This window comes from Nicotiana tomentosiformis, chromosome 9, assembly GCF_000390325.3.
Source record: "Nicotiana tomentosiformis chromosome 9, ASM39032v3, whole genome shotgun sequence".
NCBI lineage: Eukaryota > Viridiplantae > Streptophyta > Magnoliopsida > Solanales > Solanaceae > Nicotiana > Nicotiana tomentosiformis.
The window spans coordinates 35,683,094-35,755,182 of NC_090820.1; the positions used below are offsets into that span (position 1 = coordinate 35,683,094).

The 72,089-nt window shown below is 36.4% G+C and overlaps 1 protein-coding gene and 2 long non-coding RNA genes across 3 annotated transcripts; 2 read left to right on the top strand and 1 right to left on the bottom strand.

Annotated features, from left to right (window-relative positions):
* Positions 1-28,114: 28,114 nt before the first annotated feature.
* LOC104103876 (squamosa promoter-binding-like protein 7) lies at positions 28,115-38,767 on the top strand. Its single transcript, XM_009611817.4, has 10 exons — positions 28,115-28,821; positions 29,809-29,984; positions 30,144-30,355; positions 30,452-30,526; positions 30,625-30,732; positions 31,116-31,233; positions 32,513-32,648; positions 35,845-36,004; positions 36,737-37,276; positions 38,051-38,767. Exons 1-10 carry the CDS (start codon positions 28,205-28,207, stop codon positions 38,333-38,335), a joined length of 2,427 nt encoding a protein of 808 aa, XP_009610112.1. The 5' UTR covers positions 28,115-28,204; the 3' UTR covers positions 38,336-38,767.
* An 11,154-nt stretch (positions 38,768-49,921) lies between these two features.
* LOC104103945 (uncharacterized) lies at positions 49,922-51,470 on the bottom strand. The gene is made up of 2 exons (XR_688023.4): positions 51,332-51,470; positions 49,922-50,369 (listed from the first exon to the last, which is right to left on the bottom strand). It is a non-coding gene; the product is annotated as an uncharacterized lncRNA (long non-coding RNA).
* On the top strand, positions 50,305-51,512 carry LOC138899572 (uncharacterized). The gene is made up of 2 exons (XR_011411286.1): positions 50,305-50,378; positions 51,337-51,512. It is a non-coding gene; the product is annotated as an uncharacterized lncRNA (long non-coding RNA).
* Positions 51,513-72,089: the final 20,577 nt, after the last annotated feature.

Here is a 72,089-nt window from a genome sequence, read left to right on the forward strand (position 1 = left end):
AATTTAATTCATTAAATCTATTTGACAGTAAGTACATTGCCAATACAAACTAATTCCAAAACTCAGAGACCATGACTTGAATTTTATATCTAGAAGAGTAAAATAAATGTATTGAATACCGTGACCAAACATACTAGATTTACCAACGGATTCTTTAAAAAGATTGCCAACTTACTAAACTTTTTTGATAAAGTCCTTTGATTAATACATTGACTTGTCGAAACAATTTGATCAATTTATTAAAATTAATTAATATTATCAATCCCAAATTAGATTTACTAATTCATAACAAAATCGAGCTTTATAAACTATATAGACTTAACTAATTGAGAATAACATGTTAACTCTCATTATATCTTGCCTCCAAATTCATGAATTAGTATAAAAGTATTTTTAACATATTAAATATTATATACAAAAAGGAATAACAAACTTTAGCCACTTTTCTGTATCTTACCAAAGAAAAAGAAAAGATAGCAAACAAAATAGTTCTAACAAAAACTTACAAACGAATTAAAGGAAATTTCCAGACTTTAAGAAGACATATAAATCATATTTAAAATATATAGAGGAGATTGAGTGTTACCTTTTGTAATATTTTACAACAAAGAAAATATTTACCATATGCTGATTTGAACCCGCGAACTTAAAACCACGAAGGATACTTCGATTTTCGACTCCGAACCTAATAAGTCCACCAAACAGTTTATCTCAAAGTAATTTTCACTCTAAAAGAACCATGCTAGTTTTTCTTAGTTGCTGAATATTTTCTCTATCTGATTGCCTTTGTTTTAAATCAGATTTTCCTCACCTCTTTCTTTTTTCTCTCAATCTCGTTCTCCTCTCCTGTTCAAAATTTTCTCTCTTTCAAAAAAACTGGACTCCTCCTTTCTATTCAAAGTTTTGTGTCTTCCTTTAAAATATTCCCCCCTCCCCTCTTTTATATGTCCGTTCCCTCCTCTTTGTGTGAAGTGAGGATTTTGAGGTGTCATCGTGTGTATGTGTGTGATATGGGTGTGTGATCATGGGTAATAGAGGGTAGAAGACGTGAGGAGTGGGGGAAAAAATGGGGTGACTGTTTAGGTAGTTAATTAGGATTAGGAGAAATCTTTTACTCTTTTAAGATTTTTTTTTTTTTGTTCTTTTCAAACTGACTTTATATATATATATATATATATATATATATATATATATATATATATATATATATATTTGTGAATTGTTATCTCTTTTTTAAAAAAAATAGAAATAAAACTTATACTCTAAGAATGTGAGTATTTGCTTTGTATATATATCTTTTATTTTTATATTTACTAAGAGTAAGGTAACAATTTTTAAATATTAAGATTAGACCTCAAAAAAATATTTACACTAAAATAGAATAGAATTTGGGTGTGGTTAAAAATTAGTTGTTCACAGCATGCCCCTCTTTGCTTGGAAACATGAAGAGTTTTCATGCAAAGAAAATGAACAAGGTGACTGATTTTTGACCTCACTATTATTTAAAAAGGAAAAGAAGAGAAAAGAAGGGGTTGTGACCGAGCATTGGTTTTAGGCAGCCTACATATCCCAGGTTATAGGGGAATCAGGTCACATGTAGTTCAAGTGAAAGAAGAGTGACAGAGTATGCTCAAAGGGAGAGTCGAGTGAAGTTCCGTCAAGGTTCCGATCCGCGGTTCCTACTATTACATCAAAATAAAAAGAAAATTACAAACTCTTGAAAATCTAAGAGTTACAAAATTCTTATCTAAAAGTCATCTAGAGTCTAGTCTTGATTCTTGAGTTGCTTCTCCCATTGACTTTAGACTGAAACTTGATCCTCTCGATGCAACAGACTATGAAATATTCTCACAGCTTGTTCCTTGATCAGATGATAAGAGGATGGATCTTGAGACTCTATGTCTCCGCATGCATTATGTCAAAGCTTGTTACGGCTGGTATTGAGATCAAACGTTCCACTTTCTCTGGCAAGAGATGTAATCTTATTTTTGCACATCCAATCCGTGCTTTTTAAAAAAACCTACAAGTCATCACAAACAAACAAAACGTACAAAAATTTTCTGCCCCAGTTCGCACTAGAAAATTTTTGTGAGTTATTGAAAATACATAAAACTATCTTTGCTATTGCACAATAAAGGATTGAAAAAGACACTAGTTTCTTCCATTTTTTTTTGAATAATATGGGATGTCTTACCCTATGTTAACATGAAGGAAGGCAACCAGGGGATGTAATAACATGTGTTAACAATAAGATGAAACTCGTGGCACTCTAGGATGCTACTAGGGAATGTCGTACCCTATGTTGGCAATAAAATGAGGCTGGGGGCACTCTGAAATGCTACTAGAGAATGTCATACGCTATGTTGGCAATAAAAATGTAACTAGGGGATGTAGTACCCTGTGTTTGGCAATAAGATGAGGCTCGTGGCTCTCTAAGATGTTACTAGGGAATGTCGTACCCTATGTTGGCACTAAGAAATGCAACTAGGATAAGGCTCGTGGCGCTCTGAGATGCTACTAGGGAATGTCGTACCCTATGTTTGCAACAATAAATGCAACCAGGGGCTGTAGTACCCTGTGTTGACAATAAGATGAGGTTCGAGGCACTCTAGGGTGCTACTATGAAATGCCGTACCCTATGTTTGCAACAAAAAATATAACCAGGGGATGTAGTACCCTGTGTTGGCAATAAGGTGAGGGTCTTGGCACTCTGGGATGCTACTAGGGAATGTCGTACCCTATGTTTGCAACAAGAAATGCAACCAGGGAATGTAGTACCATGTGTTGGCAATAAGGTGAGGCTCTAGGCACTCATAGGACACTGCTAGGGAATGTCGTACCCTATGTAGGCAGAAAAATGAGGCTCGTGGCACTCTGAGATGCTACTAAGGAATGTCGTACCCTATGTTGGCAATAAAATACAACCAGGGGATGTAGTACCCTGTATTGAAGATAGGAAAACTAAAAATAACATGTTTACATGTATATTGGAACAAAAATCAAGGAGTTGAGAACTTCACTTGGTGGTGTTCGTCTTTTCACGAACTGTTTCCTAAAATTGTTCTGTTCCTGTTCGGAACAAAGAAATATTCGTTAGTTTTAAAATGGAGGTCGGTTTGTAGCCTTGATTATTTCGATATCTTGATCTCGGCTCATCTTCTTTAATGATTTCAACTGTAACTGATTATTTCTTGAATACCAACTGTATTTCTGACCCTGGAGAACCCTTGGCTTGTCCAAACTTTGCCATGACAGTTGGTCACGTGGGACTTTACCCTTTTCAACATTATTTTACCTTTGTGGGAATTTCACTTTTGACTTCTTTCAAAGTTTTCCTTTTCAAAGCATCGGCCAACCATGGCTAGTCGGGGAACTTTTGGCTTTTGAAACTTTGCCAATGACTGTTAGTCACGTGTGGCTTAAGTTTTTCAGCTTTATTTTGCCTTTGTTGGCGCTTCAATTTTATTTTCTTCTTCCAAAGTTTTCAATTTCAAAGCATCGGCCAATCATGGCCAGTCGGGGTCGACCTGATGCCCTTACTGAGGCTTGGTACCTTTTGAATATATCAGCTCACTTCAAATGAGAACCTTGTAAATCAGTCTTGCCGTCTTTTCTTTGCCTTATTTTCTAAACAAATTTAGACCGAAAGGGATTCAAATAAAAACAAACAATAGAATAGACAATGAGTTTAAAACAAGAGGTGTCCCTTTCGGGGAACAGAAAGACGGACTTATCTGGGAGTACATGCAAACTTCAATGAACATGACATGCTTTTTGGACTGGATGTCTGATCTATGTAAACTGTCCGACTCTTTGAAACTCATCACAACTTTTGACTCAAAACCGAGAAATCTTGCTCAGGACCGTATTGATGTCATGGATGTGTGGATCCTCTTTTCGATTAACAGCGCTCTTTGCGGGTTTTCACTAGCAGACCTCTCTCATTTCTCTTCTCGCCATCGTCTTATAGTGCTCTTTGAGGGTTTTCACTAACAAGACTCCCTCATTTTATTTTCTCTACTCACTATGGCCCTACAGTGCCCATGAGGGTTTTCACCAATAGGACTCTCTCATTTTATTTCTCTAACTTGGTTGCATATGATCCTAGTAATCGCATCCTCGAACTCTTGAACCTTCTCGCCAATTGATCGGAAGGACTTGAAAGAATTTGGGTGAAACGAATTTTGATTGAATTACAACTTTGGAACCTTTTGGGCGAAATCATCGCCGAACCATTGTAACATCTGCCCCAGTTTTCACTTTTGGGGGAATGTGGATTTTTATTTTGGTGTGACCGAGCCCCAGAGTGAAGCTGTCTACATATCCTTTCGGAATCAGGTCGAACGTAGTTCAATGGACTTGAACTTGTTTTGATTTTTGTTTTGTTTTTTTCTGTTTTGTTTCCTTTTGCTTCTTTTCTTTTTTCTCCTTTTTTTACTTCTTCTTCTTTTTTTTTCTTTTTTTCTTTTTTTTCTTTTTTTTTCCTTTCTCATTACATACATGGTTCCAAAGAGGGTGGCCAAGAAAAAGGTATCTGGCTCAAAGGGTTAGCAAATGGTTAATAGTATTTGGGTAGTGAGAATGAAAGCCTTCGTCATCCCAATCAGAGAGAATTAAAGCTGCATAAAGGGTCATACATAGTATCTTTTGACTGCATCTGTATTGACAGTTGTATCGAGAACATTTCCTTAGATGTCTCCCAAATATAGTACTCCCTTTTGGCAGCACTCTTGTTACAATATATGGACCTTCCAATTCGGGACAAATTTTCCTTAAGCTTCCTCGTGATGCGGAAGAATACGCCTCAGAACGAGTTGCCCTACTTCAAATTGCTTGGGCCTCACTTTTTTGTTGTAGGCACGGGCCATTCTTTGTTGATACAACTGTCTGTGGCAAACTGCAGTCAATTACTTTTCATCAACCAAAATCAATTGCTTCAATCGGGTCTTGACCCAATCTTCATCCTCGAACTCAGTTTCAACAATGATCCGAAGAGAGAAAATTTCAACTTCTAGTGATACCACGACTTCAGTGCCATAAACCAATCAAGTAAGGACGGTTTTCGTTTGGGCTTGGTTTAGGCTTGTTATCCTAATTCTCTGGTTATTTTCTTACAAGCCTTATCTTCAGCACATTCTTCTTCTTGATTCATTATTTCAAGGTCTAACAACGCTTTAGGATCCGGGCATGAAGTCCGCAAGCATGTCATGTTATTAAAATCTGCATTTAACATAACTAGAAAGAAAGTAAGAAAAGTGACAAGAGTTAGAAAAAAGACATTCATGGATGATGAAATATTAATTTCATTTATTAGATTTTTTTTTAAATATAGAAGGGTTTACATCAGAAAGTAAGATAATAGAGTAAAAACATTCGGATTACACCCTGAAATAACCCGAAATACAGAAAAGACAGCAAGACCGACTACCGAGACTCCCGTCCGATAGGGAACTTCTCAAGTTTGGCTACTGCTTTTAGGTTTTTCTTCTGTTATGGCCATGGCTACACTGGCTTTCAGTGACGGATCAAATTTCTCAACTGCCATTTTGAGGTTCCATCGGTCCTCTGTATCATGTCACACTGCTACAGAGTGTTATTCACATCTAGCATCAGCTTGGTGCGAGGGGGACTCGGGATTTGGCCGGCTCGGGACCACTGGTTGCATCATACCTAGACCGTTTTGCTTTTGAAATAAACTTGAATATGATTCACCAATAGGGGTGAACTGATTCCTTATGAGGGGCTCTCTTGGGCGAGGATTGTATTGGGAAACATTTGGTTGGGGATTATATAGATCTTGGTAGGGACGGACATTTCTGGGAGGTGGAGCTCGGTTTTGTGTATAATGTTGTGGCCGTGTGTAAGGTTGCGCATTCATCACCGCATAGAGAGGTAGTGCCACGACATAAGCAGCATCTTGATGGGGATAATAGTGTTGTGTGACCTTAGGAAGCATATATGATTGGTTAAATGACCTGCGGGCCCCCCTCGAGCTCAAAGTTATCATGGCTCCCTCTTCCTTCATGTTTCTGTTCATCAAACCCCCTAACCATTCTGAACAGCCTGTGATGTGGCCTTAAAGTCAACCTGACTTAGTATTCTTCCCATCTTCAAACCATTTCCAACAATTTCCCCAATTTTAATAGCCTCAGTGAACTGCTTTCCCATGCCGGACATCATATTTTGGAAGTAGTCTGACTCTTGGGCCTACAGAAAGACCGTAACCATCTCCCATTCATCCATTGGAGGCTTTTCCCTAGCGGCCTGCTCTCGCCACTTGACAGCATATTAACGAAAACTTTCCGTGGGTTTCCTTTTCAAATTGGACAACGAATTTCTATCAGGAGCAATATCCATATTGTACTGGAACTGGCAGACAAAATAGCTAGGTCAACCCAGACATGCCAATGGGCGATTTCTTGATCCATGTACCGCTCAGAAGCAATTCCTATCAAGCTTTCCCCAAAATAGGCCATGAGCAATTCTTCTTTGCCTCCTGCTCCCCTCAATTGGTTACAATACCTCTTCAGATGGGCCACAAAATCACCATGCCCATCGTACTTATCAAACTTGGGGGTCTTGTAAGGGTGAGTCGCCAGTTTAAACCACAAACCAACCACTTTTGTTTAATTTTATCTTTTATGACAAACAACAAACGTGTTAGAGTTAGACATTTTACATATATTAGCCACACATTGTATGTCATGCACCTAATGTCATTTTTATTTCTAAAATGAGTTTAGAAGGCTTTATGCTTCATCCCGGCTTATTGGTTTATTTTATCTTGACTTTAACACTCTCTTTTTTTATTCTTTTTTTTTTTGTCAATCATTTTCCTCATTTCATTTTTTTTTACTCTTTTGTGGTTTTAAAAGAATTTTGATCAAACCCGTTGGAGGTTGCCTACGTATCATGTTGAACATGAATCAGATCATTACGTAGTTCAGGAATATTGAGAACAAAGTATATAAGCTAGCTCTTCTTTTTTTTTTCTTTGAGAATTTTGGAAAAGAAGACTTCTTAAAGGAGAAAGAAAATATTCTTTTGGATTTTGATTGATTTTTCTTTGAATTTTTGAAAGAAAGACTTCTAAAGAAGGAAATAACATATTTTTGGATTTTGATTTGCAAATTTATTTTTTTCTTTTCGAATGAAATACTTCGGAAAAAAAAAAGAAAATATTTTTGGATTTAATGATTTTTTTTGTTTTGAATTTTCTAAGGAAAGAATTCTAAGAAGGAATTAAGGAAAAAGAAAATATTTTTGGATTTTTTGAAAATTGAGGGCCGGAACCAATGAGGTTTGCCTACGTATCTCACATCCTTTGAGAATCAGATCTGCGTAGTTCGGTCAGAAATGGGAAATATTTCAAAATCTCAGTCTATTTTTCAACATCTTTTGAGTACAATTTTGACACGACTTGATTTTTAAATAGAGGGATCTTTTGAGAACCGGCTAAATTTCACTCTTTTATTTTCTTCCTCCTAGGTTTTCTTAATTTTCTTTCCCTATTTTAGCTGCCAGCCAACATGCAAACCAGATCAAACATATGCGCAAGTAGCCCGTAAGATGTATCAGGATGGTCTTGTAATTTCGGGTACGCTTGTCCTAGACAGACCCAACCCCTGTGTTGAGTCCCAGAGTCAAATGCACGTGATGCAAATAAACGTACCTACTAAGGATCCGGCATGAGGCTATGTTATTCTAGGTTTAAACCCTAAGGAGAGTATTTTAGACCCGGCTTACCCAAGCGGACAGCTCGAGCCGAGGTGGGGGCAACATACTGGGAGAACGAAAGTCTACCCAGCCTAGTTACTGACCCAACCTCGTTCTAATTGGTATGACTTCTAACAGAAAAGTGGGCCACGCGCACGTGTGCACCATAGATTCAGAAGACTCAGAAGGGTGGCGTAAGAAAATAGTTTAATACAATTCAAATAATATCAAAGCGGTAAATAAGCGTCAATTAGTACATAAAGCCCAAAAACACAGTAATAACATCAAATCAATAAAGCCAAGTATAGATCATCTTATAAGCTCGAATTTTGAACCCCGAACCAAAAGTTCTGGGTTTTTCTCCCCAGCAGAGTCGCCAGAGCTGTCACACCTCCTTTTTCCAGGGGGAATGGTGCCAAAGGAGTTTTTTCAATTTAAGTGATATTAATCGAAATGAGATTATTTATTAGATTCAGAGTCGCCACTTGGGATAAAATCTGGTGTCCCAAGTCACCGGTTTATTTTAAATCCCAAATCGAGAAAATTTGACTCTGTTTTACGGTCCGCAAACACAGAAGACCGGGTAAGAAATTCTGTTAACACGAGAGAAGGTGTGAGGCACTCTCGAATTCCGTAGTTTTAGCACGATCGCTTTAATCATACCTGGCTTAATTAAATTGTTTAATTACTCATTTTAGAACCTATGTACATTTACCTTTTTACCGTTGTTAATTGCTTGATTATTCGTAATTATGAAATTATTTTGAAAAAAATCACGCGTACGTGTATTCGTTTTGTTTGGTGTGTCATGAATCATGTCACGCGTACGTGTACACAATTAATAACACTTTATTATTTTTAAGATTGTTTTGTCAAAGTTACGCGAACGCTTATTTTACCTTTAATTTGGGAAATCGTAATTATGTCATGCGAACGTGTACATATTCACGATAATTTATTGGTTAACGTGCGCCTAAAGAATGCTAGCGCATTCAGAGTATTCCATTTATTTTTTTTATATTTTTTATCATTATTTTTTGTTTACTTATTTCTACGAGTCTTAAATTAGTTCTTGACTCATCTCGCTGCCTTACAAATATTTTATTCTTACTATGCTAATTATTTTACTTCTTGCAACAATCATATATACCAAACAAGCTATAATATTTGAACAAACATATATCCCAAACCATTAAGCTGTCATAAAGCAAAAAAAATGATATGAAGCCATCAAACATGATATGAAACCATTCGTTTACCAAAGCACACATCAGTATAAACAGATTCCATATTCACATGTTGATATTGTGGAAAATATAGAACTTTTATCTTACGTTCTAATAAGAAAATAAATATTTATCGGAAAAAAACATAAAAATAATATGTGACTAAAACAAATAGCTTGCACTAAAGAATACAATCAGTTTGTCAAAATCGGATATAAAATTCTTTGACTCAATAATTTAATTCATTAAATCTATTTGACAGTAAATAGATTGCCAATACAAACTAATTCCAAAACTCAGAGACCATGACTTGAATTTTATATCTAGAAGAGTAAAATAAATGTATTGAATACCGTGACCAAACATACTAGATTTACCAACGGATTCTTTAAAAAGATTGTCAACTTAACTTGTTTGATAAAGTCCTTTGATTAATACATTGACTTATCGAAACAATTTGATCAATTTATTAAAATTAATTAATATTATCAATCCAAAATTAGATTTACTAATTCATAACAAAATCGAGCTTTACAAACTATATAGACTTAACTAATTGAGAATAACATGTTAACTCTCATTATATCTTGCCTCCAAATTCATGAATTAGTATAAAAGTATTTTTAACATATTAAATATTATATACAAAAAGGAATAACAAACTTTAGCCACTTTTCTGTATCTTACCAGAGAAAAAGAAAAGATAGCAAACAAAATAGTTCTAACAAAAACTTACAAACGAATTAAAGGAAATTTCCAGACTTTAAGAAGACATATAAATCATGTTTAAAATATATAGAGGAGATTGAGTGTTACCTTTTGTAATATTTTACAACAAAGAAAATATTTACAATATGTTGATTTGAACCCGCGAACTTAAAACCACGAAGGATACTTCGATTTTCGATTCCGAACATAATAAGTCTACCAAATAGTTTATCTCAAAGTAATTTTCACTCTAAAAGAACCATGCTAGTTTTTCTTAGTTGCTGAATATTTTCTCTATCTGATTGCCTTTGTTTTAAATCAGATTTTCCTCACCTTTCTTTCTTTTTTCTCTCAATCTCGTTCTCCTCTCCTGTTTAAAATTTTCTCTCTTTCAAAAAAACTGGACTCCTCCTTTCTATTCAAAGTTTTGTGTCTTCCTTTAAAATATTCCCCCCTCCCCTCTTTTATATGTTCGTTCCCTCCTCTTTGTGTGAAGTGAGAATTTTGAGGTGTCATCGTGTGTATGTGTGTGATATGGGTGTGTGATCATAGGTAATAGAGGGTAGAAGACGTGAGGAGTGGGAAAAAAATGGGGTGACTGTTTAGGTAGTTAATTAGGATTAGGAGAAATCTTTTACTCTTTTAAGATTTTTTTTTTGTTCTTTTCATTACTGACTTATATATATATATATATATATATATATATATATATATATATATATATATATATATTTTGTGAATTGTTTTATCTCTTTTTTAAAAAAAATAGAAATAAAACTTATACTCTAAGAATGTGAGTATTTGCTTTGTATATATATCTTTTATTTTTATTTTTACTAAGAGTAAGATAACAATTTTTAAATATTAAGATTAGACCTCAAAGAAATATTTACACTAAAATAGAATAGAATTTGGGTGTGGTTAAAAATTAGTTGTTCACAGCATGCCCCTCTTTGCTTGGAAAGATGAAGAGTTTTCATACAAAGAAAATGAATAAGGTGACTGATTTTTGACCTCACTATTATTTAAAAAGGAAAAGAAGAGAAAAGAAGGGGTTGTGACCGAGCATTGGTTTTAGGCAGCCTACATATCTCGGGTTATAGGGGAATCAGGTCACATGTAGTTCAAGTGAAAGAAGAGTGACAGAGTATGCTCAGAGGGAGAGTCGAGTGAAGTTCCGTCAAGATTCCGATCCGCGGTTCCTACTATTACATCAAAATAAAAAGAAAATTACATACTCTTGAAAACCTAAGAGTTACAAAATTCTTATCTAAAAGTCATCTAGAGTCTAGTCTTGATTCTTGAGTTGCTTCTCCCATTGACTTTAGACTGAAACATGATCCTCTCGATGCAACAGACTATGAAATATTCTCACAGCTTGTTCCTTGATCAGATGATAAGAGGATGGATCTTGAGACTCTATGTCTCCGCATGCATTATGTCAAAGCTTGTTGCGGCTGGTATTGAGATCAAACGTTCCACTTTCTCTGGCAAGAGATGTAATCTTATTTTTGCACATCCAATCCGTGCTTTTTAGAAAAACCTACAAGTCATCACAAACAAACAAAACGTACAAAAATTTTCTGCCCCAGTTTGCACTAGGAAATTTTTGTGAGTTATTGAAAATACATAAAACTATCTTTGCTATTGCACAATAAAGGATTGAAAAAGACACGAGTTTCTTCTATTTTTTTTTGTGAATAATATGGGATGTCGTACCCTATGTTAACACGAAGGAAGGCAACCAGGGAATGTAGTAACATGTGTTAACAATAAGATGAGGCTCGTGGCACTCTAGGATGCTACTAGGGAATGTCGTACCCTATGTTGGCAATAAAATGAGGCTGGGGGCACTCTGAAATGCTACTAGAGAATGTCATACGCTATGTTGGCAATAAAAATGTAACCAGGGGATGTAGTACCCTGTGTTTGGCAATAAGATGAGGCGCGTGGCTCTCTGAGATGTTACTAGGGAATGTCGTACCCTATGTTGGCACTAAGAAATGCAACTAGGATAAGGCTCGTGGTGCTCTGAGATGCTACTAGGGAATGTCGTACCCTATGTTTGCAACAAGAAATGCAACCAGGGGCTGTAGTACCCTGTATTGGCAATAAGATGAGGTTCAAGGCACTCTAGGGTGCTACTATGGAATGTCGTACCCTATGTTTGCAACAAGAAATGTAACCAGGGGATGTAGTACCCTGTGTTGGCAATAAGATGAGGGTCTTGGCACTCTGGGATGCTACTAGGGAATGTCGTACCCTATGTTTGAAACAACAAATGCAACCAGGGGATGTAGTACCATGTGTTGGTAATAAGGTGAGGCTCTAGGCACTCATAGGACATTGCTAGGGAATGTCGTACCCTATGTAGGCAGAAAAATGAGGCTCGTGGCACTCTGAGATGCTATTAAGGAATGTCGTACCCTATGTTGGCAATAAAATACAACCAGGGGATGTAGTACCCTGTATTGAAGATAGGGAAACTAAAAATAACATGTTTACATGTATATTGGAACAAAAATCAAGGAGTTGAGAACTTCACTTGGTGGTGTTCGTCTTTTCACGAACTGTTTTCTAAAATTGTTCTGTTCCTGTTCGGAACAAAGAAATATTCATTAGTTTTAAAATGGAGGTCGGTTTGTAGCCTTGATTATTTCGATATCTTGATCTCGGCTCATCTTCTTTAATGATTTCAACTGTAACTGATTATTTCTTGAATACCAACTGTATTTCTGACCCTGGAGAACCCTTGGCTTGTCCAAACTTTGCCATGACGGTTGGTCACATGGGACTTTACCCTTTTCAACATTATTTTACCTTTGTGGGAATTTCACTTTTGACTTCTTTCAAAGTTTTCCTTTTCAAAGCATCGGCCAACCATGGCTAGTCGGGGAACTTTTGGCTTTTGAAACTTTGCCAATGACTGTTAGTATCGTGTGGCTTAACTTTTTCAGCTTTATTTCGCCTTTGTTGGCGCTTCAATTTTATTTTCTTCTTCTAAAGTTTTCAATTTCAAAGCATCGGCCAATCATGGCCAGTCGGGGTCGACCTGATGCCCTTACTGAGGCTTGGCACCTTTTGAATATATCAGCTCACTTCAAATGAGAACCTTGTAAATCGGCCTTGCCGTCTTTTCTTTGCCTTATTTTCTAAACAAATTTAGACCGAAAGGGATTCAAATAAAAACAAACAATAGAATAGACAATGAGTTTAAAACAAGAGGTGTCCCTTTCGGGGAACAGAAAGATGGACTTATCTGGGAGTACATGCAGACTTCAATGAACATGACATGCTTTTTGGACTGGATGTCTGATCTATGTAAACTGTCCGACTCTTTGAAACTCATCACAACTTTTGACTCAAAACCGAGAAATCTTGCTCAGGACCGTATTGATGTCATGGATGTGTGGATCCTCTTTTCGATTAACAGTGCTCTTTGCGGGTTTTCACTAGCACGCCTCTCTCATTTCTCTTCTCGCCATCGTCTTATAGTGCTCTTTGCGGGTTTTCACTAACAAGACTCCCTCATTTTATTTTCTCTACTCACTATCGCCCTACAGTGCCCATGAGGGTTTTCACCAATAGGACTCTCTCATTTTATTTCTCTAATTTGGTTGCATATGATCTTAGTAATCGCATCCTCGAACTCTTGAACCTTCTCGCCAATTGATCGGAAGGACTTGAAAGAATTTGGGTGAAACGAATTTTGATTGAATTACAACTTTGGAACCTTTTGGGCGAAATCATCGCCGAACCATTGTAACATCTGCCCCAGTTTTTACTTTTAGGGGAATGTGGATTTTTATTTTGGTGTGACCGAGCCCCAGAGTGAAGCTGTCTACGTATCCTTTCGGAATCAGGTCGAACGTAGTTCAATGGACTTGAACTTGTTTTGATTTTTGTTTTGTTTTTTTCTGTTTTGTTTCCTTTTGCTTCTTTTCTTTTTTCTCTTTTTTTTACTTTTTTTTCTTTTTTTCTTTTTTTTTTCTTTTTTTTTTCCTTTCTCATTACATACATGGTTCCAAAGAGGGTGGCCAAGAAAAAGGTATCTGGCTCAAAGGGTTAGCAAATGGTTAATAGTATTTGGGTAGTGAGAATGAAAGCCTTCGTCATCCCAATCAGAGAGAATTAAAGCTGCGTAAAGGGTCATACATAGTATCTTTTGACCGCATCTGTATTGACAGTTGTATCGAGAACATTTCCTTCGATGTCTCCCAAATATAGTACTCCCTTTTGGCAGCACTCTTGTTACAATATATGGACCTTCCAATTCGGGACAAATTTTCCTTAAGCTTCCTCGTGATGCGGAAGAATACGCCTCAGAACGAGTTGCCCTACTTCAAATTGCTTGGGCCTCACTTTCTTGTTGTAGGCATGGGCCATTCTTTGTTGGTACAACTGTCTGTGGCAAACTGCAGTCAATTGCTTTTCATCAACCAAAATCAATTGCTTCAATCGGGTCTTGACCCAATCTTCATCCTCGAACTCAGTTTCAACAATGATCCGAAGAGAGAAAATTTCAACTTCTAGTGATACCACGACTTCAGTGCCATAAACCAATCAATTCGAACTCGAAGTAATATAGCCTGTAGGCGTAATAGTCGAGTGAGTGCTTGCTCGAACTCCAAATAAAAATAGCCTGTGGCTTAGTAGTCGATTGAATGATTCAAACTCGAAGTAATATAGCCCGTAGGCGTAATGGTCGAGTGAGTGCTTGCTCGAAATCGGAATAAGAGTAGCTTGTAGACTTATTAGTCGAGTGAATGTTTCGAACTCGAAGTGATATAGCCTGTAGGTGTAATGGTCGAGTGAGTGCTTACTCGGACTCAGAATAAGAATAGCCCGTAGGCTTATTAGTCGAGTGAATATTTCGAACTCGAAGTGATATAGCCCGTAGGCATAATGGTCGAGTGAGTGCTTGCTTGGACTCGGAATAAGAGTAGCCCATAGGCTTATTAGTCGAGTGAATATTTCAAACTCGAAGTGATATAGCCCGTAGGCGTAATAGTCGAGTGAGTGCTTGCTCGGACTCGAAATAAGAGTAGCCCGTAGGCTTATTAGTCGAGTGAATGTTTCAAACTCGAAGTAATATAGCCCGTAGGCCTAATAGTCGAGTGAGTGCTTACTCGAAATAAGAGTAACTCATAGGCTTATTAGTCGAGTGAATATTTTGAACTTGAAGTGATATAGCCCGTAGGTGTAATGGTCGAGTGAGTGCTTGCTCGGACTCGGAATCAGAGTAGCCCGTAGGCTTATTAGTCGAGTAAATGTTTCGAACTCGAAGTAATATAGCCTGTAGGCATAATGGTCGAGTGCTTGCTTGCTCGGACTCGAAATAAGAGTAGCCCGTAGGCTTATTAGTCGAGTGAATGTTTTGAACTCTAAGTAATATAGCCCGTAGGAATAATGGTCGAGTGAGTGCTTACTCGAACTCGAAATAAGAGTAGCCATAGGCTTATTAGTCGAGTGAATGTTTCGAACTCGAAGTAATGTAGCCCGTAGGCATAACGGTCGAGTGAGTGCTTACTTGAACTCGAAATAAGAGTAGCCCGTAGGCTTATTAGTCGAGTGAATCGAACTCGAAGTAATACAGCCCGTAGGCGTAATGGTTGAGTGAGTGCTTGCTCGAACTCGAAGTAATGTAGCCCGTAGGCTTGATAGTGAGTTTTTCTCGAACTCGTTGATTTACCTTAAGCATGTTTGCATAATAAAACTCGAAATAGGGGAATCTTTCTTGGATATAAGATATCGGTAAAGAAGAAATTTTTCTTTGCAAATCATTATACATATGTCCATGTTTTATGTCAGGGCTTGGGCCAACTACATGAGCATGGTTCATTTTGACCATTTGGCTCTTACAACTTTTCATATTGGAACCCTGTTGTTACGAAATAACTTTCTTGCGTCAGAACTTGATATATTTGAAGGCTAATGCCCCCTCGGTATACGAGGTCGATTGTAAAGAAGCCTCGGATACTGTCGAATTATTTCTAAATTTAGCACGATCACTGGTTGCCTCATTAAAAACCTTGCCAAAAAATCCATTTGGGATAAAACCGATTTAGGAAAAAAGAGTGCAACGCGTGCTTTCAAACATAGGGCTTCGTATTGAAGGATCCATCCTAGCTCCTGATCGTACTCCTGCAAGGGTTAGTTTCGAAATGTAAACGAATATGGGAGGGTCGTACCTTAGCAGTTGTATCGTTTTAGGTGCGACATATTCCAATTGCTTGATAGTTATTTGCCGTTTATAATACCGAGCTTGTATGATCATTTTCTGACGTTTTTGAGAACCTGATATGGGTTTTCCCAGTTCCGTCCTAGTTTTCCTTAGTTTGGATTTTGGGTACTAAGGGTGACTTTCCTTAGCACTAATTCCCCAAGTTTAAAATGGCGAAGCTTGGTTCTTCGATTATAGTATCTTTTGATTTGCTGCATTTGGGCGTCCAATTGGACAAGAGCAGCTTCTCGTTTTTCATTCGATAATTCGAGGCTAGTGTTCATAGCCTCGTTATTTGACTCTTCTATTGCATACCGAAACCTGGCACTGGGTTCCTCGACTTCGAATGGAATCAAGGCTTCGGAGCCATATACTAAGGAGAATGGGGTCGCCCCCGTACTAGATTTTGATGTTGTTTGATATGCCCAAAGAACTTCGGGTAGGATTTCTCTTCATTTTCCCTTAGCGTCGTTCAGCCTCTTCTTTAGGTTTTGAATGATAGTTTTGTTTGTTGATTCGGCATGTCCGTTCCCACTGGGGTGATACGGTGTTGATAATATCCTCTTTATTTTGTGGTCTTCGAGGAATTTCGTCACTTTGCTGCCGACAAACTGTTTCCCATTGTCACACACTATTTCGGCGGGTATCCCGAATCGATATACGATATGATCCCAGATAAAGTCTATAACCTCTTTCTCTCTTACTTTCATGAACGCTTGTGCTTCAACCCATTTAGAGAAATAGTCAGTCGTAAATAAAATGAACTTAGCTTTACCTGGGGCTGATGGTAGAGGGCCGACGATATCCATTTCCCATTTCATGAATGGCCATGGGGATAGGACTGAGTGAAGTTGCTCTCCGGGCTGATGGATCATTGGTGCAAACCTTTGACATTTATCACATTTTCGAACAAACTCCTTTGCATCTTTGCCCATATCGATTCAATAATACCCTGCCCTGATTATTTTTCAGACTAATGAATCGACACCAAAGTGGTTCCCACAAGTGCCCTCGTGTACCTCACGTAGGATGTAATCGGTGTCTCCTAGACCTAAGCATATTGCCAATGGTCCATCGAATGTCCTTCGATATAGCGTTCCATCTGCAGTTAATGTGAATCGAGCTGCTTTGGTTCGTAGGGCCCTCGAATTTTTAGGGTTCGATGGGAGCTTTCCATTCTTTAAGTATTCAATATATTTATTCCTCTAATCCCAGGTTAAGCTCGTAGAATTTATCTTGACATGATCTTCTTAGATCACGGATCTCGAGAGTTGAACGACAGTCCCCGAGCTTATCTTGCCTTCCTCGACCGTTGATCCCAAATTTGCAAGTGCATCAGCCTCACAGTTTTGCTCTCATGGAACATGTTGTAAAGTCCATTCTTTGAAATGGGGCAAAGTGACATGCAGTTTGTCCAAATACCTTTGCATTCTATCTTCTCGAACTTCGAAGGTTTTGTTTACTTGATTTACCACCAGCAAAGAGTCACACTTGGCTTCGATAACTTCTGCTCCCAAGCTTTTAGCTAGCTTGAGACCTGCAATCATGGTCTCATACTCGGCCTCGTTGTTAGTCAACCTAGTAGTTTTGATAGATTGCCTAATATTGTTACCAGTGTGTGGCTTTAAAATGATGCCTAGCTCGGACCCCTTCATGTTCGAAGCCTCGTCCGTAAAAAGGATCCATACTTCCGATGACGTACCCGATTTCAATAAGAGTTCTTTTTTGACTTCAGGTACGAGGGTCGGCGTGAAATCGGCCACGAAGTCCGCTAAAATTTGAGACTTGATGGCCATACGGGGTTGATATTCGATATCATACCCACTGAGTTCGACGGCCCATTTGGCCAGTCGGCCTGATAGTTCGGGCTTGTACAAAATATTACGAAGTGGGTAAGTGGTTAATACGCATATGGGGTGACATTGAAAGTAAAGTCTTAACTTTCTAGAGGCGCTTATCAGTGCAAGTGCCAATTTTTCTAGATGCGGATATCTAGTTTCTGTTTCTCCTAAGGTTTGACTTATATAATAAACGAGAAATTGCGTACCTTGCTCTTCTCGAACTAGGACACCACTTACCGCAATTTTTCGATACTGCCAAGTACATGCAAAGTTTTTCGTCTGTTTTTGGAGTATGAAGCAGTGGTGGGCTCGATAGATATCGTTTTAATTCCTCTAATGCTTGTTTGCATTCTGGGGTCCAAGCGAAATCGTTCTTATTTTTGAGTAGAGAGAAAAATTTGTGGCTTCGATCTGACGACCTCGAAATGAATCGGCCAAAGACTGCAATCCGTCCAGTTAGCCTCTATACGGCTTTCACGCTGTCCACAATGGTGATGTCTTCCATGACCTTGATTTTATTGGGGTTAATCTCGATCCCCTGATTTGACACCATGAAGCCAAGGAACTTGCCCGAATCAACCCCAAAAACACATTTCTCGGGGTTGAGATTCATGTTGTATTTCCTTAAAATCTCGAACGTTTCCTGCAAATGGGTCAAATGGTCCTCTGCGCGCAAGGACTTAACTAGCATGTCATCAATATAAATTTCAATTGATTTACCTATTTGTTCCTTGAACATTTTATTTACTAGGCGTTGGTAAGTAGCTCCTGCATTTTTTAGCCCAAAGGGCATCACATTATAATAACATGTTCCATACTTGGTGACAAATGAAGTCTTTTCCTAGTCTTCCGGGTTCATTTGGATTTGATTATACCCGGAATAGGCATCGAGAAAAGTAAGGATCTCGTGGCCGGCCGTTGCATCGATCATGCGATCGATGTTGGGCAGCGTAAAGGAATCTTTGGGGCATGCTTTGTTCAAATCCTTATAATCTACACACATTCTAAGTTTGTTCCCTTTTTTAGGCACTACAAGTCTACAACTACATTGGCTAACCATTCAGGATATTTCACCTCCCGAATGGAACCTATTTTGAGAAGTTTGGTTACCTCGTCCTTTATGAATGTGTGCTTTAGCTCGGATAGGGGTCTTCTCTTTTGCTTCACCCGTCTAAACCTAGGGTCCAAGCTTAGCCGATGTGTCGTTATATCCGGTAGGATCCCTGTTATATCTAAATGGTACCAAGCAAAACAATCTACGTTATCGATAAGAAATTGAATAAGTTTTTCCCTGAGTTCGGGGGTCAACCCCATTCCCAGGTATACCTTCCGTTCGGGCCAGTGCTCGATTAGTGTGACTTGCTCCAATTCCTCAATTGTTGATTTGGTAGCGTCAGAATCATCGGGAACCACTAAGGATCGAGGGATCCTTTGATCATCATCTTCATCGATCTTCTAATTTTCTGGTCGGGTTAAAGCTGATGTCTGTGATTGCTATTTGGCATCTCGTTCCCCTTTTGAGCCCGATCCTTTTATTGGCGAAGGTGAGGATATAGGATTCGCTTCCTCGACGACAAACATTTCTCTTGCGGCCGATTGTTCTCCGTACACTATTTTGACTCCCATTGATGTTGGGAATTTAAGGACCTGGTGTAGGGTCGAAGGTACAACTCTCATGTTGTGGATCCACGGCCTTCCAAATAGGGCGTTGCACCTCATGTCGCCTTCGATTACGTGGAACTTCATTTCCTGGATGGTCCCAGCCATGTTTATCGGTATAATTATCTCACCTTTGGTAGTTTCACATGCCATATTGAATCCTTTTAAAATCAGGGTTGCGGGTATGACCTGGTCCTGTAGACCGAGCCGTTCTATGACCTTCAATATAATGATGTTGGATGAGCTACCTGGATCAATTAACACATGCTTAACTTTAGTTTTATTCATAATAACGGATATTACCAGCGCATCGTTATGAGATTGTATGACTCCTTCTGCATCTTCATCATTGAAGGACAAAGTTCTTATAGGTGCGAAATCCTGAGTTCGAGATCGTTTTTCTCTCATAATTGATGTCTTAGTGCGTTTAAGCACCGGTCCTTGAGGGGTATCGGCACCGCCGATGATCATGTGAATGATGTGTTGTGGTTCTTCTTGTTCGTTTTGCTTGCCGAAGTCGCTGTTTTTAAAATGGTTCTTTGCCCTATCGCTTAAAAATTCTTGAAGGTGCCCTTTGTTGAATAACCGGGCTACCTCCTCTCTTAGTTGCCTGCAATCCTCCGTTCTGTGGCCATGGGTGCCATGATATTCGTACATTTGATTGGGATTCCTCTGGGTAGGATTGGTCTGCATGGGTCGAGGCCATTTAGTGTCTTTGATGTGTTCGATAGCAGACACGATGGCAGATGCATCAATGCTGAAGTTATACTCTGATAACCGAGGCACTTCCTTAGATCCGACAGGACTGTCAAACCTACTTCTATTCATCAGCCCCCGAGACCCTTGACCTCGATCACTTCTTTTGTTATTTTGTCCGGGGTTATGTCTCGATTCACCTATTATGAGGTTTCCTTTATACGATCAGTATCGATCCCTGGTCGAACCTTGTTCTTGATTAATATCCCTTCGGGCAGCAGATTAAGACCCCAATTGATCATCTTCGACCCTAAATTTTGATTGGTACCGACTGTGCATGTCGACCCACGTGATGGCTGAGTATTCGATCAGGTTATGCTTCAACCGCCGTGAAGCTGTCGAACTTCGTTCATTCAAAAATTGAGTGAAAGCCTGAACAACACAATCGTCTGTGACTGGTGACAGATCCATTCGTTCCATTTGAAAACGAGATACGAACTCCTCAACATCTCGTTATCCTTTTGTCTTACGTTGAAAAAGTTCGATTTACTTGTTGCGACTTTTATGGCGTCGGCATGTGCTTTTATAAAAGAATCTGCTAATATGGCAAACAAGTCGATGGAATTTGGTGGTAGATTATGATACCAAATCATTGCTCCCTTCGAGAGGGTCTCTCCAAATTTTTTTAACAACACGGATTCGATTTCATCGTCTTCTAAATCATTGCCCTTGATGGCACATGTGTAAGAGGTGACGTGTTCATTGGGGTCGGTCGTTCCGTTATATTTGAGAATTTCGGGCATACGGAATTTTTTGGGGATTGGTTTTGGGGCTGTGCTCGAGGGAAAAGGCTTTTGCACAAATTTTTGGAATCTAACCCTTTTATTATTGGTGGAGCTCCCGGGATCTGATCGACCCTGGAGTTATATGTTTCTACTTTTTTTATCGCTGGCTTCGACTCACTTTGTGAGCTCCTCGAGTATTTTAGCAATTTCAGGAGTAGTCCCCAATTCTTGCTCATTTGACCTCACTATGGCTGGCTTCGTTCTGTGGTCAATTTCTCGAGGTGGACTGGGCTCCGGCCTGCTCGGTAGCTGGGTTTGGCTCTGCAATTAAGCTATTGCTGCCTATTGAGATTGCAACATTTCGAAAATCATACGCAAGCTGACGTCGTTTTCCTCGACGTTATGGGTATTTCGAGCTGCAGACCGAGTGACACCGTGAATGCTATTTTCAGGTTCAGAATGTAGGTTCGCCTCAATGGCCACATGCGAATTGATATATATCGGCACTTCGATTCGAACTCCAACGGCGTTGACAAGTGGTCTTTCGGTACTGGGTGTCAAGTTGTTATTCTCATCTTGAAGACCAGCTTTGTTCTCGATATGTGAGGCCATTTGATTGGTAGTTAGTCGTTGCTAATCCAAAATCCAAGATACTTTCGGATACAAGCGCAAAACGGTGTGTTTTTGCAGATTCGTATCAAATAATCACTGTTATCCTTAGTCCCACGGTGGGCGCCAAATTATTTACCCGAAAAACGGATAGAGTTGAATTTGTACGTAGTTCTAAGAATATGTGGTATAGCTTAATACAAATCGTAAGGATAAATAGAAATATCAAATATGGATTGCAAAGAATGCAAAATAAACAAGGTTGGAAAGAAGATGATTTCTAAAAATAAACAAGATGAATCAATTAATGAAGCCTTTAAGAATAACTTTCGAATATAGGATAATATGGTGCTTGAATTACAATGTAAGCAAAAAAGTTGTCCTCTACAAAAATGTAGCCATCCTCTTTATAGTGGAGGATCCTACTTTAGATATAATTAAAAATACATAGTGAAAAATCTACGATAAATCAATTTTTCCCTAATTTTCATCGAGATTCTCTCCTTTGGTGTGTTTGCAACTGCTCTTGTATGTGAACTCGAGCTCGATCGGCCTCGGTGCTGGTCGGTAGTGCTTCTAGAGCTCGATATGGACTCGGGATCAAGTGATGATTCGAACTCAATCCCGGTTGGCTTCTGCCCCTTAAGCTCGAAATCATCTCATCACGGTTCGATTCGGACACGAGCTCGATGATGACTTCGAACTCGGTGTTTGACCTATACCTGGAATCCGAAGCTTGTTTGTACTATCTTTGGAAACCAACTTGAAGTCTTTCTTCGATCCATTATGTTTCAACCTCAATCAATCGTACGAAGGCCGAAATCTATTTCGACCGTATACAATGTTATACATCTTTTAAGTTTAACACCATAAAAATCAAAAGTTTTCTTTACAATCTTAAACTTTATTTCATCAAATTAACTCACGAACAATGAAATGGAGGGAGCAATGACTACATGGAAATAAGACGACAATTTACTGTTTCGTAACCCTTTCCTTTTGTGTTTTACAATCGCGATATTCTTTTTGAAGTCCGTGTAATGTATATTGGAAGGGAAAGGTTCTCTACTATGATTTTTTTCATTCTCAAATTTCAAACCCGATTATTTTTTAATTAAAAATTGATAGATCATATTGGATGACACCCTTTGTGGTAATAAACTAATAATTAACTTTAAAAAGACAATTAGATGGAGGTTGTAGTTATTATTCCTTTATTTCTATTAGTCACTAAAAAACATCGAATAAAAAACATTTAGATTTCAGGTAATCGGACAAAAATCACACAAAATAGAGACCTCAGATGCTACTCGAAGTAGATTTAAAATTTTCCTCTAATATTCACTTTTTTTTTCTTTAATCCTTTTGAATTTCTTCAGAATCTAACATCGGGACCATCTTTAAAGGTACCCGATCTGGTTTCAAATCAGCCGTTCATTCAACACTGCTACAACCTCCGCACGCATTCGTCGACCGGTAGAAGTGCTTTTTCAGTTTGTTATGGGTTCCAACCCATGGACTTGGTAGCAGACGGTTCGGACGATGGTTGACATGACCTAATAAAGGGGATCATCATAAAAAGAACGGAAAAAGACCAAAAATGTCCTAACGTATTGAAAATGGCTCAAAAATATCGTTCATTAACCTTTCGGTCCGCAAATGCCCCTAACGTTTGTTTTGGGCTCAAACTTACCCATATATCTAACAGAAGGGTCAACAATACACCAAACGTATTGAAAATGGTTCAAAAACACCCTTCGTTAACCTTTTGGTCCGCAAATGCCCATAACATTTGTTTTTGGGCTCAAACTTACCCCTATATCTAACATAACTAACCTGGTTAATTTTTTGACTTTAACTTCGCCATGTGGTATTTTCTTAATCCGCCACGTGTATTATTTGTATTAAATAAAATACACATGTATCATTTAAAATATCCAACGACCCTGACCCGCTCCTATATATTTGGACGATCGGCTAAAAATAATTACATTCACTAGTTAAATATATAAAAAAAATATACATTGATTATATATAAAAATATGTCTATTATACATTAATATTTTAATATATATTTTACATGATATTATTTTTAGGAAAAATTATACGGTGTAGTTTTTCCTATTAATTATGATCTATAACTCGAATTATTAAGCAAATCTGACAATGGAACGATAGTTTTTGCTAATATTTTAGCTCTATCATTATATATTAAAATACTATTAGTTCCCATTAATGGGCTAAGCAGTTGGATATGTATATAATTATTGGTTTTAAATAGTTTCCTTTCCATCTGTTTCTTTGCTTCTCCTTTAGAATCATATAAATAGAACATTATCATTTTTATGTTTGCAAATTAAAATTTATATTTGTTAAACTTGTTAAGATCCGCAAAATTTGAAGGAAAAACTACACCGTATAATTTTTCCTAAAAATAATATCATGTAAAATATATATTAAAATATTAATGTATAATATACATATTTTGATATATAATCAATGTATATTTTTATATATATTTAACTAGCGAATGTAATTATTTTTAGCCGACCGTCCAAATATATAGGAGCGGGTTAGGGTCGTTGGGTATTTTAAAAGATACAAGTGGGCTTATTTAATACAAATAATACACATGGAGGATTAAAAAAATGACACATAGCGAATTAAAGTAAAAAAATTGACCATATTAGTTCTGTTAAATATAGCGGTAAGTTTGAGCCCAAAAACAAACGTTAGGGGTATTTGCGGACCAACAGGTTAACGGATGATATTTTTGAGCCATTTTCAATAAGTTAAGGATATTTTTGGCCCTTTTCCGTAAAAAAAAAACGGTGTCGTGAGCTTTTTTCCAACTAAAGAATAAACAAATCTTTTCTGATTCCATGATTTTCCTTCCATTTTCATTATGCTTTCTTTTCAATAATGAGCACAAATGACAGTTTTCTCACATTTCATTGGTTACAACAATTTTGATTGCTGACTTATTGGTGGCTTGGTGATATTTGTGTTTTCGGAAAATAACAATTTGAATTATTCGCAACTAAATATTTTTGGTAATAAAAAACTTCACTTTCTCTTTATTTTTGGGTCTACTCATTTTTTCTTTCTTTCTCGAATGGAGCAACTAATGCCAAGAGATTTTTTTGTTTATGTGAATGGAAAACATATAAGAAAACCTATTATTGAGGAGTTTAGAATTAAATCTTGTAATTTAAACCTGAGAATAATAATTTTTTTTAATTTTAACACTATTAGAATACAATAAGGATATTTACACAAATAACCAGCGAGATTCATCTAATTATCCACGTAATGTGAGGAGTATACCAAACATAGGCGGATCCAGGATTTAAATCCTATGAGTTCAATTTTAAAATTTTTAACATTGAACCCATTATATTTTTAAAGTTATGGGTTCATATCTACTATTTTTATAATTTTAATAAAATTTTACATACAAATTTTTACTCTGCGTCGAAAGTTATGGGTTCAGTTGAATCCGTAGCCACCAAGCTACATTCGCCTCTGATACCAGATGACTTGGGGCAGATTAAAAATCCAAATCCTTGACAATGGTTTACTTATCATTGATAACAATTAGTAGCTAGGGAGATTTGATTTTTGTTTAAAATATTTAAATTGTTAGAGGGCATAAAAAATCATATTCATGATCTTCTAGGCATAATCTTCATTATTCAACAATGAAAGTTCAACTTTTATCATAATATAATATCAAATTAAGATGCCTAAACTAACAAAACAAAGGATTAATTAATAACGAACTCTTGTAAGATTTCTCTGTATCGAATTGGATGACTTAGAGCCCGTTTTTATGAGCTTAAAAGCTAGTCAAATCAGTTTTTAAACACTTTTTAACTTCTGAAAGTGTTTGGCAACCAAAAATAGGGCTTAAAAAAAGCCAAAAGCAACAAATTGGGTAAACCCATTTTTTTCAAAATTGACTTAAAAGTCATATTATTTTGACCAAGAATATTACATTATTATCCCGAAATCACCCCTCAGTAGAAAACCCTAAAACATACATCTCTTTCTTTTCTCCATTCTTATTGGAGCCTCTGCTTTATTCTTCTATAACTTTCCCAACTTCATTATATTCTGAATCTTTATTAGTTAGAGGAACAAATTATTTTTCTTTCCTCTTCTGCATTTTCTTTAGGTGTTTGCAACATTAGTCTTAAAATGCGACATACTTCTGCTCATTGCTCCTTTTGGTTTGGAGCTCTTGCCGGTGAGCAGGACGGTTGTCTACTTAAGAGTCATTACTTGCTCTTTTGAGTTTTATTTTTCTTTTCTTTTTGGAGCAACACCCGAAATGTCTGGTCGGATAGATGCTTCAGACCAAAAAGAGAATGGAAAAGCTATAGATTCTTGATTTGTATAGTTGCCCAATTTACTCCATTTATATATGCTCTTTAATATGGTTTAAGACTTAAGACTCGAATTTGTATGACATAATTTCTTTATTAGTCTGTACAAAAATAAGCTTGAAATTTATGGAAGTTTACTTGATTGAAAGTGGTGAAAACGAGCATTCAAGAATTATATTTATAAAAATTATCTAAAATAATCAATTAGATTGAAATTAAATTAAAATATAAATTATTTTTTATTTGCATTAATTCATAATTAAATATACTATAGTAATCAACTCATTTATAATATTAACAACTTTACGGATATTTTTGTCTTTATAACACAAAAAGTGCTTACCAACACTTGTTTACCAAACACTTCAACAATGTTTTTCAAGTTTCAGTACTTTTATCCAAACAAGTAACTGCTTATTTATAAAATAAATTTCAGTATTTAAAAGCTACTTTTTTCCATCTAATCCAGATGGGCTCTTAGTTTATGCTAATTCTTCATAATTAGATCACGTGAACTTATTCTTCACCATTCATTTGTTTTCTTTTTCACTACTTCGAAAGGTCACGTATTTAGTGGCCGTTTGGACATAAAAATTATAAAATTTCGGGGAAAAGTAAAAATATTTTTCAAGCGAAAATAGTATTTTAAAACTAGAGTTGTGTTTGGACATGAATATAGTTTTAGGTTGTTTTTGAAGTTTTGTGAGTGATCTGAGCGAAAATTTTAAAAAACAGTTTTTTTGAGTTTTTCAAATTCTCGAAAATTTTCAAAATTCATCTTCAAGTGAAAATTTAAAAATTTATCGCCAAACATTGATTTCGGGAAAATAGTGAAATTTTTTCGAAAAAAGTAAAATTTTTCTTATGTCCAAACGGGCTCTTAGTTTTTATTTCTTCCTCCTTTCTTTTGGCATTCGGACATAAATAGTATTGTTCCCTTCGGTTCAAAAAGATAATATTTTTCAGATTTGGAGAGTCGAATGAATTATTTTTTGACTACGATTTTTTCATATACCTTTTAAATATTTTAAATTATTAATTATAGTAACTTATTATACTTTTTATATGGTTTTAAAATATATAAAATTTTATTTAAAAAAATATAAAGATTTTATGTTCGAATTTATGATTAAAATTGAAAATTTTGAATCTTGAAATTCGAGTAGTATATTTTTTTTGGGACTAAGGGAGGGAGTATTATATTTCTTCTACTTCTCCGACACGTATAAAGGTGAAAAGATTCCATAATGTGTACTATATGCCAAAATGTAAGGCTGATATATAACTAGGGTACCATGATTTTCAGCCCTTCAATTTTTTTTGCATGTGACTGAAACAAAAGTGATCCACTTAATAGTTTCATATTCTTACCGACCCACTACACTTTTTATGCTGAAAATAAAAACAGGTTAAATAACAAAATCATAGTTTAAATATACTATTTTATGAACTACTCTTTTTATTTATTTATTTTTTTAATTATTATTTGGGTTAATTAAGTTTCATTTTTAGGAAATAGCCCAATTAGAAAACTTAAGGGTAATATCTAATCACAAATAACAAAGTCATGGTTATAAAGTTCTCTCACAGGATAAAGGGGAAGGGAAAAGCATATAATTTGTCTTTTTTTTTTCCTATCATATACTATATATTGACTTATCTCTATATCTCACTTTGTTTATTACTATTCCTATGTGGAGAGTTAGTAAATTTTTTAAGTATAATTCTTCTAAGATGTTTAACTAAAAAGATTTATGAATTGTACTACTCATTATGTACTTCCTAAAGTATGATAAAAGAAATCAAAATTCAAAAACACCAAAAAATAGATGTACTATATACACTTTTATACTCTAAAAATCTAGAGGCTAAATGAATATAATTTTTTTTATTGACTTGACAATAAAGGAATGAGTTGGAATCTAGATGGTCTAAATTAAGTAACCTTTAATCCTCAGCAAAAAAAAGCAGCTCTGTTGTACTATAATTATTATAAAACCGAAAATGTCAAAAGAAACACAAAATCCAAATAAATAAATAGTTTACCAATTCCATACACTAATCATTGATATAGTTTAATGATATGACCTACAATATTATCATGTTTGCACACTTAGCTGATTTTTTACCTCCCATTTTCGTGTCACCACCTAACGCCACCCACCCACCCACCCCTCCACCCACCGCTGACCCTTACGGCTGACCTTCTCTGCATCTCTTTTCCCCTACTAGTATTTTCTTCATACCTTCTACGCCCAAAACTAAAACCTCTCTCTCCCACCCGCCACCCCCCACCAACCACCCCACCCCGTACCCTTACTAAAACCAACTTCCCATTTTCTAGGACCAGAAAATGCATAATAATCAAGCTTCTTCACCATCACAAACCGGAGCTCCGACCCAATTCCGAAATACCCAAATGATGCTTTCCGGTACCCTTGATGACCCGGCAGTTTCCTCCTCCCTCTTTGATTGGTCCGATTTCCTCGAATTCAACCTCGACGAAGAACAATTGAACATCTCATTCGACGACCCATTATTTCACCCGCCGGAGACGGAGACAGAACCGGCGGCACCGTTAATAATACCCTCTTCGGAAGATTCACCGCAGAGCCAGGAGGCGGATGCGGATGCAGATGCAGATGCAGATGCGGGTCGGGTCAGGAAACGGGACCCGAGGATGGCGTGCTCGAACTTTTTAGCGGGTAGGATCCCGTGTGCTTGTCCCGAGTTAGATGAGAAGATGGAGGAAGAGGAGCTGGGAGGGATTGGGCCCGGGAAGAAACGGGCCCGGACTTTACGGGCTTCGTCCCGAGCTGCTGGGGCGAGGTGTCAAGTACCCGATTGTGAAGCGGATATCAGTGAGCTGAAAGGATATCATAAGAGACATAGGGTCTGCTTACGTTGTGCTAATGCTACTGCTGTGTTTCTTGATGGACAGAGCAAGCGATACTGCCAACAGTGTGGCAAGTACGTTTACTTTTTTTCTTAATGGATTAAGTTATATATGATGACAGTATAAAGATTTGATTTTTTTTACACTATCAGAAATTTAACATGTGTGATCGCAGGTTAGTTATCATTTTTTTACCAAATTATCAATTATTGTTTATCAAGAGATTTACTTGTAATTATATAGTGTGAAAATCTTTTTACACTATCAGTGAAGTTTAAAAGTGTTATTTACTGTTTTTACAAAATTATTAATTACTGCTTTAAAAAGATTTACATGTAATTACCTAATAGGTGACTTGATTATTTAAATATCTTATATAATGTTATGAGTGAATAGAACTTAAATCTCTATTTCACAAGTACACATTTTATGCTGGTAGATCATAGCCTGGAGTAATGATGAGAGGATAGAACAAAACCGAGCGGAATAAATGTAGAAATAGCAGAATCAGAATAGTTTGGGGTTGAGGCGTGAATTGATTGTTGATTGATTTGAAAGTGCAACCATGTTTACCACATTAAGCATGCACGAAAAGTAAAGAGAAATGATATAAAACCTCTTTTAGTAATACTATGACTGATCAAACCATTATTAATGCTCAAAGTGATAAAAAAGGAAGTTTCAGAAAGCCTGCCAAGACATATATGTTGATGTGTTTGCAAAAGATGGCTTTAGATTGAGTCATTGAACTAATCGCATAGGTGATGTTGGTACTTAAAAAAAGATTAATCTTTGATTGAGCTCTTTGAGTATACTTATAGTATGTGAGATCTGCTCACGAGTTTGGTCTTTGAATTAAGGATTCTCTTCCCTTGGAGTTACTTTGACAGACATTTCAATTGTATCTTTTGTTTCACTTGATCACTTCTAGTCTTAAGTGTATTTATATGAAACTGTTTGGTACACATTGCTATCTAATCTAGAATTTGCCAGATATCCTGAATTGGCGCGTGCCAATTCCAGATGCAACCGATATGTTAATGCTGCTATACCTTTTCCAGGTTTCATATTTTGTCGGACTTTGATGAAGGTAAACGTAGTTGTAGAAGAAAATTAGAGCGGCACAACAACAGGCGCAGGAGAAAAGCCACTGATTCTTTGAAAATGTCTGTTGAGAAGGAATCTCGGCAGGTCACAACGGCTGATGATATTAGTGGTGATGATGACAATGTCAAAGGTATATTGAACTTGAAACAATTTTGTGGCTAAAAAGTTGTCTTCTGCTGGAAAAGCTGTATTTACTTGTAATTCATCTATAGTAGATGCCATGTTCCATATGTTAGGCTACTACTGGTTTAAAATGAAAATAGGATATTTTTTTTTTTTGAATGACCAGATAGCACATGCACGGGCAGCCAATTAGGAGAAAGGGAAATCTTATTAGAATCTGAAGGACATGTGCCAATAGGCTCTACTCAAGGCATCCAAAATAATCAGAGTGACAGTTTCACAGCTTCTGGTGAAACACAGGTTGATGCAGAAAAAGAGAACTCCAAAAATTCCCTTTCTCCATCCTATTACGACAACAAGAGTGCTTTTTCTTCGATGGTAGGTCTGATGACATAATTCCCCTTTTCCCATTAATTTCCATTTATATCTGGACTATAATTTTGAATTGACTGATCGTCATTCTTCTTTGCATAGTGCCCCACTGGTCGGATCTCATTCAAGCTTTATGATTGGAACCCTGCAGAGTTCCCTCGAAGACTCCGGCACCAAGTATTAAAGGATTATTATTACAGTTTAGTACATAAGAGAAAGTAAATTCTTTTTCTCCAATAGAGTTCATGGGGTTTGATTGACATTTTACTCTACAGATCTTCCAGTGGCTGGCCAGTATGCCTGTCGAATTGGAGGGCTATATTCGTCCAGGTTGTACAATCTTGACAGTTTTTGTTGCAATGCCAACATTCAAGTGGGGTAAGGTAATATGGTTACTGTTCCTCTCTGATGATAACCAAATTCTGTGTATGATTGGTCTTAAAGTGTTTAGATATTACTATGGATTAGTACAATTTTGAGCAAGTGGTGTATCTCCTCTTTGAATGGTACTACGACCATCTTTACTAAGAGATTGTGTTTTGAGTTTCTAGGTCAGGAATTCCTCTCATAGAACACAATGCAATAGTGAAAATGAATCTCAGAGTGCTGTAGGAGTTAGATATTAGGAAGAGTTACCATACTGCTTTCTGTTTGACACGTCTGCTACATGTGGCTTCTGTAACATTTTGGTTGTGGATTTCCGTGTTATGCTTTGATAGAACATCATTTGTTTCTAAATGATCGAGTTCCTCATTGGTTTTAACAGTTGCTGGAAGACCCAGCTGCACACCTATATGAGTTTATTGCATCACCTGGAAACATGCTTCGCGGGAGAGGAAGCTTTCTTGTTTATCTCAACAACATGGTATTTCGCGTTACAAAAGGTAAATTGGTACCTCAAGTTTTCTACCCTTAAGCTCTGTTGGAACGAACTTATAAGATCAATGAGGTCTAATCTTTATTTCTGAGACCCTACTTTTTCATTTGATGTAGATCTTGTTTGGCTAATACGACTAATCCTGCCATTTCATTTTATTGGCGGTATTTGACTAGGTATGAAATTTAAGATGCTAGTTTGACTAAATATAAGATGGAAGAAAAATGTCGGACTAATGGTTGAAAAGTTAGTTTGATAGAGAAAACATCACTCAAAATATTAAAAGCTGAATAGCTTGATATATTTGAATTCGTGAAAGTTTGAAAGTTGTATAAAAATGGAATGGCGTTAGAAATTTTGGAACCATGCAAGATAGAAAACTGTCATTTAAATTGGAGCAGAGGGAGTATTTAATTGGACCTTTGTTTGCTTTTTCTGTACATAAGGTTGTTAAATAGTTTCCATTTATAAACATCTGAATGAAACTGAATTCACCATCCCTCCTAGGTTGACTTGGACGCACACCAATCTGAAATTCACTTTCTTCCGACTAAATTCAAAATATAAGTTCCCAGATCTCCATATCTTACCGTTCAGTTGTGAGTTTAAGAACAATTTTTCCTTTCCGTTTCTGTTGTAAATATAGACGGTCTGGTCATTGTTATATATTTATTTTATTATTATTATTATTATTATTATTATTATTATTATTATTATTATTATTATTATTATTATTATTCTGATAATGCCTCCTACCAGCACATGTGTCGGGTGACCTATCTACCAAGGCTTATACAGATGGGAAGAAATCACCTAATTTCCCCTTTTTTTGGCCTTCACTGGGATTTAAACTCTCGTTTCCGTGGTCCGTTCTGGTCAATGTCATATTGCACATTGTATTATGATCTACTCTTTGTCAATATCACTATCAAGTGACTAGTTAAAATTTTCTACTGAAAAACGTAGTCCTAATTCCTAGTTTTTCTAGACATGGTAGTAGGTAGGCCCAACTCCCAAGTGCATATATAATTTTTTCCGAGGGGTCAGGGGTTAAAATAATTAGCGAACTTTTGAACATTGTTGAACAGGAAGAGAAGTTCCATATCAGAGTTGGCCCACCCTATGGACAATGGGGAAACAATTTTCACATTTTCCATATATAAATGTATGTTTATCCGTGTATATTATGTATGCATAATATTGGTGGGACAAGTCACAAACTCAAAATAACAGATCAACACCGAAGTTGCAATTTTAAATGGTAACAAATATTCTTTATAAAGCAGGTGAAAATTCAGTAGTGAAAGTCAAGCTAAAGGGACCAGCACCAAAGCTTAAGTCTATTCATCCTACTTGCTTTGAGGCTGGCAAGCCTATGGAGTTTTTTGCCTGTGGAAGCAATCTAATGCAGCCCAGATTCCGGTATGAGTTAGAATCGCATTTTTGTCAATCTATGTTCTGCTTATGTTTGGTTCTGTCAAAGTATCTTAAGTTCTTCATTAGTTGTCAACACTCAACAGGAGATATTATGATAGGAACTGAGTTGTTTATGGACAAAAGAAAATCTCAAGCTTGCTGACTCTACTAAAACTAGCTTATCCGAGCTTTAGAAACTGAGAGTTTGTATATGTTTGCCTTTTTTTTTTGAAATTGGTGACATGCTACATATATTAAAAAATATTAGCACAAAGCTTGTGCTGTTAACCAGATACATCCTCCATAATAGCAAAATAAAGTCCCCCTAGACAAAAACTTACAGGGATTCTATGACTACAAGTATGGATTCACAGTCATTCTTACCAAGACAAAAAAGTAATATACAATTCATTTTTATCCTCTGGATGGAGTTTCTTGTACGCTTAGAACATCTGGTATAGAGGACATTACTATGGATAGGAAGGTATAAAGGTCGAGAATAAAGGTAAAGGGCTAGGTAGCCGAGCGATGTCCTTGTTTGTAACAACAGCTTTAGTACATTACTTAGTGTCATTTGTGTATTTTCGTACTCCTTGACTTTTGTTATTACTTGTTGTTGCTTTCATTTTGATTTTTTGATTGCATTACCTAGTGTTGGTTTTGTATTTTTGCTTTGGTTTTTCGATTGGTTTGCTTGTTGTTGCCATTCCTTTTATCTTTCTTAAGCCGAGGGTCTAACGGAAACAGTCTCTCTGCCTAAGGTTTGCATACACACTACCCTCCCCATACACCACTTGTGAGATTATGCTGGGTTTGTTGTTGTTGTTGTATGTTGGACTTCGATTCCAATAGGGCAGGGATGCATTAGACATGTTAGAGCTTAGCTCATGCTCAAATTTCAATTGAATTTGAATATCAAAATAGCGGATATAGTCATGATTCAATAGGTTAGGTCCACTTACCTTTCTTTTATTGATTCAAATGGGTATGCCCATTTGTATGATGGAAAATGGGAGTATTTGGTGATTCAAGAAGTGACACATATTTTTTCTGCATGGATTTTTAGGACATGGGTGTCCTTATTACGGATAGATTGTTGGACTCTGGATAGTAAATTTTCACTAAAAATAGGCCTGAAACTTGTCAAGAAATATTGGAGCCTCATTCTTATAAAGATTTTTAAAAATAAAAGCTTTTAGGCGTGAACACTCCAAGGCTTATAGTTCAGTTGTACTAGTGGCATTCTCCAACACAATAGGTGTGGGTTCTAGTCTCAGTGTCCCTTTTCTCCTTCCCTGATCCTAGTAAAAATGAAAAACAAAAAAATCCCTCCAATTTGCAGGCTTAAAACTTGATGAAGATGAATATAATTGAATTTGATGGACAACCCTCGTTCTATGTCAAACTTGAAATGGAAGAAAAAAACTTCGTTCAGACTTTTGGTGTTGTCCTCTTGCTTCGCTGCATCGTTTCGAAGAATTTCATGTTTCTTTTTCACTCCATGATTGCTTCAGTAATCCAGACCCCAGGTGGAACAATTAAGGTGCACACAAGTTGGTTCAAACAATGATGTTATTAAAAAGCATCCGAAAAGAAAAGGAATAGAAAAAAGAAAGATTTAAATATAAATCATGTCCAACTCATATCGGTCCCTTGATTTTTTCATGAAGTACTAGCTGCCTTTGGTGTATGGTACGGCCCTCGTGCCCGTTCTATGCTACTTGCTTGGTGGTAATGAAATTGTTTGCTTTTGATACAGTTTTGAAACTATAGCCAATGGGGTATAAAGTGAAGAATAGGCAAGAGAAGATCTTTCTTTCCTCTTTTGCCAACTCTGATGCAACTCTCAGTTGGGCATAGATTACAAACACCAGTATGAGCAATTAATGGGAGTTGCTGAATGGATGTGAATTTAGTTATTACAAGGATCTGTGTCGCTGCAATTTATTATATTAATAATTATATATACTCCCCCCGTTTCAAAAAGATTGGCACCATTACTATTTGGGAAGTCTACGAGGTTGTTCTTTGACCATGTTTTTCTTAAATATTTTATAAATATTTTGAATTATGAATTATTATGACTTATAATACTTTTTACGTAGTTTCCTAAAGTAAATTTTATTTTAAAAAAATTGAAAAATCTATGTCCAAATTCATAGTCAAAGTTAAGTACTTTGACTCTCTTACTCCGAAGTATGCCAATTTTTTTGAAATGGAGGGAGTACAAGAATAGGAAAGAGAAGATCTTTTTCTCCTTGCTTTTTGGTGCAAACTAGTTATTGTACAAGAGGTAGATGCTATTTTAGACGAAATGGCAGTTTTGGATAGCCTGTAGTTACACCTGTTGTGCACTGGCTTAGCGCAAATATTTGTACCTGTAGTTACACCTGTTGTGCACTGGCTTAGCGCAAATATTTGTAAAATATATCATAGATGAGTTTTAGTATCTAGGCCTAGCATCATACCCTTGATAAATACTACTCCCTCTGCCCCAATTTATGTGACATCCCAAAAAATATGGCACCTTTCTCTTTTTGGAAACTATTTAATTTTAAGATCTCCATTTTACCCTTAACAACATGACCTTTTAGGACCCTCATCACTAATTTTGAATGAAAAGATGTGTGGAGCTCTCATCACTACTCATTTAAAATGATAATTTTGGTACTTTGCATATATTTGGCTATCACGTCAAAAGTCTTCTTTAATTTGTTAAATTCCGTGCTTAGTCAAACACAATCACATAAATAGGAAGGAGTATTGCTTTTGATGGTGTGGAATAAAAAGATAAGTTCGTAGTTAGCCAAATCGTCTTAATGCGTCATGGCTGCTCTGTCTGTTTGCTTAGTTCAGAAGGCTTTTGATCCTACCAGATTGCAAGCTTTCACGTTCGCTCGCATCTACTCATATTTTTAACTCATACTTGCATTTGGCCGTCATATTTATAAATCGTTTTGATGAGCTATGGACTGCTTTCTCGTTATATCTGCATTTGCAAGTTTGCTATGCTCATAGATAGTTGCAGTTTCGCTATAAAATTCTGTAAACTCTTTTTTTTTTTTTTTGAAAAGCTGAAATAAATCGAACGCCTATTAGTCTAGTATCTCTATTACCTCATGGAGGCTTTAGAGGAAAATTGTTATCTTTCATATTATTTTTGATCATTTTTTATAAATTAACATTTTGATGCCCTTGGCAGGTTTCTTGTGTCATTTGGGGGAAGGTATTTAGGGAATGATATCAGTGTTACACCTTCATGTAGTAAAAATGAAGGTGGATCTGGTAGCATGGAGCATCAATTATTAAAGATACATGTCCCTAGGACTGAAGCAGATCTTTTTGGCCCCGCTTTTGTTGAGGTAGAAGTTCTAACCAAATATCTTCTTTTATCCTCATTCCAATTTTTGTACGTTTGCTTATAAATGTATCATTCCTTTAATTAGCACCGTGCATCATGTCATTGTATTTTCTTGTATATACTCTTAACGGAAACTACTAGAGGAATAACGTTTGAAAAAGACCATTCTTAAAAAAAATGTTAGAAAAATTCTGTCGTACATTCTTTGAGAAAATTCGCATTTATTGATTTTATATGCTCCCTACACTGAAAGAGAAGGGCTAATTATAATCTTCTAGTGTATGGTTGAGTTGAGGCATACGAGTGACAATTCAGATATTCCAGGTTCAAATCCTAGTTAAAACACTCAGTATGAGTCTATTTGCTCCTGCCTTTGTGGGCAGCCTTACCCTGCACATGTATTTGTGAGCTGTAGAAAGTTGTCTCCCGGATTAGTCGAGGTGCATGCAAATTGGCCCTAACATCAACATCATTTATATCTAAAAAAAGGCAGGGGTGCTAGCTATACTTTTTGTATCTTTTACTACAGCACTTTCTTGGTGCTAGACTGCTAGTTTTCATTGAAATGAGCCTTAACTTTCTAATGTAAAGGTCTATCCCAACTGAATATGTACGCTGATGGAGTAATAAAGAGTGCGCAAGGTTTCAATTGTTCATATATTTAATACCTTGAACCTATCTTTGTGTTTCACTAATCTTGACTGTAAAAGATTCAACCTGGTCTATTTTGTAGGTCGAGAATGAATCTGGTTTATCTAACTTCATTCCCATCCTCATTGCGGAAAAAGATATTTGTGTAGAAATGAAAGAAATACAACGGAAGTTCTGTTCTGGAGGGTCAGAACACACTGCTGTTTGTTCTCCATGTGAAGATTCCACGTGTACAAAATCAGAATTCTCAGAATTTATGTTGGATGTGGCATGGTTACTAAGGGAGCCTTCATCAGAAAATGTTCAGATTGTGGCGTCTGTACAGATGCAGAGATTTAATTATTTGTTGAACGTTTTAATGGAAAGTCAGTCGACTATTATTTTGAAAAGAGTATTGCCTTATTTTGAAAATATGGTGAATAGAAACTTGTTAGCTGGCATCACTGATGCTGAAATGAGGCTTTTTCAGAGGAATATTTATGAGAAAAATAATTTGCTCAAGGAAAGGTTGCAGCTAAAGGAATATTGTGCGGGAGATGCAGGACAAATTATGCAGGAGGCAAATACTTCTAGTGAAATCTTCCAAAATCATATGAAATCTGTTTTTCCAGTTAACAATGAGGTGACTATCTCATTTCTACCATTGCCATATTATTTTAGAGTATGTTGCAGAATTGAGTTCTGCTATTAGTTTCTAATTAAATGCTTTAATTTAGAATAATCTTTTACGTTTATCTTTATGCTGGTGAATCAAACTGTTGGTACATAAAATATGCCTCGGCTTTGAAGCCCAAAGTGAACTTTTTCTTCGCTAGGCTTGAACCCCATCTAAAATGAGCTTGACTTAGTGTAATGTTCGGTTCGTCTCTTGATGGATGCAAAGCTAGAGATTATCGCTTCATGGATGAAGTTGTGCGCTTCAAACAGCGACGCACAAAGTGATTCCCACTAAAAATAGTAGGTTCTTTGAATCTCAACTTTGAGGAGTTGGATTAATATAGGTATTATTTTATATTGGATACTGAAATTAGTTGTTTTAATTGCAATTCTATCATTATGGCGTTCATATATATTTGATATCTTTTAATGTTGTTAATTGTGTACTTCCCTTCAAAGACGAGTGCGCTTCACTTCTCGCTTTTCGCTTCAAACCCCATGGATCTTGTTGCTCTTTTGCACTTTTCGCTTTTAACTACATTGTCTATGCACTTGTGGTAAATAAAAATGGTCATTTATTTTACGTTACAGATTCGAGTAATGAGTATATGAATCGCTTTTTACCTTCAGAATGTCTCTTAGCAGTTCATTTTTTTGTTCTTACTATAGTAAGACGTGTTTTCAGAGGGTGATGACTCATACCTGATGCTAAATATATTTGTGGCTTCATAATATGTAGGACGTGGAGGTACCACATGAGCACAACCTAGAGTTTGGTTCGGCTTATTGGGAAAGCACTTCAACAGTCCCACTTTTGGATGCAGAATTGGCATTGAGAGTGAAGGAGCAGTCAGGGAAGCCTTGTGGCTTCTTGGTTAGAAAGACAGTTTTGACGTCTCGTACTCTTGTGTTTGTAATCACTGGTTTTGCTGTGTGTCTTGGTCTATGTGCAACCTTCCTGCACCCCGGAAAAGTTGGTGAATTCGCTATGACAATTCGGAGGTGTCTGTTTGACAACTCTTAAATTGCATGTACAACTTTTAACCAAATGAACTGTCTGCCGTTACAGAATATAGGCGTGATCTCCAGCACTCGGGTCCCCTGCCGTGACTGGTCTTGTATGATATTCCTGTGCTTGCTACAATTGCATATCAAGAAAGTGGAAAATATTCCTGCCTTTGCTACCACTGCATCTCAAGAAACTGAACAGCATGGAGTGGAGAGGTACTGATTAGTTTCTGACCGTTTAGACTAAATGCCTACTGGGAGACATGCTTTGCGGCATTCTTGATGTATTATACAAACTGTGCTCTGTAAGCACAAAAACTGTATTAGCTGTATAGCTTCACTTGTTACTTTGTACAAGTTCTCGAGTAATCACCGTGGACTTCACTATAACTTTATGGTTACTGACATCAGTTGTCCTCAAAAGAGGGGATACACATTAGCATGTGCAGATATTGTGTTGTGCTTAACAACTTTAAGGGATTGAGGTGGGACTCTTTGAGCATTTTGATGTGAATATACGTAGAAGGGGCAGGCCTATTTGGCCATGATATAACCATTCAATATTCCAATGCTGAACTAAATCTTAGTTTGGGCAAAGAGTTTTTGCAAATTTGTATTTCACGTGAAATTTTGAAATAGTGATTTGAAGGTGTATTTCGAGTGTAGTGCTGCTTTTCATTCAAAAATTTCTAACTTCTGCTAGCTCTTTTGCCAATTTCAATTTCAGCTTATATACTGTTGAAACAAATTTTTTTTGATTAAGAATCTTGGTATCAAGCGTACATAATGAAAGTGAGTTTCGCGGCCCTGCATTTCCTCTTCCTCTAAATAATAATAATAATATATAGTAAAATAAGGAGGATCTTGTTAGCAACCTGACTCCTTAAAGGAAAAAATGTTTGAATCTCACTCGTTATCAGTTTCAAAATGTTTGCCACTTTCAAGAGTAAAACTTTGATGAGTATTCTTTTAAAGGAATCTTTCACTATTTTGATATAAAGCATTACAAAGCGGAAACTGGCATTTTCTATTTTAAAAAAGTGATTAAATTAGTTCCATTTAATTATGGGGATATGTCATATGGCAATAAACAAAACTAGAAATCACAATTCCAAGTCTTCTTAGAAAAGGTAACTTGATATAAAACATCAAGTTAATAGAAATCAGATCATCTATTCATCGGATATTAAGAACTCAACTGAGATGTGAATAATCAACCATAGGTACTTCATCATAAAATAGAAATCACAATTCCAAGTTTTCTAGGAAAACCCTCCAATCATTTTCCTAAGATTTAAAATAGTATCAATTTCATAACACAATACATAAGGAGAAACACCCTTGGGATTAAAATATATTAAGATCCAGGCCTTTGTGCGCAGCTCTCTTAACGTCCAATTCTGCTAGAGTAGATTAATTCCTGTGCAAGTCATAGAACAAGTGTCAATTCGCTATGAGAAATACTTATCCACACTCCGTATTTAAACCAAATCACATGAATTTTACCACAGTTGAAGATAAATCGAGAAATGACAATATACACAAATTAACTATAGTTAAGTGATAAAATGTGTATAAAAGACGTGTGATACATTCACCGATATGGTGGAAGCACCGGGTATTTGTAGTTTTTTTTTCTGTTTGCTATTATGTAAATCCATGAAATACCACCATGTACTCAATAAAGTCTTTGTAGAGATAGATCTTGACAATTATAAAATTAAGGAGGCATACAACATAAGATTAGTTCTGTTTCCAGAACAGTTTTAAAGTCAAATTGCTTAAAAACAGTAAGCATGGGAGTGGCCATGACTAATTTTACATGAGCTTATTGTGAGATAAGTGTCATGATTCAAATAACAGTAAAAACATCTAGAACTATTCCTTTTCAAGACGGCGTGTGCTCAAAATTGAACTATCCTTTTCCGGTCTATGACGCTGAATTAGTTCAATCTACAAATCCAAGTTTTTTCTTTCATTTATACAATTAACTTTTTTTGAGGACTAAAGAATTATCATCACAGCACTCTCCGAGGACAAAAGAATTACCATTCACAAAACTATTAAAGGGTTCATTTCATTGAATCAAATATGGACCAATTTAAAAATTTTGTGCAATAGTACACTTACGCAAATCACGGTAACCAAGCTCAGTAGGTGTAGGCACTTCCGACAATTTCTCATCACTTAAATCAAAAGCAACAATTCTACATGTACGAGGAACAGCAAATATACATGAATAATTATAAGCTTCAATTACATATGAAGGATCGGAACCTTTCTGAGCCATCCAATGCAAAGCTCCATTTACCAAAACCCCCGAATCATGAGCTGATCCTCTCAACTCTCCTCCATAGACCCGTTTTCACAGAGTACACATCCACAAAAGTAGTGGCAAAATCCCATTCATCTTCAATATGTCGAGAAAGAGTAACCGGCCACCTTATAATCATCACTAACAACATCATACCCTAAACCATACATGCTAAAACTACCAGGCACAGGAAGAGCCAAATGAAAGGTTGGAATTCTATGGTACTTTAAGGTTGTGGGGTTTATCAAAAGATTGACATTATCCTCATTCATCAACAAGACCAAGCCATTACATGAGCCAAGCACATTAACCAAGTTCTCTGGGAGCTGCTGTAAATTAAGGTTTCTTGAAATGGCATCAATTGTTCCATTTTGGTGGTTGTGGTTAAACGTGATAGTGTAAATAGAATTTGAAAGAGAGGTATAAATGAGTTTCGCTTCATTCTTATGGGCATAAAATTAAGGTGAGCTTTGATGAAATGAGGGTCTGAGAGAAGAGAGCACCATCGCTTTGATACGCACCTGAATTGATCTACGGACTTTGCGGGCATCCGGGTAAGTATGTCAACTATGATTTCTTCGGGTAACTTTTCAGCTTTACTCATTGCCATTGTTGGGAACTTGGATTTGGAGGAAAAACTAAATAAGAGGAGAGAGCTCGTGTATTTGCCTGACTAGTATTTTGATGGAGGAAGCTACTGGTTTTAATGGAGGAAAAACTCGGGTTTTATGGAGGAAATGTGTGTGAGACGGTGAGGTGAGCTTAGCTTGCTACTGCTTTTTGTCTAGTTTGTTTTTAGGTTTTATCATTGTTTGTGTTATAAGAAAAATGAAGATGAATGTTTACTCTTTCTCCGTGATCTTCTCAAATGCTTAATGACATATTCAATGACATATTTCTATGCTTAATGACATATTCAATGACATATTTTTTTTCACTTTTTATGCCTATATAAAGGCCTTGTAATAGATAGGAAAATACACACAATTGAAGAAGAAAATCTCTTTCTTTTCTCTATCTCCATTTCTTGTTCATATTTTACTAAATTGCTTTTATTTTATAACAACATATTTTGTTCATGTTTTACTAAGTTACTTTTATTTTATAACAGTCTGTCTTTTTTTCGACATTTGTTTTGGAGAAAATGAAAATAAGAAATTTTAGCCTTTGCGTGGAAAAGTTTTTTCACTTCTAGGTTTTGCAAAAATTAGAATTTTTTTTTTACCCAACAAATCTTTTCTTTTGACTTGGTTGTGTGCTTGGAGAATATTTGATTTGAAATTGAAATCTTAGTAGTAAAAGAAAATCTTAGTAGTATAATTTGGTGGCTACATAAATTTTTGCTTTGATAGTGCGAGCATTTGAAAAATGAATTCGTATTTGAACATGAATTTTACTCGAAAAAATTATTATTCAAAGAAATAAGTTTTTCATTATTTGTTAATTTTGAATTTCATTATTTGAATTATTTTTGAAACTTAATTTTTTTTTGTTTGAGGAGTATTTCAAGTATAATCATGGTTTTCGCTCAAATTTTATTTTTTCTTCCAAGAATTTTTTTTTATGTGTACATATTACAAGTGAATAGTATGTAAAAATTATTATGCAGTGCGTAATAAATTATTACTGTAGTTAGACCAACTTTATGGGTATATTGTCCTTAAATACTTTCATCTCTATATTGCTCATGACTCATGAGCGTATATTGTCCTTAAAAACAAGTATTTTTATTCCACTTTTATATTCATATTTTGAAATATATAAATTTTCACGTAACGTACTGTGGGGATTATTTAATACTAGTAATATATATCAAATACTACTTTAGCTAGGGAAGATTTACTTTTCATAGGAAAAAGTCAAATATATCCCTATATTATGCAAAAAGGTCACTCCGTTAGCGGTTGGGTCAATCAAATCCTTGTCGTTATAGGCTATATTTATCGTTATTGAGTAACAGAGGATGATAGTATGGTTTGCTAAAATTTAATAAACTAGAAAAAGGTCAAATTTACCCTTAAACTATGAAAAATGATTTGTCTTCTGTGGCTTAAAAATTAAATATCCCTTTTTACCCATGCATTTTACACACCACACCTATTTTATTTTTTTTTAACCGACGAACCATGCAGGGGCGGCTCAATGATATTTGTGGCCTAAAGCCAAATTTCAATAGGGGGCCCTAAGATTTTTGTTGTAGAAGAAAACTCATAATTTTATTTAAAATTTATTTTTCTAGCTTTTTGATATGCGAAATTATTAATAATTTGTTTGTAATTGATTTCTTCTAATAATTCTTTTTCAATTGATAATATAGCTAATCCATTTAATCTATCTTGAGACATTGTTGATCTTAAGTAAGATTTTATTAATTTTAATTTTGAAAAACTTCTTTCCGCTGAGGCAACTGTTACAGGAATTGTTAACATTATTCTATAAGCAATATAAGTATTTGAAAAAGAATCAAGTCTTTTTATATGATTAAGTATATCGATTAGATTATCATCTTCTACGTGTATTATTTCCCTTAAAACTTTTAATTCATAAAATAAGTCCAAACCATCAATATCAGAGTTACTATTATGTTTCAAAGAACATTCAAGGTTAAGACAATTGTTATTTAAGTTCTCATCATCTAGAGATCTCAATGTTTTGCCACTAAATAGAAAACCAAAAATATTTTCATACGCTTCAAATTGCTCAAATCTACTTTGAAGTGAAAAAATAGCTTGGTCTACTATGTATAAGAAGTAATCAACTCTAAAAGATTCTTCAAGAGATTTTGTAATTTTATTATCAACGTTCTCATCAAATTATTTCTTTCTACATATTACATGTTTATTACGAAATTCAGGTTCTACATTCAACTCATATGCAATTTCCTTAGCAGAAATCATGGCATTTGCAAATCCTTCTTCTCTATATTTTTTGAAAAAAGAAATCAAACCCCTAAGTTGATCTATGGCAACATCAATATGCATATCTTTTGATTGTAAATGTTTGCTAACTGAATTAACTGCAAATAGTATATCATACCAAATAGTCATACCCAGTAAAAACTCAAAATTTTCAAACTCATAAGTTGCTAAACAACTAGCTTCACTTTTAGTTTTTGGATCCTCATTAACTTCTACTAATTTCAATAAAGCATTTTTTATTTGTGGAGTTTGAAATCGTATTGCTTTAATACTTTCAATTCGACTTTCCCAACGCGTTTGTGATAATGATTTAAGAGTTAGGCTAGGTACATTATCTTTTAAAATTTTCCATCACTTAGTAGAAGAAGAAAATAGTGAATATATGCGTTGTACTACTCCAAAAAATGATATAGCTTTGGTACAAGAATTAGCCATATCACAAAGTATCAAATTTAGATTATGACAACCACATGGTGTATAAAATGATCTAGGATTTATGTCGAGTAGTCTTTTTTGCACTCCTTGGTATTTTTCCTTCATATTGGATCCATTATCATATCATTGTCCTCTTAAATTATCAATATCAAGTCCTATACTTTTTATCTCATCTACAATAACTTCAAAAAGACCTTTTCCACTTGTATCATCAACTTTTAAAAACTCTAAAAAATATTCAGTAATTCTTACTGGAGTTACAGTGATGTCGACACTCGGTAATATAAAAGACATTTGTTCTTGATGACTTGCATCTGGAGTGCAATCAAGTATGATTGAAAAGTACTTTATTTCTATAATTTTGTCAATAATTTTATTCTTAATTTCACTAGCTAATAAATTTATCAATTCATTTTGTATATTATGTCCAAGGTAATGATTATGGATTTCATCATGCTTAATTCGGCGAATATGTTCCTGCATGATTGGATCAAATTCTACAATCATTTCAATTAGACTCAAAAAAATTCCGTTACTTTCTTGATAGATTTTTTCATTTTTTCCCCTAAATGCCAAATTATTTTTTTCAAGAGTTTTTATCACAACAATAATTCTTGATAATACATTTTTTCAGTGCTCTCTATCTCTATTGATTTGTTCTTGAACATCTTTATCAATTATTTTACTTTTGTGCAATCTCATTTCTAAATCAATCCATGCACCCATATTAATAATATGCTCTTTTGATGTTTCATGAGCTTTGAGCTTAGCACTTATATTTCTCCAATCATTACTACCATCACTAGCTAATTTACTGCTACAAAAGCTAGAAGTCGTATTAAACAACTTACAATAAAAACAAAATACCTTATCCAAATCGTTAGAGTAAACTAACCATCTTCTTTCATGTCTTTCTCCATTAGCCAATTTTTGAATATAATTTGTAGTAGAAAAATGTCTAAAGAATTTATCCTTTGGAAAATCTATGTTAGTAATTTTAATTGGCCCATTTTCTACTAATAGATCTCTCAACTTTGTATCTATACTAGTCCATTGACTAGGATCATATATATTCCTGAGAGTATAATTATCCAACTTATTTATAACTTCTTGTTTTTCTTGAGGATATATGTTAGGTTTCTCGAAAACTTCTCCTCCTTCCTCTTCTTCTTGAATTTTATTATTATCTATCTCAATTATATTAGTGATTTGTTCATCTATCATAAAATCTTCCACATTTTCTGATTTAGAATTTTTACTATTCGCTACAAATTTATCAAGTGCTCCTTTTTGGGATTGTACTAGAGTTTCAATCCTTTTCCTTTTTTGACGTTTTAAACATCCGGATTCATATTTTCTAGTTGACATACTAAAACTCTAATAAATAACTAAAAAGACAATATATACTTACAAAGAAAATATATTTAAAAAAATTTAAAAAGTAGATGCAAATAATAAAATATAGAACGATCAAACCTGATTCAACAAGACAACAAATAGATAATTTGATAAGCTTTTGCTACTTCAAAATTCTTGATGTAAGGCCAAAATACTTGAGAGCAAATCAAACAGATGGTACTTGTGTAGTTGTGTTCTGGTATTTTATTTTGAGGTAGTAACCGAATGAGATTGAAATTTTAGAATATAGAGTCTAGAGAAGCTTTGCAGAGAGAAAGATAAAAAAGATAAAGAATATGGGCCCATTTAAAATAATAATGGTAGACAAATGACACAACATAGTGGGATACTTAGTTGTTCACGCGTGGGGCTTGAATTCCCAAAATAGATTTCATTTCTCATTGTTCTCCAACGTCCTTTCCTTGAAACTTAATATTTTTTTTTTCAAATACTTAATATTATTAAAATGAATGGACAAATACATTAAAAATCAGAAAATTTTGGGGCCCCTACAAATAAAGAGCCCTAGGCAACTGCTTTACTTGCTTGGCCATTAGGCCGGCCCTGGAACCATGACAGACAATAGTGGGATAATATTCTCCTACAATAGGTAAATTATTTTTTATCAGAGCACAACAAAATCAAAGCGTACCATCAATAAATAAATGGGAAAACTACTCTCTATATCCCCTCAAAATTTTATGGGACTTTTTCGTATATATACAAGATTTTAAACTTATTTACCCGATTTTATCTAAATTTTCATATTTACAGGAAGCAACAAAAGTTTTTTACAAAATATATACAAATCCGGTCAAAATCTATAATTTATCTACAACATAAGTACACATTTTTTGTACAGAATCCGGTCAAAAACTATAATTTATATACAACTTATATACAATTATGTAAGTTGTAGATATTTTGTATACCGTTTCTACATTCGACATATAAAATATATACAATTTGTTCATGTCTTCTTTTTCAAGTTTCAATCTGAAATTTCAACCAAAACCACCTCGAATCTTCACCAAATTGTCTCAAATTTGATATATAAACTCAAACGGATATTCCCAATTATTTGCAACAACACCCCATCCAAACAAAATATAATTTCATAAAATTTTATTTTTGAATTCAAAGTTTTTAAACTTTTAATGGTTGTCAATGGAGTTTTTAATGGATTAACATAGTTTCCAATTCAATCTACTCGCTTCTAATTAATACTATTTTGTTTATTAATTCCAAAAAGCTAAAAGAATGATAACTAAAATGATTCTCTTCATCAAAGCTAATTTTTTTTCTTATTTACTTCCTCGTTTTCATAGGATCTGAAGCAAGAACTTTGCTAGGTACTAATCTTTTCTCTTTTTTTCACTTAACATTAGTATCATTTCTTCAGTTAATCCACATGAAGATATTAATATAAGAATACTGATAGATAGATAGATAGATAGAGAGAGAGAGAGAGAGAGAGAGAGAGAGAGAGAGAGAGAGAGAGAGTTAGTCCACATGAAGATATTAATATAAGAATACTGATAGATAGATAGCTAGATAGATAGAGAGAGAGAGAGAGAGAGAGAGAGAGAGAGAGAGAGAGAGAGAGAGAGAGAGAGAGAGAATTCCCTATTCAATTCATAATATAATAGGATACTCATTAATACTAATTTGTATATAATTGGTAAATTGTATATCAACTTGTAATTACGTTAAAACCTAAACAATGGGGGTAAATAAGTTTCTAATGTAGTACATATAGGTAAAATTTCCAAATTTTAATAGCCCATGTTAATCCCCATTGACACGAAATGGCCCTCCGGCCCAAACATCTTACATCTAATAGTCCGAAATATCTATTTTGTATATTTTTTGTATAGTGACAGTCTATTTTGTATATTTTTTTGTATATTGACAGTCTATTTAGTATATATTTTGTATAGTAACAATCTATTTTGTATATTTTTTGTATAGTGACAGTCTATTGTATATAAATTGTGCAATGACAGTCTATTTTGTATATATTTTTGTATAGTGACAGCCTATTGTATATAAATTGTATAGTGACAGTCTATTGTATATAAATTGTGTAGTGACAGTCTATTTAGTATATTTTTTTGTATAGTGACAGTCTATTTTGTATATATTTTATGTAGTGAAGACTATGCATGAGATAAAAAATTAAAAATTTAAAAAACAAAATACTTCAAAAATAATACTAAAATCTATTTTTGGAAGTTGGAAGGACGAAGGCAGCAACTGCAGAAATGGACGCTAAAATCCACGTTTGAATTTCCAAAATTGCAACTCCCAAAACCCACCACACAATTCCAATCCTCTTTCTCCCTTCTTTCCCCATCTCACTTCAATCGAGGGCCCATTTTCCTTCCCCGTTCTACCAAACCCTAATTTCAAACCCCCCAAATCGGTATACATATATCAATTCAATTCAATCCACACACATATAGATATATAGAGCCAGGTTGAAAGAGAAAGGAAGGAAAATAGAGAGAGAGAGAAGGGTTGATGTCGGCGACTATAGAAGGACAAGATAGGGTTCTTGCTGCAACTCAACATTGTGTTTCCGTGATAGTTGGGTTTGTCAATTTCGGTGGCTAGCTGCTAGAATTAGTTTTGGACTATAAAATGTATATTGTAATTTATGGCTACAGATTATCATTAATTTTTTCCGGATGGCTAGAAATGATAATAACTCATAATAATTTTAGGCCAACATAAATACTAGCCATAGGATAAAGAATCTGAACATTGGAAACCGAACAACAACGTCTACAAGATTGAGATTTGATAGTTGAGAGGGACGTTCTATCAGAATATCTAAGTGAAGAGGAGATGAGACGAACGAGGGTACAATAATAGCTACACCAGTTCCAAACAAAGTTGGGTTCGATGCTGTATATGAACATCATGCCAAAATAAAATAACAGTGGTAGTAAAAATAAGTTTTTATATATATATATATATATATATATATATATATATATATATATATATAAGGAAGAAGGCTTCAAGAAAAAATGATCTTGTAACAACAGCCTCACTATATCATTGTATGCACTCCATAAGAAAATGGTACCTATTGTGACTAATGAACGGGAAGTAAAATCAAAAGTAATATTCGACATCATATGAGTTACACGAGATTACAATATGCGTGGTCACTAAGATACGCAAGTATTCATTCAACAAGGGGAAGAACGACCAGGAAAAATAATTGCTTACATTTAAAGACAACTGAGAAGGCACGAAATGAAATCTATGGTGCTAGCAAGTTAAAGGAAGGTTGCGAATAGTATAAATAGATATGTGTAGGTCGCAAGCTAAAGTATGGTAGAGCGACAATGTTTTAGGTATATAGGAGTAAGGATGGGAAAAGGTGACAAATATTCCTAACTAGTAAGTATTACCTATATGATTTTTTCGCCATCATTGTGCCATATCTTTATCTAAGTCTACATTAATTCTAAGGATTCGTAGGACTTTCGAGATAACTTCCTTCCATATGTTTTAGGTCATCCATATCTATAATACTAAATCTGGTCCAAGACGACTCAACCTCATATTCTCTCATCATCCAAACATCCCCATGTCCAGAGAACACACAAAGGTACCCTCTAAGAGTCACAATACCACACCCCAACAAATCACCTTTACCAAGCTCAGTAGGTGTTGACATCTCCGAGAATTTCTCTATCACTTAAACAAAAAGCAACAATTATACATGAACGATCAGAAACAACTATGCATGAACAATCAGAAGCTTCAATTATACTTACTTAGCATAGAAGAAGTTTATGTTCTATTATGGTAGTCTTCAAGGGGTATACTAGTTATCTTTTGGTTTTCCTGTCGTCCTATGTCAAGACAATTTAGCTCTCTTGAGACCTTTTACATACAATGGATATAGTTAGTTTCAGTGCCTAGAACGCTTGTTGCTTTACAGGAGAAGCTAGTTTCTCCATTATCCTCCCGGAGCTGCCATTGAAGCTCTCGAGGTGTGTTCTATTGCTTCTGAACTTCAGATACCAACATGATCATGTCAAGAACCCTCAAGCCAACTCCAAGAATCCATTTTTGAAGAGTAGGGTCAATGGAAGCATATGTGATACTCGCTTCATGTTCGTTATCTGTGTTATATAATAGCAGGAAAGCATTAAAATCTTGCAATCATCAGTAATAGGATCATATCCTTTTTTCCCCATGAAATAGTAAAACTAGCAAGTTAGTCAATCCCCAGAGTGGAAGGAATTTGCTTGAGTTCTAATGTAAAATCTTGGTCATTCACGACCAAAACCAAAGTCATTGCAAGAACCAACATGCTATCATAGGTGATGGCTGTCTTGATTTCGATTTCTTTCTCCATTGGCGACCTGTGTAGAAAGCTTGGACCTTGAAAAAGGTTTGGGTAGGATCAATTGTGAGGCTGTTTACGGCTCAGAGGAGAAGGAAGCTCACTATTTTGTCTATTCTAGGATTGAAGATTCTCTATCTATAAGCATACCACGTTGGACTAACATACTTTCACCAATTAATCGCAGTAACAGGCTGTAATGTCTATTATCTATGAAATAAAGAATATGTCTCAATTGTTCCAGCCAAAAGCACGATAAGAGAACTAAACACAATTGTCTCCGACATGCTAAAACATTGCAAAGCTAAAAATTTGTTTACAGCAATTCAAAGGATCAACTCAATTGAGATGTGAACAATCAACTATCGGAACCAGTTTCTCCCAACGGTGCTATAGTGCTGTCCTTTGTATACAACATAGTATACAAACCACAAATGCAAGTCTACTTCAAAAATTCTCCTTCTATGATAGTGATCTTTCTTGAAAGAGTATCCATTTTATAACATCATAATTAAAGAGTAATACTCTTGGAAATAAAATATATTGTTAAGATCCAGGCCTCAGTGACTCTGTCCACAGTTCTCTAACAATCAATTCCATAGAAGCAGACATATCCCTGTGCACGGTATAGAGCAAGTGTCAAATGGGATTATGTGGCATTACACTTAACAGATAAATGCATATGCTAACCTATAGACTACTAGACTACATGTTGCAACTTCAGAAGAACAAATATGAAATCCAGCAACAATAAAAGCAACGGATTTGGCGAAAGGTGTAGCCTTTATAATACTGCTGAAACTGTTATTTATCAGAGTTGCAACCACAGTTTTGCTATGCAAATATAATAGAGTGGCTTACGAACAGTTTACAGGAAAAACAAGACAATCAGTGACAAACCATCCTATCATAGCAAATAAATGAACCAGAAAATAACAACATATTTATGCATCAAGCGTTTTTCAAAAGAGCTTCTTCGAGATTTAGTTATCGTATAGTATAAGATAGAAAATATGTTGAACTATTAACTAGGAGGTATCTGCTTCTTAAGATATAGTTCTAGCCAATATTGACCTTTAGTCTTTGTAATCATAGATTCTGAGAATTACATAATCAAGCAAGGAGTAACATAAATGTTATTTCTGTATATAGAGCAGCTAGATAAGAATTCTACCATCAGATCGCTTAAAAAAAGTATGCACAAAAGTAGCCACAATACTACATTAGTTCATTGGGAGGTTACTCATGATTAAAAAAAAAGTCAAAAGGTCTGGAAACTATTCAAGACAGTGTATGCCCAAAATGTAACTATTTTTTCTCTTAAAGCATCAGCATTTTATGATGCTGAATTAATGCAAGCGACGAATCTAAGTTTTTTCCTTTTCAAGTAACACAGTATATCTTATTCAGGATTGAAGAATTACCATCACAAATTACCAGTCACACAATTCTAGGAGGACAAAAGAATTACCTTTCATAAAACTTTATGGATTTATTTTATTGAACCAAATATGAGGACCTAATTAAAAAAATATAAAATAAAAATGAATAAGAAATCATGAAAATCTGATGTATTACCTGAGTAGATCATCATCTCAAAATATTGCATCAAGGCCAAACATAGGAGAGACAAGACTCTCTATGAATGTTCTAGTCCTTTGAAACTTAGCTATTATTCCATCAACATTCAAATCTCTCCACTGTTCCTCTTTCTTATTGTAGACAATCAACTTCTCTTCTGCAGCCACATCCAATACAATATCATCATCATTCATCAAACACAAAGGGGTGAAACCTGAACCTTGGCTTGTAACGCTGAATTTGGTCCAAGACTCCGCAACCCCATATTCTTTCATAATCCAAGCATCAATTTTATAATTTTTGGCCAAGATTCAAAGACACCCTCCAAGACCCACCAAATCGTAAAACAAAGGACATTTGCCATCAGTAGTAGTAGGTACTGGCACCTCGAAGAATTTCTCATCACTTAAATCAAAAGCAACAATTGCAGATGCAAAACCTTTGCCAGCCAACCAATGGAAAGCCCCATTTACCAAAACCGGAAAACCGTGAATAGGAATTGCACCACCATTACATAAGCTCTCAAGTCGCCTCCATAAACCCATTCTCACAGAGTAAACATCAAAGTACAGGAAATATCTTCCTTATAATAAGAAAGAGTAACCACCTTATAATCATCACTAGCAGAATCATAGCCTAGACCATACGTGCTAGAGGTACCAGACTTAGGAAGAGCCAGAGGAGAGTTTGGAATTCTACGGTACTCTAAGGTTGTGGGATTGATTATAAATAAAATATCTTCCTCATTCAGTACCAAGACCAGGCCATTACATGAGCCAGCAACTCTTTCCCAGTTGTCTGAGAGCCCCTCAAAATTAAGTTTTCTTGAAATGGCATCGATTCCATTTTGGGGGTCGTGGTTAAAAGTGATAACGTGGAGAGCCAGAGAAGTAGGGATACAAAATGAGTTTTTCTTCTTCAGCATGTTTGTGAGAATGAAAATTGAGGTGAGCTTTGACGAAATGTGGGTCTGAGAGAAGAGAGCACCACTGCTTTGATACGCACCTGAATTGGCTGATACACTTAGCCGGCAGCCGGGTAAGTATGTCAAATATGATTTCTTGGGGTAGTTTTTCAGCATTGCTCATCGCCATGGTTGGGGATTTGGAATTGGACTGTGGTTGTTGAGGAGATACGATAGAGGTGAGAAGGTGGTGTTTTATGGGTTCTTTCCAATGGTGGAACAGTCAACAGTGGCGGCGCTACAAGGGTGAAGCTGAGCTTAGCTGCTACTGCTTTTTGTTCCTATTGTGCTAATTTCTTTTTTAGGTTAGTGCAATTGGGTTGGCTACTTCTTTCACTTGTAACGCCGTTTGGTACGAGATATAAGAAGGTATAGTGCTTATATAAAAATTTAATATCACCTTAATATTTTATTTGATTAGCAAATTTTATATAAGTTATTTCGATATTATAATTAATATTGGGATAACTTATACCTTGTAGAGGGTGGAGTAATTAGTGTCGGGATAACTTATATCTTCTTTTTAAAAATTATACAATTGTCATTTTTAATACAACATACCAAACAGTGCATAAAAAATAATATCAGGATAATTAATCCCATCATAACTAATTCCAGCATAACTTATCCCGACATAACTTATCCCGGCATAAGCCGTATTCAAACCAAACGACCCCTAACGGTGAGAATATTTGAAATTTAGATAATTTTTTTACTCTAAAAGTTAATTTTTAAAATACTGAAAATCACTATTTCACCTAAACAAATTTATCTGTGTTTGTTAATTCTGAATTTCAGTATTTGAATTATTTTTGAAACTTAAATTTTTTTGTTTGGGGTATCACGACCCAAAATCCACTATAGGTCGTAATGACGCTTAACGTCACCGTTAGGCAAGCCAGCACATAATTATTCATTTTATTATTTTTAAAATCATGAATCTTACTTAGATAGAGAGGTCAGTGCATTAAAATAAATCGTGGTTACGTACAATTTTGTTAAAATAATAAGTGAAAGTGTATCAATGTAAAATAATCCATAATAAATTCTAGAACACCCCCAAAACCCGGTGTCACGAGTGCATGAGTATCTACTAGAAGCTATAATAACAATACAATATCTGTCTAGAATACAAGTTAGACAGGAAAAATATAAAAAAACTCTGATGGAGATTCCGTATGTTGCGGATCGTAACATGAGATGCAACTCACCGTAAAATCCCCGCAATAGCTGCGCCTTTGCGCCCAAAAGAAAAGACCACCAGAATTATATACCCGCACAATAAGTGCAGAAGTGTAACATGAGTACGTAAATCAACGCGTACCCAGTAAGTATTTAGCCTAACCTCGGAGAAGTAGTAACGAGGGGTCGACATTGACACTTACTAGTGGTCCAATAAATCAAGTACAATAGAAAGTAAACAAGTATGAGGCATGGTAAATAAATAGTGTAAATAAATATAGGTACGTAGTACGATCCTCCTCTGAACAGTAAACACAAGCTCTCAATTATCGGTTACCTCCTCAACCGGCGTATATATATAAAATAGTCCCCACCAGATAGATCGTCACAATTTAAATCAGGAAAACTCACGGATACACTGACTTCTTGACAAATATTACGCACGATTCTGCCGAGGCGAACGACCCGATCCCATAAGAGTATTTTATAGAAATGCCGAGGCGAACGACCCGATCCGATAAGAATATGATAATGCTGAGGCGAACGGCCCGATCCCATAAGAACATGATACTGCCGAGGCGAACGGTCCGATCCCATAAGAATACGATACTACCGAGGTGAATGGCCCGATCCCATAAGAATATGATACTGCCGAGGCGAACGACCCGATCCCATAAGAATATGATACTATCGAGGCGAACGGCCCGATCCCATATGGATATGATACTGTTGAGGCGAACGGCCCGATCCCATAAGAATATGATATTGCCGAGGCGAACGACCCGATCCCATTAGAATAAGAAGCTTTAACGGGTCTTTGACCCCACTCACGAATATACGCGTGAGTTATGAAATTTAAGGAAGCTTTTAGATGAAAACGCACAAAGCAGGAGAAATTCGTAGGGGAAAATACAATTATTCCGCGGCTAATCAAATAGCTCGTCAAATCTCTACAATAGTGAGTCCGTCACTCTACGCGAGCCTAGTCTCAGGCGGTAACGAGAAATAAAGGAATTGAACATGCAGGGATAACTCAATTAGTACAATTAAAGTATGGCGTGAACCTAGGTCTACCAGGACATAATCAGGAATTCTAGCATACGCACGGACACTCGTCACCTCATACGTGCGCAACTCCCACAACATGTAGCATATAACATGAATAACACCTATGGGGTAAATTTTTCCTCACAGGTTAGACATGAGACTTACCTTGCTCCGAAGTTCCATAACCGGCTCCGACGCCTCTCTAACACCTCAAACCAATGCTCATCGATCCGAAACTAGTCAAATAATGTGCAAACCAATAACAATATACTCTAATACTCACAATTAATCAATTTATAACCATTCCTAACTCCATTCGAAAAGTCAATAAAGTCAACCCTCAGGCCCACGTGCCCGGATTCCAAAACTTTTCGAAGATAAACATTATCCATAACACCACGAACTAAAATATATAATTTATTCCTAATTCCATGTCCAATTTCATGGTTAAAAATCCAAATATATGATTTATAGGTTTTTCTTCAAAAATCCCACAATTTTCTACAATTTTCATGTTAAATCCTTATAGAATCCATGTAATTAACTTACAATATGTGGAAATTACTTACCTTGCAATAGATGATGGAAATCTTGCCTCCAAGAGCTCCAAAAATCACCCAACCAAATAAAAATGTGAGAGAAATGGGCTAAGTCCCGAAATGAAGTCTTAATAATAGCCTCAGATATCACATTTGCGACAAGAGGCTCGCAAATGCGATGGTCACAAATGCGAAATTGGCGTCGCAAATGCGAAGCCAGACCAACACTGTTTGCGTCACAAATACGACAAAAATCTCGCAAATGCGAGCTCAGTGACTTCGCAAAAGCGACAGTTTGTTCGCAAATGCGAACTCTCCTACCCCAGCCCATCTTCGCAAAAGCGAGAATGATCTCGCAAATGCGGCTATTGCAAATGCGATAAAAACCTCGCAAATGCGAACATTGCACCAGAACCAGCTGAACCTCTACAACCTCTTCCGGAACGCGTCCAAAACTCATTCGAGCCCTCGGGGCTCTAAACCAAATATCCACACAAGTATAAAAACATAAGCGAACTTGCTCGCATAATCAAAACACCAAAATAACCTTTAGAATCATGAATCAGACGCCAAAATGCATAAAAATCATAATGAACTTAAAGAACTTCTAAAATTGCAACCAATCGTCCGAACCACATCAAATCAACTCTGAATGACACTAAATTTTGTAGGCAACTTTCAAATGACGAAACAGACCTATTCCAAGTCCCAAACCCAAAATCCGAACCCGATAGCCTTGAAGTCAAACCATGGTCAAACTTAGGAAAAATTCCAAACATTCAAACTTCGACGAACGCATCCGATTCATACTTAAACATCCTGGAATGATGCCAAACTTTATGCACAAGTCACGAATCACGATACGAACCTATTCCAAGGCTCGAAACGCCAAACAAACATCGATAACACCAAAGTCTACTTCAAACCAAACTCAGAAAATTCTAAATCCTTCAAAATGCCAACTTTCCATATTAAGCGCCAAAATACTCTCGGACCACCTGATACTCAACCCAAACATACGCCCAAGTCCGAAATCATCATACGAACATATTGGAACCTTCAAATCCCGATTCCGAGGTCATTTAGTCAAAAGCCATACCTTAGTCAACTCTTCCAACTTAAAGCTTCCGAATTGAGAATTTTCCTTCCGAAACAACTCCGAACTTCTCGAAATTCGATTCCGACTACGAATACAAGTCATAAAACATGAAGTTAAGCTACTCAAGGCCTCAAACCTCCGAACAACACGTTAAAGCTCAAAACGACCAGTTGGGTTATTACATGAGGAGTATTTCAAGTGTAATCATGTTTTCACTCACAAATTTTAATTTTTCTTCCAAAAAATTTATTTATGACAACATATGACATGTTATATGTAGAAATTATTATGGCTCATGAATTTTTCTTATTCCACTTTTCTATTCGGCATAAAGAATATATAGATTTTTGCATAACGTAATATGAGTATTATTTAATAATATAAACCAAATACTACATTATTATCTTGGTAAGATTTTTTTTTCATAGGGAAAAAGGTTAAATTTACCTTATACTATGTGTTTGACCAAAAAATATAGATCTTGGTTCAAATAATCAAATCTATGTGAACAAGGATTAATCTTAGCTAACAATAATGTCCTTAGATAGGGTTGTTAAAAAAGTAGTAAATATCGTGTAGGTCTGGTCGGACGATGGTAATAACATATAATAAATGTTCTTGAAATCAAGAGCAATAATATGGTATTCAATTATAATGAATAGCAATAAATGACAGTAAATAAATAAGAGGAATGATTCACCCAATAAAGAATGGAGTAGGTGGATGTTCCTCCTGACAATGATGAAAGATAGACAAATTCTTGAATATTCGGGTTATTCTCGGAACTGATGAAAAAGTATGGACAAGAATCTTAGTGAAAAAGGGGTGTTTGCATCTTAAAAAGAGAGAGACGAATCTTTTAGTCAAAGTATGTTCTTTACAAATGAGTATCACCACTACTAGAAAACTGTCAAAAACCGTCCACAGAATACCGACCGAAATCGATCAAAAAAAAAATCGATCAAAATCGGTCATAAATGTCATGACCTAAAATCCACTATAGGTCGTGATGGTACCTAAAGCCGTCGTCAGGCAAGCCAACGGTGATTTATCAATTTAATTACTCATTTTATTACTTTCGAAATCATAGTTTTTAATAAGGAAGGAGATTTACACTCCTAAATCCACGGGGACGTACAACATTTGTAGTTTATAAAAGAATTGAAAGGCGTTAATGATGTACGAAACCATAAGCATCAAATAGTATAACCCCAAGACCCGGTATCACAAGTGCATGAGCATTTTCTAAGGAGTACGATAATAATACAACATCTGTCCAGAATATAAAGAAGACATGATAAAATAAATAGTACGATGGAGACTCGGTGGACTGCGATGCGTACCCTAGAATGCAGCTCACATAAAGTCTCCTCAACAGGTGCACCCACATGCCAAGATGATCACCAAATGAACCTGTCAGATCCTGCACATTTAGTGCAGAAGTGCAGCATGAGTACGTAAATCAATGCGTACCCAGTAAGTATCTAGCCTAACCCCGGAGAAGCAGTGACGAGGGGTCGACATCGACACTTACTAGAGGTCCAATAAAATAATATAATAACTCATAACATATATGAAGTGCACAACGATAGTGAGGTAAATTTGTAGGTTACATAATCTCCCAAATATTTCTTTTAAAGTATGACTTTCTCGACCTTGTATTCTACCTTAACAACTCAGAAAATGTCAACTGCCAATATCAAATAAATAAGGGATACCATATAGAATGACGGGCACCAGTGGAAAGATTATCTCGTGAATATTCAGACTACTAGCGATATAACGCACGATCTTCCGAGGTCGTTCGACCCGATTCAGAATAATGTGTACACTGCCGAGGGTCGAGCGGCATGAACCATAAATGCATCTAGTATACTGTCGAGGTGTTCGGCCCGCTCCACAAGAAAGGAAGGAAGATATCGAATCACGAGACACATACTTACAATACAGTACATGTGCACAAAGTGAATATATTCTTTACCGTTTCTTAAATAACTCACCCACAACTCAAAGTGATAAGGCTCGACCTAGTATACATATATTTATTTCTAAATCAATTTCAGTCATAACTTTAATTAATTAAGCCAGCAGAATGAGTTCAAATAATTCAATTATTACATGATAAAGTCCTAAGTCTACCCAGACATAAACATGCTTTAGCTACGTACGGACTCTCGTCATCTCGTGCGTACGTAGCACCCACAACTAGTTGCACATAACAATAAATATCACCTAGGGGTAGTTTCCCCCTCACAAGGTTAGACAAGAGACTTACCTCGCTCCGAAGTTCCATAACCGGCTCCAATGCCTCTCTAACTCTTCAATTCAAGCCAAACGATCCATAACTAGTCAAACAATGTGCAACTTAATCAAAATATACTCCAATGCTTATAATTAATTAATTAATTCATAACAATCCCCATCTCCGCTCTAAAAGTCAATAAAGGCAACCCTTAAGCCCACGTGCCTGGATTCCGAAAATGTTCGAAGATAAACTTTACCCATAACACCACGAACTCAAATATATAATTTATTCCAAATTCCATGTCCAATTTCGTGGTCAAAATCCAAGAATACTAATTTCTAGGTTTTCTACCAAAACCCCACAATTTTTATTAGTTTTCATGCTTAAATCTTTACATAATCCATGTATTTAGCTCACAGTGTGTGGGAATTACTTGCCTTGACATAGATGATGAAAATCGCCACTTGAAGCTCCCCAACAATCGCCCAAGCCAAGAGAGAATGGAAGAAAATGGGCCAAATCCCGTATAAAAATCATTTCTGCCTAGCGTTTCCCTGCACTTGCGGAACAGTAGCCGCTTATGCGGCTCTGCACCTGCGAAAAATCCATCGCAGGTACGGTTCTCTCCAAGCTAGGCGAATCCGCTTCTGCATGCCAAATCCCACTCCTGCGCGACCGATTCCGCAATCCACCTCACGCTCCTGCGCTCTCGCACATGTGGAGATCTTCCGCTTCTGCGACCCCGGCTGCCCAGCTTACTTTCCGCTTCTTCGGAACATTCATAGCATCTGTAGGCTCGCTGATGCGGAAATATCCTCGCATCTGCGGCCATCCCAGCTCAGACCAAATGTCGCTTCTGCCACCACAATGCCACACCTATGGGATCGCACATGTTGCCCTTTCCACGCAGGTGTGATCACACCAGATCCTAGCTGCCTCAATATATCCCCCAAGCCCAAAACTTGATCCGTTTCAATCCGTTTCGCACCCGGGGCCCATCATCACACGGACTTAGTCGAAGCCTCAAACCACGTCAAACAACATCAAAATCACGAATCGACGATCGAAATCCTTCTTTAAACTTTCCAACTTTCAAACTTCGACGAACTCGTCCGAACCACACTAGAACATTCCGGAATGACACCAAACTTTACGTACAAGTTATAAATCACGATACGAACCTATTCCAAGGCTCAAAACCTCAAACGGACATCGATAACACCAAAGTCCACTTTAGATCAAACTTAAGAATTTCTTGAACTTCCAAAATGCTAACCTTCCATAATAGGCACCGAAATGCTCCCTGACATCCCGATACTCAACCCGAACATACATCCAAGTCCAAAATCATCATACGAACCTATTGGAACCTTCAAATCCCGATTCCGAGGTTATTTACTCAAAAGTCAGACCTTAGTCAATTTTTCCATCTTAAAGCTTCCGAAATTAGAATTTTCTTTCCAAATCAACTCTGAACTTCCCGAAATTCAATTCCGACCATACATACAAGTCATAAAACATGAAGTGAAGCTACCCAAGGCCTCAAACCGTCGAACGACACGCTAGAACTAAAAATGACTGGTCGGGTCGTTACAGAAAAATATGTAAATTGGTCACAAAAGTCAAAGAAAATATTTCTCACAAAGATACCGACCACCATTAATCGAAAATAGTGATCCCACAATAAAGAAACACTGCTACGTGTGACACATATAAAATTTTCGACCGATGTCGGTCGGAAATTGGTCAATCTTTGACCAAGACCTGGTCATACTTGCATATTATCTACCGAAATAAGTTTTAATTAAAACATTTCAAGTATACCTACCGAAATCGATCGAAAATTTGAAATTATTTTTTCTCGCCCAGGGTCAATTATTTTTTTAAAATAACCGACAGATTTCGGTCGGTATTATTGTTAGATTATTTGTTATTTATAATATCTACATATATTTAACAATACACACATTCACACACACGCACACACACATAGTCTTGAATATTTTATTCTCGATCACCTTATTAGTACTTTGCTCGGATACTTCATCAGTGGATCAATTAAAAATTCAATTATATTCGTTTAGAACTTACTATAACACATTTAAAAATAAAGTGTATAGTTCTATAAGATGTAGTGCTATACTGCTATATTAATACTTAAGTTGTAGGGACAACAACATATGTATACTTATATTAATATAGCATTAATATACGTATACATATGTTGTTGTTCCTACAACTTAAGTATTAATATAACACTATATCTTATAAAACTATACACTTTATTTTTTAATGTGCTATAGTAAGTTTTAATTGACTATAATTGAATTTTAAATTGATCCACTGATGAAGTATCCGAGCAAAGTACCAATAAGGTTATTGAGAATAAAACATTCAAGACTATGTCGATTGCACACATCTTGGAGCATCTAGTCACTCATTATACCAGAGCATGTAGTCACTTTGTAACGACCCAACCGATCGTTTTGACTGTTAGAACCCTGTTCCCCTAAATAAAACTTTTCGTGTATGTTTTAATGAATTATGACTCGCGGGGATAGTTGGTTCGGAATTTGGAAGTATGTGAGGTGAAATCGGAACAATTGGTTCCTTAAGTTAGCTTTAAATGGACAAGTTTGACTTCGGTCAATATTTTTAGAAAACGACCTCGGAATCGGGATTTGATGGTTCCAATAGGTTTGTATGATGATTTTGGACTTGGGTGTGTGTCCGAATCGGGTTTTGGATAACCCGAGAGCGTTTTGATGGTTAATAGTAAAAATCAACTATTTGAAGGTTTAAAATTCTATAAATTTGGTTTGGAGTAGAATTTTGAGTAATTGAAGTTCGTTTGGAATTCCGAGTTTAGGAATAGTTCCGTATAGTGATTTAAGACTTGCACGCAAATATTTGTGTCATTTCGAGTAGTTTAAGTATATTTTGACGCATTGGAAGTAATTGAAGAACTTGAAATTCTTAAGTTTGAATCAATTTGTTTTAGGGTATGATTCTTAGATTTGATGTTGTTTTAAATGTTCTGAGAGTTCGAGCGAGTCCGTTTTATGATTTCAAACCTGTTGGTATGTTCGGGCGGGGACCCGAGTGTTAATCGGACAAGGCTCATACCAATTTTGGGAAATTGAGCAAGGACTGAAGCTCCCAGCTACTCTCATAATTGCACCTGCACTTGGACAGCCGCAGGTGCGAGCCACCAGTCGCAGGTGCGAAAGAGAGGAGCCTGCCCAGCCATCACAGATGCGAAGTAAGTTGGCGCACCTGCGAACGCGCAGGTGCGAAGGTCTTGTGCGCAGAAAAGGAGGGATGCGCAAGTGCGAAGGAATGGGCGCACATGCGCTTGCACAGAAGCGAGCATTTCTTCCGCAGGTGCGGAACCAAGAAAAGAAGGAAAATGCACACCTGCGAGGAATTTACGCAGGTGCGAAAGCCGCATGTGCGGTACTCCTTCCGAAGGTGCGAAAAACCTGTCTAGGTAGAACCTTAAAACAGAAGAAAACTCAGTCCATTTCTTTCTATTTTTCATCCATTGTCGGGAGATTTCAGAGCTCTTTGTGAGGAGTTTTCAGCTATCAATTTGGAGGTAAGTTAATTCAAAGATTTAGATGAAAAACCTAGATTTTTATAAAAATGAGATTTTAACCACGAAAATAGTTATGGAATTGGGTAGAAATTATATATTTAAATTCTTGAGATTATGGGTAACGTTTTCATCCGAAAATTTCCAGAATCTGAGCACGAGGGCCCGGGGTGAATTTTAGGAATTTTATCATTTTGGATAAGATAATTTATTTAATAGATAAATTTCGAATCATTTAGCATATATTAATTATTTTGTATAATATTTGGATAGTTTTGGATTTTTGGCATCGAATCGAGAATTCAACGTGTCGTGGTAATCGAAAAGTGGACTTTGAGACGAGGTAAGTCTCTTGTCTAATCTTGTGAGGGTAAAATTACCCCATAAGGATTAAATTAAATAATTATTGCTAATTGCGGGGGCTACGTACGCACGAGGTGACGAGAGTCCGTGCGTAGCTACTATTAATGCTAAAGTCCGGGTAGTTTAGGACTCAAAGCATAAATTACCTGTGTAAATTGTATTCCTTGATTAATTAATATTAATTTATATATATGAATATATTGTGAATTGTTAAATAAAGATATTAAAGGATGGAAATCTCATATGCTTGATTTTCTGTTTAAATCGATTAATTATTAAAAGAAATTGTTCTCCTCCCGAATTTATCTCATAATAAATATACTCTCCTTCCGGAGGTACATAAGAAAATGTCCTCTTTTCTTGTGGAGCGGGCCGAACGCCTCGACAGGATAGATGCATTTATGGATTGCGCCGCACGTCTCTCGGCAGTGTACACGACTTTCGGGATCGGGCCGTACGTCCTTGGCAGAAATCGTGCTTAATAATAATAATTATAGGATACCTTAATAGTTTATTTCAGCTTGCAAAACTAATTCATAAATTGGAAATCTTTGAAATTTAATGAATTATTATTCCTGCTTGTTAAGGAATTATTATTATTCCTGTAAATGAGACTAATTGATAAATTAAAAATTTATTTAAATTGAATTGCATCTTGTAAAACTATTTGATAAATTGGAAGTTTTATTGAAATTGCATGATTTAATTAATAAATTGGAAAATTGTTGCATTTGAAGGATTCTTATTATTTCTGCTAATTGAATAAAATTATTGTTAACTCTGTGAACCATGCTGATTTGAATAATTATAACTTATTTCAATTATTATTATAGACCCATAATGAGTGTCAAAGTCGGCTATCTCGTCTCTACCACTTCGAGATTAGGCTTGATACATACTTGGTACACGTTATTTTCGTACTCATACTGCACTTGCTGCACATTTTATTATGCAGGTACATATATGTATAGCGGCCTTGTGGGTGCAGAGGTGTGGTTAATAATTATGGGGACATGGGTGAGCTACATTCTATATTACGATCCGCAGCTAACAAAGTCTCTTTCCGAGTTATTATATTTTCCTGTCTAATTTGTATTCTGGACAGATGCTGTATTTTATTTTTAATTCCCTAGTAAATGCTCATGCACTTGTGATACCGGATTTTGAGAATGGTTGTGAATTGTTTAGAAATTTAGTTGCAAAAATATTTATCATTTACTCTATGAGTTTTATCTCTACAATTTTATTAAAGAAATATTTATTTCAAAAATACTAAAATGGGTAATTAAGTTAACTGATTATGGTTGGCTTGCCTGATAGTGGTGTCCGGCGCCATCACGATCTTTTTGGATTTTGGGTCGTGACAACATGGTATCAGAGCACTAGGTTCACGTAGGTCTCACGAGTCATGAGCAAATCTAGTAGAGTTTTGCGGATCGGTACGGAGACGTCTGTGCTTATCTTCGAGAGGCTACAGGGCTGTTAGGAATATTTCCCTTTTTGATTCCTCATCATGCGATTTGATTCCTTTTAGGCTTATACCTAAATTTCCTTCTTATTCTATCTTATGCGAAGTGAAGCGCTTGTTATACATTGAGGATCGAGGAAATTTTTAATGGTACTACAGATTTAGTGCGGGATGCTTCTCCCTGTGTAATTAATTGGGCTATTGTCATCACCTTGCGGAAGGACGCTCTGTCATTTCAAATTAAGTATCAGTACTACCTAAGGTTTTGAGATTGTGCATTGATTGTTATGACGATTCGTGCGTTGTTATCGCACAGTGTTTATGAAATGGTAAAATGCCCATCTATGTGTCATGGCAGTAAACGACTTGAAAGAAGGTTTTCTCAGTACATGATTCATAGTTTCCATGTTTCAGCGGAGAAAAGGCAATCGGACTATAAATGTTCAGGTTTGGGATTGATGGAGTAACGAAGCTTGATATTTTCGAGTGTGGTAGAGTTCTCAATTTTGATGTGGTGTCATCGCCTTGTAAAATGTGTTAAGGTTCGACAATGTTATGGTCTTCTTCAACTCACCTTCATGATGGGGTGTTAGGAATTGGTATAGGGGAAGTAGTCATTAGAGATCGCGGTGCACAGTGATTCAGGATCGATGCAGCGTTTCTAGTATTGATGTCTCGAGAAGGATGATCGTCAGAAAGGTTTAAAGTTGGTAACGAGCTATTAGTTTAAGAGCTATAGAGACGGATTTTGAGTTAAGGCAACAACTGGGTAGCGAAGGATGAGGAAGGACATGTGAAAGGTGCCTTGCGGTGGTTAGGTTCCGAAAAGGCCAAGTGTAAGAAAACAGAACTCGAGTAGTTGCTTAAAGGAGAAGAGTTTGACCAAAGTGAGAGAGTGGCAAAGTAGCATATGGGTTACGTGGTAAGATGATTACACGTCTTGAGGAACGTTTGGAGTGATTTGGGATGTAGAATGGACAGTGACTAGGTCTACGGACTTAAGTTGTAATATTAGCTGCTATATTGAGGAAGATTGGATACAACATGAGGGAGTTGCTTGATATGAAGAATGATACAACATGACTTTGGATTGGAATGCATTGTCGCACCTCTAGTTGACGTCCATGAGGAGTAAACGGACTGGTGCAGCTGGTGAATAAGCTCGGACTCAAGATGATCTACTGATTTCGCAGTAATTGCACCCAGTGCAGCGACGTTGGATATGTCAGCATGTAATTTTCACAGGTGGGTTATCTCCCATAAGCAGGTTAGCGGTCGCGTAGTGTTGACGAAGCTTCTGCGAATAATTCTACTGGCTACCCGGTAAGAGATTTAATATGTAAATGTGTCTCGTGGTTCAAAGTGTTTATTAAAGGTTAATAGAAGGATTTTGAGAAAATTTGGCGAGTTGAGTGTGTAGGATCATGTCAACAATGAAGAAAGAATCTCGGTGGATTCCAAAATTTTGTAATTGTAGCTTCAAGCTAAGTGGGAGAGCCCCACCGTCTATGATTGGATCGCGTAGTGTCAACTTGTGCGGTTTCTGATTATTGGTGTATTGGTGGGTCATTGCAACTAAGGAAAGAAAACATCAGTGGTAATTTGAGCAAAGTATTTGGGGAATGTGTGCCATATTTGGCCTTATTAATTCATATTCATGTTTTCGAAAGACTCAGAGTTTATGCTTCGTGTAGATGTAATGCACGGGAAAGTGAAATAGTCAGATATTTCCTTGATAAAGTGTCCATGTGCTAGCAGGGCCTTGGAATTGATCATATTTGGGAGCAAGTCAGAGCAAGTGACTCTCAATAACGGTCCTAGTGGATTCAAAAAAAATAAAATAATTTAAAGTGTGGTGTCTAAGGATCTCGAGTCTATAGTATGGTTGAGTATCGAGCTTTTACAGCAGATTATGAAACGGGGCTTGGAGTACTCTACGTTATCTTCAGGCTGTGGTGTAGCATTGGAAAAACGGAAGAAAATAACTTCGGATTCATAAAAGAAGTATCAGAATGGGTGTACCAATTGAAGATGTAAAAAATACGCACAAGAAGGGATATGAGATAATTGGCGGGTTTTGAAATAGCGTGGTTTCGTGAAATAAAGTCACTTGGGATGAGTGCGGATTTGAGTTCGTGATGTAATGAATGGAGCTATTATTATTTCTAAGGCAAGTTAAGAGTAAATTGAGAAAAGACGGATCGGCTAACAATGGTTGAATCGGCACGATGGTGGCAATGATTAGTTCCTTTAGCATATTGAATTATGCATATGATTTGTGGCGGTACGTGCGAGGCTTGACGGCCGCCGTAATTGATTTTATTTGGAGGAATTCAAGTATTATGACATGTTATGTGTAGAGGGATCCCAAAAGAGTTATGGTGGTTTAGACCACTGCCTGAGACCGGTATTTTCTACGGATATGAGAATTCAGTCACTTGTTGCAATGGTTCTCTTGAAATAAGTTAAGTAGAAGGTTTCTATATGATGAAGTGTTTATCATATTAGTGGTTCGGGAGTTGCGATGGAATTCTTATACTCCGGCGCATTTGATGATTAAGTGCACTAAGTAGCATATAATTCGAAAGTTGAGGATTCAAGATTTCAGCTCGGTGTTGACAATGATGTCATAAGCTCGGATGAGCAGGAAAAGGATTTAGATGTTTAAAGTAAGATGGTATTGTTTTTGGCATCATCTAAGGTCGATTTCAGGTGTAAGAGACCTTGTGTATTGATTTGTGGATTCTTGATATGCTTTACAACATTAGTGTAGCCGGTAGCATGGATGTGCAGACTTGTTACCAGGTGCGAAAGGTCGTGGGAGCGTGTCTCATGGAAAGATTGTATAAGAGTGACATATAGTCACTTGATTGAGTGAAGATTGAAACCAAGTCTAAAGATTGTAGTAATATCGTTGATTTGAGAATTTATGCCTGGAGGGCGCTTGGTTCATTTGGTTGTCGACTGTTGAAGTATTGTTCCGGTTGTGATGGCTATTCTTGTATGTTATGGGAAAAAGGGTTATTATGGATACTTGAAAGGTTATTAGCCTAGTACGATGCGATCAGAATCAGCTTGAGTTCTGTGGATGGATTTAAATATTAATACGGGCTCTATATCAGACCGGATGTGTTCATTTCAGCATAAAAGCTCCCTATGTAGGAGTATTCGGACGTTGGATGTCGTTTCGTCGTCAGTTATTTCATGTAATACTATATTGTGCCGTGTGAGTTATGAAACGACTTGATAAAATTCTTATGTGTTGAGGTTCCGCGTAGCGATGGTGTTATGTGAGCAGGATGGCTCTCGAGATTCAGATCATATATCGCACCTTAGTTGTGCTTGAGTTTTGTAGCGTATGGCGTTGTCGGTCTTTCCAAGGATGGTATTATGCACTTAGCATGCTTGTGTCTGATGTTCGGATATTTTGTAAGTAATGAGCATTCTAGCTTGGTAAGTATTTTTTTTATATAGATTCTTTTGTGCGAATCGGGTTGCACGCCGCAACAGTGTGATGTTGAGTACAATTCCCTATATTCTATTTTGTGTGTTTTTGTGTCCCATTTTTCTAAGGAAGGTTCATGACACCTTTTCAGTTGTTTAATTAGTCACGTGGGTTGAGTAATCCTTTCTATAGTCTGTTTTCCTTATGTATCGCAATCGAGTCCGTAGCTTATTAGCTCATTGTGGCGTCATATGAGACTTTTTGTCATGTCTGTGGTGGCTTATTGCCTGAGCAGCTTATACTAAGTGAGACGAGGTTATTGGATCCGGGATCAGTACGATCAGATTATATGAAGTATAATAAAGAGCAAATACTATTATTTGGTCCATAATGAGGCAATTCTTGTCAGAAGGAGAAACTCAATAATTTGTTGACTCAGCAGTTGGTTATGAATTTCGACACATTTCTTCCATCGTGGAAGTAGTTCAAGAGTTGGAACAGGAATTATAGGTATCATGAGGTGTGTTGTGAACATCAGATTTGAGGAATTTTGGCTATTGTTATCGGAGGATGGTATTATGATCATGTGAATGGTGCGGTGCATGGTCTAAATTCAACAAAGGTATGCAATCCTGTATTGGTGTATCGTGTAGTGATTGATATGACATTCATAGGTTGGAAACATGCATGGTGGAGAATTTTGGATGTTAGTATTGGGCTCTAAGGCTTATTTGCCTAAATAAAGGGGAGAATTTTCAGATTGGCTCGAGCTAATGTGCTCAACTGGGTGTGGTAGCACGAGTAGGTGCTCGAAGTGTTAAACTGTAATTTTGGACAACTCCGGAATAGTCCTTAGCACGTTCGAGGACGAACGTATATTTAAGTGGGAGAGAATGTAACGACCCAACCGGTCGTTTTGACTGTTAGAACCCCGTTCCCCTAAATAAAACTTCCCATATGTGTTTTAATGATTTATGACCCGCGGGGATGGTTGGTTCGGGATTTGGAAGTGTGTGAGGTGAAATTGGAATACTTGGTTCCTTAAGTTAGCTTTAAATGGAGAAGTTTGACTTTGGTCAAAATTTTTAGAAAACGACCCCGGAATCGAGATTTGACAGCTCCAATAGGTTTGTATGATAATTTTGGATTTGAGTGTGTGTCTGAATCGAGTTTTGGATAAACGGGAGCATTTTGACGCTTAATAGTAAAAATTAACTATTTGAAGGTTTAAAATTCTTTAAATTTGGTTTGGAGTAGAATTTTGAGTAATTGAAGTTCGTTTGGAATTCCGAGTTTGGGAATAGTTTCGTATAGTGATTTAAGACTTGCACGCAAATTTTTGTATCATTCCGAGTAGTTTAAGTATATTTCGGCGCATTGGAAGTAATGATTCTTAGATTTGATGTTGTTTTACGCGTTCCGAGAGTTCGAGCGAGTCCGTTTTATGATTTCAAACCTGTTGGTATGTTCGGGCGGGGCCCCGAGTTTTAACCGGACGAGGCTCGGACCAATTTTGAGAAATTAAGAAAGGACCGAAGCTCCCAGCTACTGTCATAATCACACATGCGCTTGGACAGCCGCAGATGCGAGCTCGCAGGTGCGAGCCACCAGTCGCAGGTGCGAAAGAGAGGAGCCTGCCTAGCCATCGTAGATGCGAAGTAAATTGGCGCACCTGCGAACGCGCAGGTACGAAGGTCTTGTGCGCAGAAGCGGAGGGATGCGCAGGTGCGAAGGAATGGGCGCACCTGCGCTTGCGCATAAGCGAGCATTTCTTCCGCAGGTGCGGAACCAGGAAAAGAAGGAAAATGCGCACCTGCGAGGAATTTCCGCAGGTGCGAAAGCTGCATGTGCGGTAATCCTTCCGCAGGTGCAAAAAACCTGTCTGGGCAGAACCTTAAAACGGACGAAAACTCAGTCCATTTCTTTCTATTTTTCATCCATTGTTGGGCGATTTCAGAGCTCTTTGTGAGGAGTTTTCAACTATCAATTTGGAGGTAAGTTAATTCTACACCCCTTAAGTTAAATACATAGATTATAGGTTAGATTATAACTAGCAAATCTTAGAAATCAAAGATTTAGATGAAAAACCTAGATTTTTATAAAAATGAGATTTTAACCACGAAAATAGTTATGAAATTGGGTAGAAATTATATATTTAAGTTCTTGAGATTATGGGTAACGTTTTCATCCGAAAATTTCCAGAATCCGAGCACGAGGGCCTGAGGTGAATTTTAGGAATTTTATCATTTTGGATAAGATAATTTATTTAATAGATAAATTTCGAATCATTTAGCATATATTAATTATTTTGTATAATATTTGGATAGTTTTGGATTTTTGGCGTCGAATCGAGAATTCAACGCGACGTGGTAATCGGAAAGTGGACTTTGAGACGAGGTAAGTCTCTTGTCTAATCTTATGAGGGAAAAATTACCCCATAGGGATTAAATTGAATAATTGTTGCTAATTGCGGGGGCTACGTACGCACGAGGTGACGAGAGTCCGTGCGTAGCTACTATTAATGCTAAAGTCCGGGTAGTTTAGGACTCAAAGCATGAATTACTTGTGTAAATTATATTCCTTGATTAATTAATATTAATTGATATATATGAATATATTGTGAATTGTTAGATAAAGATATTAAAGGATGAAAATCTCATATGCTTGATTTTCTGTTTAAATCAATTAATTGTTAAAAGAAATTATTCTCCTCCCAAATTTATCTCATAATAAATATACTCTCCTTCTGGAGGTACATAAGAAAATGTCCTCCTTTCTTGTGGAGCGGGCCGAACGCCACGGCAGGATAGATGCATCTATGGATCGCGCCGCACATCCCTCGACAGTGTACACGACACTCTGGATCGGGCCGCACGTCCTCGGCAGAAATCGTGCTTAATAATAATAATTACACGATACCTTAATAGTTTATTTCAGCTTGCGAAGCTAATTGATAAATTGGAAATCTTTGAAATTTAATGAATTATTATTCCTGCTTGTTAAGGAATTATTGTTATTCATGTAAATGAGACTAATTGATAAATTGAAAATTTATTTAAATTGAATTGCAGATTATAAAGCTATTTGATAAATTGGAAGTTTTATTGAAATTGCATGATTTAATTAATAAATTGAAAAATTGTTGCATTTGAAGGATTCTTATTATTTCTGCTAATTGAATAAAATTATTGTTAACTCTGTGAACCATGCTGATTTGAAGTCAAAGCTGTCTTGAGTTTCTGAAAGCTCTCCTCACATTCCTCTGTCCACCTGAACGGAGTACCCTTCTGGGTCAGACTGGTCATAGGTGCTGCAATAGATGAGAATCCCTCTATAAAGCGACGGTAATACCCCGCCAAACCAAGAAAACTTCGGATCTCTATAGTTGAGGACGGTCTGGGCCAACTCTACACTGCTTCAATCTTCTTCGGATCCACCTGGATCCCCTCACTCGATACTATATGACCCAAGATTGCCATTGAGTCTAGCCAAAACTCATACTTTGAAAATTTTGCATATAACTTCTTTTCTCTCAAGGTCTGAAGTTCAGTCCTCAGGTGTTGCTCATGATCTTCCCGAGACCGGGAATATACCAGGATGTCATCAATAAATACAATGACGAAGGAATCAAGATAAGGCCGGAACACACTGTGCATCAAATGCATAAAGGCTGCTGGGGCATTGGTCAGCCCAAATGACATGACAAGAAACTCATAGTGACCATATCTGGTCCTGAAAGCAGTCTTAGGGATATCCGGCTCCCGAATCTTCAACTGATGATAACCTGAACGTAAGTCAATCTTGGAAAACACTCTGGCACCCTGTAACTGATCAAATAAGTCATCAATACGAGGCAATGGGTACCTATTCTTCACTGTGACTTTGTTCAACTGGCGGTAATCAATACACATCCGCATAGAACTATCCTTCTTCTTCACAAATAAGACAGGAGCATATCAAGGTGACACACTGGGCCGAATGAAGCCTTTATCAAGCAATTCTTGTAACTGCTCTTTCAACTCCTTCAATTCAGGAGGAGCCATACGATATGGAGGAATAGAGATGGCCTGAGTACTCGGCAACAAATCAATGCCAAAATCAATATCTCTGTCGGGCGGCATGCCCGGAAGATCAGTTGGAAACACATCTGGAAAGTCCCTCACTATTGGAACTGACTCAACTGTAGGGGTATTAATACTGACATCTCTCACATAAGCTAGATACGCGTCACACCCTTCTCAACCATTCGTTGAGCTTTAAGAAAAGAAATAACTCTGCTGGGAGTATACTCTAAGGTACCTCTCCACTCTAATCGCGGTACACCTAGCATAGCCAGCATCACGGTTTTAGCGTGACAATCAAGAATAGCATAATAGGGCGACAACCAGTCCATGCCCAAAATAATATCAAAGTCCACCATGCTGAGCAATAATAAATCGACTCTGATCTCAAAACCACTAAGAGCAATCGGACACGATCGATACACGCGGTCCACAACAAGAGAATCTCCCACAGGAGTAGATACATAAATAGGGGAATGTGATTTGAGGCCTCGAGCAAGTTTGTGTTATGTTATGTGACTGGTTAGTATGATTGGATGTAACGACCCGGTCGGTCGTTTTGAGAGTTAGAGCCCCGAACCCCTATTAAATGCTTTCCCCATATCTATTTCTACTATTGTGACATGCCGGGATGATTGGTTTTGAGTTTCGGAGTATTTTGGGACACTTAGTCCCTAAATGAGAGTTTAAGCCTTAGAATTTGGACCGTAGGCGGAACTATATGAAGACGGTTCCAGAATAGAATTT

Excerpts from the sequence above, each read along its gene's own strand:
- LOC104103876 (XM_009611817.4), top strand. The coding sequence starts at position 28,205 with ATGCATAATAATCAAGCTTCTTCACCATCACAAACCGGAGCTCCGACC. Across the intron at positions 28,822-29,808 it reads TACTGCCAACAGTGTGGCAA|GTTTCATATTTTGTCGGACT; the intron begins GTACGTTTACTT and ends TACCTTTTCCAG. Across the intron at positions 30,356-30,451 it reads AGAGTGCTTTTTCTTCGATG|TGCCCCACTGGTCGGATCTC; the intron begins GTAGGTCTGATG and ends TTCTTTGCATAG.